The sequence below is a fragment of the Lepidochelys kempii genome, chromosome 9 (genome assembly GCF_965140265.1).
Source record: "Lepidochelys kempii isolate rLepKem1 chromosome 9, rLepKem1.hap2, whole genome shotgun sequence".
Classification (NCBI taxonomy): domain Eukaryota; kingdom Metazoa; phylum Chordata; order Testudines; family Cheloniidae; genus Lepidochelys; species Lepidochelys kempii.
Genome location: NC_133264.1, coordinates 98378675 through 98450011, shown reverse-complemented (window position 1 = coordinate 98450011; position 71337 = coordinate 98378675). Strand labels below are relative to the sequence as shown.

The 71337-nt window shown below is 44.7% G+C and overlaps 2 protein-coding genes and 1 long non-coding RNA gene across 6 annotated transcripts in view; 1 reads left to right on the top strand and 2 right to left on the bottom strand.

The window, feature by feature from the left end:
- The window catches only part of HPRT1 (hypoxanthine phosphoribosyltransferase 1), a 29345-nt gene extending 2294 nt beyond the window's left edge, over positions 1-27051 (top strand). Inside the window, exons 2-9 of the mRNA XM_073358504.1 lie at positions 4908-5014; positions 6660-6843; positions 13264-13329; positions 15891-15908; positions 19355-19437; positions 22334-22380; positions 25207-25283; positions 25891-27051. Coding sequence (XP_073214605.1) covers positions 4908-5014; positions 6660-6843; positions 13264-13329; positions 15891-15908; positions 19355-19437; positions 22334-22380; positions 25207-25283; positions 25891-25938 — 630 coding nt within the window. The 3' untranslated portion in view covers positions 25939-27051. The remainder of the gene's footprint in view (positions 1-4907; positions 5015-6659; positions 6844-13263; positions 13330-15890; positions 15909-19354; positions 19438-22333; positions 22381-25206; positions 25284-25890) is intronic.
- A 6629-nt stretch (positions 27052-33680) lies between these two features.
- Positions 33681-42387, bottom strand: LOC140916976 (uncharacterized). The gene is made up of 3 exons (XM_073358873.1): positions 42343-42387; positions 36448-41893; positions 33681-34031 (listed from the first exon to the last, which is right to left on the bottom strand). Exons 1-2 carry the CDS (start codon positions 42385-42387, stop codon positions 40619-40621), a joined length of 1320 nt encoding a protein of 439 aa, XP_073214974.1. The 3' UTR covers positions 33681-34031; positions 36448-40618.
- LOC140916758 (uncharacterized) lies at positions 36143-52590 on the bottom strand. 4 transcript variants are annotated; one of them, XR_012160637.1, is made up of 5 exons: positions 52506-52590; positions 49401-50596; positions 47415-47561; positions 46626-46708; positions 36143-36554 (listed from the first exon to the last, which is right to left on the bottom strand). It is a non-coding gene; the product is annotated as an uncharacterized lncRNA (long non-coding RNA). The 4 variants fall into 4 exon arrangements; XR_012160636.1 differs by having other exon boundaries at positions 49401-49551; XR_012160638.1 differs by lacking the exon at positions 49401-50596.
- Positions 52591-71337: the final 18747 nt, after the last annotated feature.

The window sequence follows — 71337 nt, the reverse complement described above, 5'->3', positions numbered from 1 at the left end:
TGAATCCGTGCTGGCAGAACTCTGTTCAAAAAGATGAAATGCCAAAATATTTGAAAAAATCTCCAATGACATGAAGGACAGAGGCTATAACAGGGACCCGCAGCAGTGCCGTGTAAAAATTAAGGCTATCAAAATTAAGCCTACCAAAAAACCAGAGAGGCAAACGGCCGCTCCGGTTCAGAGCCCCCACCATGCCGCTTCTATGATGAGCTGCATGCCATTCTAGGGGGTGCAGCTACCACTACCCCAACGCTGTGCTTTGACTCCGTCCAAGGAGTGGGACGCAACACGGAAGCGGGTTTTGGGGGCGAGGAAGATGATAGCTCACAGCAAGGAAGTGGAGAAACCGGTTTCCCCAACAGCCAGGATCTGTTTATCACTCTGGACCTGGACCCCGTAACCCCCGAACCCACTCAAGGCGGGCTCCCGGACCCTGAAGGCGGAGAAGGGACCTCTGGTGAGTGTACCTTTGTAAATATTATACATGGTTTAAAAGCAAGCATGTTTAATGATTAATTTGCCCTGGCATTCGCGGCCAGTACAGCTACTGGAAAAGTCTGTTAACGTGACTGGGGATGGAGTGGAAATCCTTCAGGGACATCTCCATAAAGCTCTCCTCAATGTACTCCCAAAGCCTTTGCAAAAGGTTTCTGGGGAGGGCAGCCTTATTCCGTCCTCCATGGTAGGACACTTTACCACACAAGGTCAGTAGCAAATAGTTGGGAATCATTGCAGAACAAAGCTTTGCTACATATGGTCCCGGTATTTGCTGGCATTCAAACAACATCTGTTCTTTATCTCTCTTGTTACCCTCAAGAGAATGATATCATTCATGGTCACCTGGTTGAAATAGGGTGGTTTTAGTAAGTGGACATTCAGAGGTGCCCGTTCCTGCTGGGTTATTTGCCTGTGGCTGAAAAGAAATCTTCCCTGCTGTTAGTCACATGGTGGGAGGAGGGGTGAATCCATCATCTCAGAGAATTGGGGTGTGTGGGGGTGCGGGCCTAGTTGGGTTTCTGCTGCACATGAACCCGGAAACCGCAGCCCCTCCTTTTAAATTGCCAACCCATTTTTAATGGCCAACCCAATGGCTACTTCGTATGGGAAATGAGGATGCTGCTGTTTGAAGCCATTTCCACGTTATGAAGGTTAAAGAAGCCAAAAGACTGCGGTTTACCATGGCTGCCTGCAAGCTGAATTCTGCTGCCCGGCCCTGCGTGAGTGATCTCTCACACCAAATCAACATACCCTCAATAAGAGGCAAAATGTGACCTTGTAATGAAAGCACATGTGCTATGTAATGTTAACAGCAAGGTTTACCGTGAAAGAGTGTACCCACTGTTCTAGAAAATGTGTCTTTTTAACTACCACTCTCCCTTTTTTCCCCTCCACCAGCTGCATATGTTTCTCCTTCCCAGAGGCTAGCGAAGATTAGAAGGCAAAAAAAACTGCACTCGTGATGAAATGTTCTCTGACCTCTTGCTGTCCTCCCACACTGACAGAGCACAGCAAAATACATAGAGGCAGACAATCTCAGAGTGCAGGAAAACACAATATGACCGCGACGAGAGGTGGCAGGCTGAAGATGGTAGGTGGCGTCAGCTTGCTGAAAGAAGGCAGGAGTCAATGCTGAGGCTGCTGGAGGATCAAACTCATATGCTCCAGAGTATGGTGGAGCTGCAGGAAAGGCAGCTGAAGCACAGACCGCCACTACAGCCCCTGTGTAACCAACCGCCCTTTTCTCCAAGTTCCAAAGCCTCCTCAGCCAGACGCCCAAGAACGCGGTGCGGGGGCCTCCGGCCACCCAGCCACTCCACCCCAGAGGATTGCCAAGCAACAGAAGGCTGGCATTCAATGAGTTTTAAAGTACTGTGTGGCCTTGTCCTTCCCACCTCCACCACCCCACCCAGTGCTTCCCTCCTCCACCACCCCTCCCGGGCTACCTTGGCAATTATCCCCCTATTTGTGTGATGAATAAATAAAGAATGCATGAACGTGAAGCAACAACGACTTTATTGCCTCTGCAAGTGGTGATTGAAGGGGGTAGGGGAGGGTGGTTAGCTTACAGGAAAGTAGAGTGAAACCTGGGAGCGGGGTTTTCATCAAGGAGAAACAAACAGAACTTTCACATCATAGCCTGCCCATTCCTGAAACTGGTTTTCAAAGCTTCTCTGGTGCGCACCATGCCCTCCTCTGTCTGGCTGCACTTCCTGGTGTCTGGCTGCACGTAATGAGCGGCCTGGCGATTTGCCGCAACCTCCCACCCCACCATAAGCGTCTCCCCCTTACTCTCACAGATATTGTGCAGTGCACAGCAAGCAGTAATAACAGTGGGAATATTGGCTTCGCTGAGGTCTAACCGAGTCAGTAAACTGCGCCAGCGCTTTTAAATGCCCAAATGCATGTTCTACCACCATTCTGCACTTGCTCAGCCTGTAGTTGAACAGCTCCTGACAACTGTCCAGGCTGCCTGTGTACGGCTTCATGAGCCATGGCATTAAGGGGTAGGCTGGGTCCCCAAGGATAACTATAGGCATTTCAACATCCCCAACGGTTATTTTCTGGTCTGGAAAGTAAGTCCCTTGCTGCAGCTGTTGAAACAGACCAGAGTTCCTGAAGTTGCGAGCGCCATGTACCTTTCCCGGCCATCCCACATTGATGTTGGTGAAACGTCCCTTGTGATCCATCAGTGCTTGCAGCACCATTGAAAGTACCCCTTGTGGTTTATGTACTCGCTGTCTTGGTGCTCTGGTGCCAAGATAGGGATATGGGTTCTGTCTATGGCCCCACCACAGTTAGGGAATCCCATTGCAGCAAAGCCATCCACTATGACCTGCACATTTCCTAGAGTCACTACCCTCGATATCAGCAGATCTTTGATTGCGTGGGCTACTTGCATCACAGCAGCCCCCACAGTCGATTTGCCCACTCCAAAATGATTCCCGACTGACCAGTAGCTGTCTGGCTTTGCAAGCTTCCACAGGGCTATCGCCACTCACTTCTCAACTGTGAGGGCTGCTCTCCTCTTGGTATTCTTGCGCTTCAGGGCAGGGGAAAGCAAGTCACAAAGTTCCATGAAAATGCCCTTACGCATGCGAAAGTTTCGCAGCCACTGGGAATTGTCCCAGATCCGCAACACTATGGAGTCCCACCACTCTGTGCATGTTTCCCGGGCCCAGAATTGGTGTTCCACGCCATGAACCTGCCCAACTGACACCGTGATGTGCACATTGCAGGGGCCCGTACTTTGTGAGAAGTCTATGTCCATGTCCTCATCACTCTCGTCACTGCGCTGCAGTCGCCTCCGCCTCGCCTGGTTTTGCTTTTCTTGCAGGTTATGGTTCTGCATATCCTGCTGGATAACGTGCACAATGTTAATAGTGCTCATAATTGCCGCGGTGATCTGAGCGGGCACCATATTCCCAGTGCTATGGCGTCTGCGCTGAAAAAAGGCGCGAAACGATTGTCTGCCGTTGCTCTGACGGAGGGAGGGGCAAATGACAACATGGCTTACAGGGTTGGTTTACAGGGAATTAAAATCAACAAAGGGGGTGGCTTTGCATTAAGGAGAAACAGAATGGCCCCCTCAAGGAAGAACTCAAAACCCTGGGTTTAGCAGGCTGTTGATTTCATAGAGGAAAGGAGGAGAAAATGAATACAAAACAAATCTGGTCTATTTCTTGTTTTGATCCACTTCATCTATCTTTGTACATCTTGCTGGCAGCAGACGGTGCAGTATGACTGCTGGCCATCATCATCTCCTGGGTGCTAGGCAGAAGACAGTGCAGTAGGATTGCTGGCAGGACTGAATCACCATGAGATGAAACTTAAAAGGGAAATGACCTGGCTGAGTCACTCCCATGTTTGCTCAGGCGCCCCGACCAACCTCACCGAGGCTGGCTAAAGGAGCACCCTACAGTACGGCGATGGTGGCTACCAGTCATACTGCACTGTCTGCTGCCAAAAGGCAATGAGCTGCTGCTGTGTAGCAATGCAGTACCACGTCTGCCAGCACCCAGGAGACATACGGTGATGGTGAGCTGAGCGGGCTCCATGCTTGCCATGGTATAGCCTCTGCACGAGTAACCCAGGGAAAAAGGCGCGAGACGATTGTCTGCCATTGCTTTCACGGAGGGAGGGAGGGAAGGGGGTGCCTGACGATATGTACCCAGAACCATCCGCGACAATGTTTTTGCCCCATCAGGCATTGGGATTTCTACCCAGAATGCAAATGGGCAGCGGAGACTGCGGGAACTGTGGGATAACTACCCACAGTGCAACGCTCTGGAAGTTGACAGCTGCTTCGGTACTGTGGATGCACTCCGCCGACTAAATGCTGACTAAATGCACTTAAAGCATTTGTGTGGGGACACACACAATCGACTGTATAAAAACGCTTTCTACAAAACCAACTTCTATAAATTAGACCTAATTTCATAGTGTAGATATGGTAGTGTACGGATTTGGAAGCTGCCCGTGTTATAAAGTGTACTTGATCTGTTGCTTATATTGTTGAAATACTGAACTTGTTAGAAATGAAGAATTTTTTTCCAAAAAGATATGATTTTGGGTTTGCAGGGAATTGAGACCCAACTCAGGGTATAGTTTAATTTCCTGTTCTCTGATCCAGAGGAACATTGCTAGAATTTTAAATAAATGTCTCCCCATGTTTGATGTTTGATTTATTAAGTAACTGCTCATGCAATATTTGAGGAGACTCTCATGCACCGTAGATGATAACTACTAACCTATACATTGCATTGTGTTCAATATGATTGGTATCTTTGTAGTGAGGGAAGGATAAAATGATCCAGATCAGTGTAGTGCCTGAATGGTTCCAGATCATGTTTCTCTCTGCAAGGATTTTTGCATTGTACCCAATCTCATCTTCTGTATTTCTTTTTTAGATTGGTGATCATGAAAAAGGTTATGACCTGGACTTGTTCTGCATACCTAAACATTATGTAGATGATTTGGAAAAAGTCTATATTCCTCATGGACTTATTATGGACAGGTTAGTTTGACTTCAAACAATACACTGCAGCAACTGATTACGTGAAAATCATAGTTTTTAAAATGTTTCTATTCGTAACAGTCAGCATGCTGTTAAGAGAATTGTAGCTCTCTTGATTTCTAGTGGTGGAGATGGTGTAAGTGCAGGACCACATGGAAGACCTTTAATTGGGACCCACATGCCCCTTTCTAGAGAGACGTGCAAGCACTAAGAAATATTTAAATTACTTTCTTATGGCAAACCCTAGGAATTGGCACATTTGCTGTTGTACTCTGTTTCAAAACGACAGCATAGCTATTAAGAGATCCTATACAATATACAGTGGTACATGACCTCCTTCAGAATAGTTCTAGGGCCCTTTGCCATCTAAAGAATTAAGTAAAAGGCACATTATGTTTATCACGTTAGTTTAGACTGAAAATTGGAAGTGTTGTAGCCTCCTGAATTTCATCAGAAAATTAATCTAACCGCATGAACATAAGTTATTGAAGACATTTGTTGTCTCAGATCTTCTTGCAAATTAGTATTGTTGGCAAACTTAACATTCTTCATTCTCTTCCTTGCTATGAAATGCAAAATACTAGTTCTTCATTTCTGTACTTCCTGAAAATCTATGGTGAGCTCATGAAGTTTGTATCTTGCATCCGATCAGAGAAGGATGTAGTATAATCATGAAGCATTTTGTTTCAATGAGTACAGATTCAATGGAGTGACTACCAGAAAAGGCATCTTTAAATAAGTAGTTTGTAGTTCTGAAAAGATCTTTCTGATTTAAAAGACTGAAGTGAAGGCAGGGATGCACCTGTAGTATGCATTGTGGTTTTGAATTCTCAGTGATGTGACTGGGTTTTTTTAATATCTGTCCCCAGCATTAACATTAACATTACTGATGGGCTTCCAATATGAAATAAAAGCCGGATAAAATACATGTAGTTTGAGTAATATTTTATTAAATGAAGTGCTGAATTTATAGTCTTTTCCTAGGAAGTGTGTTGCTGGATGGTGTGCTGCAAATATACAGAGCACTTTCCAAAACAAATTAGAAGACAAATTATGAATGAAGATTACATTACTTTTAGCAGTAATTTTTCAAAGAAGGCATCATTTGTGTGATCTGGTTTCTTTGTATTGTCTTTCATTTTGGAGTTAATGTAAAGTCTTTCTCTCTAGTGTTTTAACCTGGCTATAAAGGACTAGTTTAAAATCTGAGTAATGTCTTGATCTTTCCTGATTTGTCAAGGACTTGCTGGATCTGCTGGGTGTATTAGGAAATAAGTTTATACTGCTCTGTGTCTGAGAAACCAAACCTATCTTACTTAAAAAACAAAACAAACAAAAAACCCCCAATGTGTGCTTCACATCTCTGGCAGCTATCCAGTAATTGATTAAGATTTGCGTTGGCTATAGTAACCTATGAAACTGAGGAAGTTTGGCAGTGTTATTGTTACATTAACCTTGAAAAGTGAGAAAAGCCTTGCTGACCAGTAAACAGTAAAATTGGCTGTGAAGTGGTATGCAAGTATTACATGGAGCAAGGAAGATGTTTTCCAGTTTTCCCCACTGTTGGCGCCAATACGAAATGCTTCTGCTGCTGTAGTTAAAAAACAAAACAGAAGAGTAGTAAGTAACTTTTTTCTTTCTACAGGACAGAAAGATTGGCACGAGACATTATGAAGAGCATGGGGGAACATCATATTGTAGCCCTCTGTGTACTGAAGGGTGGCTATAAGTTTTTTGCTGATTTACTGGATTATATCAAAGCACTGAATAGAAATAGTGACAAATCTATCCCTATGACTGTGGACTTCATCAGGCTGAAGAGCTATTGTGTAAGTATATCTGCTGACACAACATGACTTTGTATAAAATTGATTAACTTGAAGTTATTAAACAAATATCAGAGGGGTAGCTGTGTTAGTCGCGGCTTTTATTAAACAAAGGTAGTTTTAAATTTATTATTATTATTATTGCCTAAATGTGCTAGGTATCGTGTGTGTGTTTAAAGCTACAGATTCAGTCTCTTTAAACATACTGCAACATGGTGACAGCGGGGAAATAGGAAGGAAGGTGAGAAGAGTTAAAAAATAAGGTCATGTGGCTACTTGTTCACACATCTTGCTAAAAATGTTCCATTATGTACAACCCCCTTGTCTCCAACACGCCAACTCATGAAAATCTCCTTCCAGAGCTAAGTGACTCCTTATGTAACTCCCAGCTATCCAACTTCCTTCCCCCCCAGCCCCGCTGCTATCCAAAATCCAGAGCCGTGGTTATAACATAATCTTCCCTCAAGTTATGGCATCATTTACGGAAAGTTGTATATGGCTAGGACCCTACTAACTGGATAGGGAATATTTGAAAACTTCAAAAATATTTAGTGCCTTGTATAATGAAAGGTTTCAGAGGAGCAGCCGTGTTAGTCTGTATCTGCAAAAAGAACAGGAGGACTTGTGGCACCTTAGAGACGAACCAATTTATTTGAGCATAAGCTTTTGTGAGCTACATGAATGCATCTGATGAAGTGAGCTATAGCTCACGAAAGCTTATGCTCAGATAAATTGGTTCGTCTCTAAGGTGCCATAAGTACTCCTTTTCTTTTTTCAAAAATATTTACATCTGATATCCATTGATTTGCACTGAATATACTGAGAGCCACACCATCACCTGCCCATCTTTTATTTACCTGAATCAACCAATAGGACTAAAACTAGTAGCATTTTTAGCTTTGGAAAAATGTTAGGGTTATAAGTCTTAATTTGCCATCAGTTGCTGGGAAAGGGCATTCTACCCTGTAGCTGATTTTTTTTTTTTTTTTAAGACTGTTTTTGTACTGACATTTAAGCGTTTAAGTTTTTTAGAAAACGGAGACTGCAGCGCTGCACAAGGTTATGTTTAAACCTTAGAAAGCATAAGACTAAACTACATAGGTCTAATGAAGGCATCTATATCCATAAATGCTAGGTGTTTTCTGACTTAGCAAAAGGCTGGTTTTGTTTCTTCAAAATAAATAAAAAAAGTGCTTTTTGGATTGACTCCACAAGACTGCAATTGGTGTAGAAATAAAATCATAAAATGATGAGACTCTGAAAATCATTTTAAAAATAAATTATTTCAAGAGGTTTTTCTGTTAGCTCTGTGTCCAACGAACTTTGCATTCCAATTAGTAGTCCAAACTATTTATCATGGATGAGAGCCCATTCCAGTAAATGAGAAGAAAAAAACCCATGGAGATTATTAAATTGAAAACATAACTTTCTCATTCATTTGATTAGACCATGAAGCCAGAGATTAAACTGCAACATTAGGAGTTTTGGCTGTGGAAGGACTTTATGAACTTGCACACTGATGTGGCATTATCCGTTAACATCTCATTTTTTAAAAAGCCAGATCTAAGTGCTTGATTCTGGATTTGCCCCATGAGGTTATACAGTTGGGTAAGAGAGCACAAGGTGTTTTCTCCCGCCCCCCACCCCCTCCCGGCCCCCGACTGCTCCCCTCCACCACCTTGTGCGCACATGCAGGGGGCTGCCAGAACATTAGCCAGGATATATGCCCTCTCTGAACATGAGGTGTGGTGGACTGCTACAGCCAGTGAAGCAAAGGAGAGGCATGGCTGGGGAAAGTGGGGGATATGCCTCCTTGTCACCCTGCCCCTTAATGAATGAAGTAGTGTACAAGCTGCTTTTATATGCTTTTCTCCCAGTGCCCATGGAAAGATTTTGGCTCTCCCACCACTACCACCAACAGGAGTGTACACACACACTCAGCCTATAATAATTTAATTTCCTTGAACTAATGCAGTGACAGAAGGACATATAAAAGAAGAAAAAAATAATGATTTTCAGCTCTTCTGAGCAAAAACCAGCAACAAACCCTCTGTATTTTACACTTAGTCCAAGGGACAGTTTCAGTAAATTTCTGTGGTTTGTTTAAAAAACAAGATTGCAGTTGAAAAAGCGAGAGTCAGTGACACCACTTGGAAAGCTTCTGCAAAAACAATCTGTTGAAAGATGGTTGGTTTTACATAGTGTGTTTTCTTTATTTCGCTTTCCTAGTTTATTGGGCATATTTACATCAATTTCTTTAATATCTCTGTTCCTTCTGCTTATTCCGCTCCAGAATTTTAGGGAATTTTGCTATATCAGTCCTTTGACATTAAGAGGGGAAAAGCATCAAGAGGAATTTTAAATAAATGAAGATCCTATTTTTATGCAGATTTTCTTAGTAATAAAGAATAAGGAAAGAGAAGTACAGAGTATATCCTGGATGGGAAGCTTTCTAAACAGAATGCTTTCATGGGGTGTTGACTCTTTGTGGGATGGGGTGGGGGTTATCAGGCAACCATACAAAAAATGATGTCCCGCTCTGTATAAGTGCAGAAGTCTGGTCACTGATGTACAGGGCTAATATAAAATTTACAAACATTTTACTTCTGCAGCACTGTAAGATGGTGATTAATATCCAGGGATAGGCTCTTTAGATTAAAACACTATGGACTGGAGAAGATTGTCCTAACACAGACATCCATGGAACTGGCTGACTAGACTTTTTGTTATTAATACTGCTACTACTCAGGACTTAGAGTGCTTTTTTCCAGTGATTTCAAACACACAAAATGAATAAATACTATCCATATTTTGATGATGGGGAAACTGAGGCCTATGAGATCTGTAACTTGCCCATGGTCACATAACAAACTAGTGCAGAGTTGCTAGTTGAACCCTGGTCTCTTGACACCAAGTTCTTGGATACAATTGTTAGACCACACAGCCTTCCTCATTATACATATTTTACAATCTGGAAAAAAGGAATCAGAAGTGCCATGATTAGCTAGGCAAGACAGCTGAACCTTGTATAACTATTCTGGAATTTTGAGATCACTTTCTTATATGTCTCATTGACTGTTTCAGTGTTTAGAAGTATACAGCTACTGAATGTTGGAACAGGAAGCACATAATGTGATCGCAATTAAACTTCACTTGCAACTTCTGCTTTCACAGTTTTTACAAATGAATGCTTCCAGAATGAGCTGGCATGCCATCATGGGATGGAAAGGCAGCATTTAAGAAATAAGAACTCTTCCTTCCTAACAGACTGTGAAAAAAAAGTTGTATAGGGGCGAAGAAGAGCCAAAAACACAAGATGTTTTGGCGGGAGGGAGGAAAAGCGGGAGGGGTGTTACCGTTACTACCAGTCAATGTTTTAGGAAAACTGTCAGGGTTTCATCTTGGAGGTTAAAATGGCTTTAAAACTGAATGCAGTCTGCTTAGTGCATTGTTCTGAAAAACAGTTCATGGTAAGTATTTTACAGCACATATACTTTAAATTGTTTAAAATTAAGTTATTTAAAGCTATTTCTGAGCCATTAGCTAGTGGCCTCCATCATATAAAATACTGCTATCATTTGGCAGTGGCCAGAATGGAGTCTGGGGACAGTCTTAAAGAGTAAATCTCTACTGAATGTTAAATCAATATTGAAACAAGGTAGAAACTGATTTCATTGTCCATCACTGGGCCCTTGCTGCTACTAATGTCACAAATAGTGTCCTTATGTGAAATGAAAACTCATTGTTTAATTATTAAACAACAAAGTTCTCAACACTGGAGAAGACTGGAAATTGGTTTATAGTCTGAAACTAGGTACCAATGCTGCCAGTGTTTCAAATGCTTTAGCTTTTTTATCCTTAGGTTGTTTAGAAATTCAGTCCATACATAGTGAAGAATACTGGTTTATATGCTGGTTCACATTTGTACTTAGCATTCTAAAATGTAGGAATATTTGGATTGAAAGACAAAGCTTTTGAGAAATTGTTAAAACACTTGTGTGCTCTGCTGGTTGTCATGTTTCAGCAGGGGTAAGCCAGAAGTTCCTCGTAATATGTGATGAATGATGTTCCTGTTTGATGGGCTATGTGCTGCTATGTACCCCAACATAGTATTTTCTGCATCAAGACCCTGATCTTGTACATGTGCTGAGAATACCAGTCTGAGGGAAAGTTTCCAATCAGCGGTTGATGCTTAGCAGTCTCCTTGTGACCTAACATTTAAAAAGGGAAGAGCGAGGGGCTAAGAGAGAAACCGCAAAGAATAGAGCTATTTGTATCTTGAAATGGAAGAATTTCTGTAGGTGCACCTAAGATTCTTTTCTAAAGGTGAACTCCAAAATCTACGTTAGTTGCCAGAGCACTGGTGTAATTTATGAGTGGGCAAGATAGCTTGCTTTTGGACATTTAAAAATCTTGTAATAATTGTCACACATGTACATGCTTTCATTTTTTTTAAAGGAACAAATACTGATAATATCTTCCCCCCGTCCTTCCTTTTCTAAAGAGTGAAAATTTTTCATCTTTCTTTTTGGAAGGATTATAAAATCCTTAGTGTAGGAATAGATGAAAAGATAATTATAATAGAAGATAAACAATTGTAAGTATAAAATATACTAAAAATGTGTCAAAGAAAACTTGACAAGAAGAAACTATCATCTTAATAGCCTAACGCGGGGTGAACACAGGAAATGCACCTCAGCATTTTGAATATAGAAGTCTTTCAAGTGCTCTCACAAACTTAAATATGTTTTTGTGGTTTAATTTATCCACTTTCTCAAACATTCAGATACTAAGATGAATATCCTCTGTCTTAAGCCACATCATCTTGGGCATCGTTTTTGGACCATTTCAGTAAAATGGCTGTTCTCGTCAGGCAACTCTGTCTCTGGTCAGTTATGGAGTTTCTGAGACAGTGACTGGTATTTCTAGATTTCTTATTCAGTAAATATGTAGCTTTTCAAGGTAGCATAACTACTGTTTTCCCTTAAAATATATGAAGTAAATCTATCAAAATATTTGAAAAGTGAGACTATTTCTGTTCTTTCTTGGCTTGAGACTGTATCCTAAAAATTAGAGATGGATGATTCTATTAGATCATCCCGTCACATTTTACACATCCCCAGCTATTGAACTTTCAACATTTCTTTGTGGAGAATATTCCAGAGCCTAACAGATCTTAGTGTCAGAGAGTTTTTCAAATAATCTTAATTCTTAACTTCATCCCAATACTTCTAATTTATAACCCATTGTGTGTCCCTAAATAATTACTTTTCCTCCTTTGGGTTTACACCTTTCAAATACTCTTTTGATGGATGAACTGTAAGTAAGAACTTTTGAAGCTAGTGAAAAACAGAAAAGGTAAAGTAAAAAGGAAAGTCCATGTCTACTATTTCAGTTCCGTTCTCCATCCTCTCCTTCCTCCCCCCAATGATGGGTTATGATGGCAAGTCTGTTTTGTAGTCTGCGCAATAATGGAAGTAACACATACTTAATTTTGGCTGCTGGAAAACTGAAGGTGATCAAAGTCAGTTGGATGCCCAAAATTAAATTCAAAGGTCATTCTTGAGCACCTGCCAGTTTTCATGTTAGGTTGTACGTTCTTTTTGTAGTTTGAGGTTCAGTTGTTTCTGTAATTAATTAGTATGGTAATACCCAGTGTTACATTTAAATCACTATCAACAATATGTTAATAACTGTTGCAATGAAAGTGTAACATTGCTGCATCTCAGGGCCGGGGTGCCCATCCTTTGACAGCCTCAGGGAATCAGTGCTCATGGCTGGCTAGTCTGTTGGGCATCCAGGCTTACAGCTGAGCAAGTGAACAGTCAGTGGCTCAGTTCTTCTGGGTAAGAGTTGAGCAAATCCATACTCTGTAGCTCCAGCTCCCTGGTTGAGGGATGCGCAAATCCACAGTTTGTAGCTCTGGCCCCCTGACTGATAGCTGAGAAAATAAACCACCAGTTGCTCAGGCCTTCGCTCATTGCGCCCTAGGCTTGCCAACAGTCGCACTCTGTACAACAAAATCTGGAGTTGCTGAGTGCTGCAAAAAGCAGTGAGAAATACCCCTGTCAGATATAGGTGGGTACTGTTTAGTAGTATTCTTATTAATGATGATGATGATATTAATATTGGGAGTAGGAGTGGGGCAGGTGTGCTAAAAAAAACAGTCCCTTATTTTTGAAATATGTTGGTAACCCTATCCAGCCCCCAGTGCAGGGCTGGGGACAGGGTGACCCAAGCCCACCCTGCTCCACCGCATCCCAACCCAGGTCCTCCCAGCAACACAGTAGGACCAGTATCTCTTTTCCTTGGGCTACTACCAACCGGCGTCTGGTAGGGATGTTCCACGGCTGCTGGAGCCTGGTTCCTATTTTAATTACTTCTAATCACGCTAATACTTTGTTTTTTCCCCTTTTTAACTAGAACGATGAGTCAACTGGAGAGATAAAAGTAATTGGTGGGGATGACCTCTCAACCTTGACTGGAAAGGTATGTCTTTTAGTGTGAAACAAAAGAAGTACACAACACATTTTTAAGCTGCTCTGCATCATTTTTCTAACTAAATTTTGCAAGATGGCTTTATTTTTAAGACTTATCTATGTTCATATAGTACTATTCTAATGGTCTAACTTAAGGTTTGTGTTTTAAATGAAAATGCATGCAAAGTTTCAAAATAGAGGAGATATTAATGCCGGAATCATAAGCCCTTGAAAAGTGTGATGCCATTTCCATAGAATCATAGAATATCAGGGTTGTAAGGGACCTCAGGAGGTCATCTAGTCCAACCCCTTGCTCAAAGCAGGACCAATTCCCAATTAAATCATCCCAGCCAGGGCTTTGTCAAGCCTGACCTTAAAAACTTCTAAGGAAGGAGATTCCACCACCTCCCTAGGTAACGCATTCCAGTGTTTCACCACCCTCCCAGTGAAAAAGTTTTTCCTAATATCCAACCTAAACCTCCCACACTGCAACTTGAGACCATTGGTCCTCGTTCTGTCATCTGCTACCACTGAGAACAGTCTAGATCCATCCTCTTTGGAACCCCCTTTCAGGTAGTTGAAAGCAGCTATCAAATCCCCCCTCATTCTTCTCTTCTGCAGACTAAACAATCCCAGTTCCTTCAGCCTCTCCTCATAAGTCATGTGTTCCAGTCCCCTAATCATTTTTGTTGCCCTCCGCTGGATGTTTTCCAATTTTTCCACATCCTTCTTGTAGTGTGGGGCCCAAAATGGGACACAGTGCTCCAGATGAGGCCTCACCAGTGTCGAATAGAGGGGAACGATCACGTCCCTCGATCTGCTGGCAATGCCCCTACTTATACATCCCAAAGTGTCATTGGCCTTCTTGGTCCTTTTCTACAGAACTGCTGCCTAGCGATTTGGTCCCTAGTCTGTAGCGGTGCATGGGGTTCTTCCATCCTAAGTGCAGGACTCTGCACTTGTCCTTGTTGAACCTCATCAGATTTCTTTTGGCCCAATCCTCTAATTTGTCCAGGTCTGTCTGTATCCTATCCCTACCCTCCAGCGTATCTACCTCTCCTCCTAGTTAAGTGTCATCTGCAAACTTGCTGAGGGTGCAGTCCACACCATCCTCCAGATCATTAATGAAGATACTGAACAAAACCAGCCCGAGGACCGACCCTTGGGGCACTCCACTTGACACCAGCTGCCAACTAGACATGGAGCCATTGATCACTACCCGTTGAGCCCAACAATCTAGCCAGCTTAAAGATGGGCACTACATTAGCCTTTTTCCAGTCGTCCAGGACCTCCCCTGATTGCCATGAGTTTTCAAAGATAATGGCCAATGACTCTGCAATCACATCCATCAACTCCTTTAGCACTCTCGGATGCAGCGCTCCCATGGACTTGTGCTCCTCCAGCTTTTCGAAATAGTCCCCAACCACTTCTTTGTCCACAGAGGGCTGGTCACCTCCTCCCTATACTGTGCTGCCCAGTGCAGCAGTCTGGGAGCTGACCTTGTTTGTGAAGACAGAGGCAAAAAAAGCATTGAGTACGTTAGCTTTTTCCACATCCTCTTGTCACTAGGTTGCCTCCCTCATTCAGTAAGGGGCCCACACTTTCCTTGACTTTCTTCTTGTTGCTAACATACCTGAAGAAACCCTTCTTGTTACTCTTAACGTCTCTTGCTAGCTGCACCTCCAGGTGTGATTTCGCCTTCCTGATTTCACTCCTGCATGCCCGAGCCATATTTTTATACTCTTCCATGGTCATTTGTCCAATCTTCCACTTCTTGTAAGCTTCTTTTTTTGTGTTTAAGATCAGCAAGGATTTCACTGTGAAGCCAAGCTGGTCGCCTGCCATATTTACTATTCTTTCTACATATCGGGATGGTTTGTCCCTGTAACCTCAATAAGGATTCTTTAAAATACAGCCAGCTCTCCTGGACTCCTTTCCCCCTCATGTTGTTCTCCCAGGGGATCCTGCCCATCAGTTTCCTGAGGTTGTCGAAGTCTGCTTTTCTGAAGTCCAGGGTCCATATTCTGCTGTTCTCCTTTCTTCCCTGTGTCAGGATCCTGAACTCGACCATCTCATGGTCACTGCCTCCCAGGTTCCCATCCACTTTTGCTTCCCCTACTAATTCTTCCCCGTTTGTGAGTAGCAAGTCATCATTTTAATGATGAATATTTCATTAAAAGCACTCAAAAATGTGTAGGCTCTTATATTTTGATCTATTGTTGCATACTTATAATGCTGTTTTTCAAAGTCGTAAGAATTCTACAGACCAGTTAGTATTCTGCATGTGTCAATAGACGGTTATCAATGAGAATCTTCTTGCCAGCACTTCAGAAATGTTAATTAAATAGAATTGGCATTGTTGCATAATGTCTTTGAATTGGATGTAATAATATTACAAATTCTTTTTCTACAGTTTTCAGCTTTTGAGAATGTGAAATTCTGTAAATGGTGACATTAGCATATGTCACTGCATTGATAATATAAGTAATTTAACAGAAAACTGCTAATGGAATCAACATAATCGCCAACTAAATATTCATGGATTTTTTTTTCTTTTTTTTCCCCCACAAGAACGTCTTGATTGTAGAAGTAAGTATTATGTTTCGCTTTGGGTTCTGTAATGTGTGATTTGTGATAACATTTTAACAGGAGATGGTCCTGAATCTGAACACCTCTATATTTCAGCGAGCTGTGAAACCTGAATCTAGGCCTGAATTTTGCAAATGGCCCCTAATTTTCATAATGAGCTGACCCACATACCCTCAAAGTTAGGAATATGTGAAGTCCGGATCTGAATTCTCAGGTTGGCCCCATCTCATCTTACTTAACTGCAGGGAGAGAATGTCCATGTCAAAGTTTTGCAATTGTTACTTTCAATTTGCTGGGATCCTATTTAATCATACTGGTTTATATACTAAAGGAACTTGAACTAAGTGAAATTAAGGATCTCTGTCACTTTATTAATGCACAGACAAGAATTTAAACTGCAATAGTTATGGAAAAAGATTCTTATTGGGAATATCTTAAAATATATAAAACACTCAACAGTGTCTGATGTTTGCACGTATCATTTATATACTAAAAATAAACAATAAATACATTTGTGTTGCATAAAGAGTCTCACTTACCACTGGTTTCAGAGTAGCAGCCGTGTTAGTCTGTATCCGCAAAAAGAAAAGGAGGACTTGTGGCACCTTAGAGACGAACAAATTTATTTGAGCATAAGCTTTCATGAGCCTACAGCTCACTTCATCGGATGAGCTGTAGCTCACAAAAGCTTATGCTCAAATAAATTTGTTCGTCTCTAAGGTGCCACAAGTCCTCCTTTTCTTTTCACTTACTACTGTAGCTCATCATGCACCTCTGGATATTAATATGCAGAATACAATTTAATCTGACTTCCTAGCTGTTAAGATAAATTAGTTCTTACATTGATACCTCCTTTTATTGATGGATGGAGGCTTGTTCTAGCCAGTCAATATTAACTCCTGGGGGAATTCTGCGCCACTGCGCAATGCAGATTTTTTCAGAAATTAATGTTCTACATGCAGAATTTCCTTTTCCCCACAGAAATAGGTTGCAGTGCTGCTGGCTGCCTCTAGGTGCTGCTGGACCCAATAGAGCCCAGCTCACACATAGAAGACACTGCCAGGGGGAGGGGGAGGGAGCTAAAGGGCTCCTGGCAGCTACAGCATGCCCTGAGGGAAGGACTGGGCAGCGTGCAGGAAACTCCATGCAAGCCTGGGCTGAACATCAGACTGTTTCTCCTTCTGGATCCCTGGGCTCTGGGGGCGGATGTCTCGGCTGGACTCTGGGATGGAAGGGGGTGGGTATCTGGGCCAGGGGAAGCCCCGCAGCTGGACTCTGGGGAGGAGGGGGTGCGAGTATCTGGGCTGGGGGAACCCACAGCTGGGCTCGGGGGGGAGGAGCGGGGGGAGATTTGGTTGTATTGGTTGATGGGCGGCCCTGCAGCTGGGTTCTGGGGGGAATGGGTTCTGGGTGTCTGGCCTGCCGAGCTGGGCTTGGGGGGAGGGCAGAGAAACAGGAACTGGGTTGTTGTAGGGGTTTTTTTTAAACTCTCTCCTCCTGGAGGAATGTTTGTATGTTTCTGTATTGTTACAGACATACTTGCTGACAGGTATTTTGAAATAAATTACCAAAATAATTGAAACTGGTGTGATTATGTAGTGTTGTTTGGCAAATAAAATTTGGAGAATTCTGCAGAGTGCCCCCCAGGAGTAAACATTGATTCATTTGCAGATAATGTTCTTGAACAAGGTTTATAACTAAGGCCCTACTTACAGCATGGGATGATTGTAAAATAATTGCAGCTGAGTTGCGGACAAGACATGCAAAATCTCAGAAAGGTAATAAAGGTCCTTTATTAATTGCAGTAATTTGGAAAAGCCAGAGAAGACCTATTTGTTTAAGAAAAATTTGCTGGAACAATATAAGCATTCAAGTATTATGTTATGCCTGCTAATTTTTTTGATAACCAGATATTTTGCTGCAACTGTATTACAGTCATTAATGCACGAGACTAACAGCCGGACTGCCAGCCACCCAGGGCTGACAACCAGGCTCCCACTGTCAGCCCCAGTCAGATGTCAAAATTGTGGTGGAAGCCCAATATTATGGGATCCGTAATTTCCGCAGTATCGCAAATTAAGTAGGGCCTTATTTTTTAACCCTAGGATAGAGAAGTAGTGGCAATAAACAATTAAACAACTTCCTATTTACACAAACAGTATTTTGAAACCTAAAATCATATTAACTTCTTTTCACTTAAATAAACTATGATGATTATGTCAGTAAGAGCCATTTCCTGAAATTGGTCCTATTATGGCACAAGGGAGTGACAACTTCCTTTTGTCATCCCAAAGCTCCTACCTTGGAAATCCTGGGTTTTTACACACGATCCTGCTTTGATCCAAGAAAGCTAGTCTAGTCTGTCATTTATATATTCTATTTTAGTGCATCGTCAAAGTATGTGTGCACCAATTTTTACTTCCCCACTTTTTTTTCCACACAAATATTTCAGTCACCTATGTGATCATTGTCTCCTTTGAAGTGGATTTTACTTCTGAAGGGCAACTATACTGAATTTTATATGGGTCCCATTTGAAATTAATTTATGTCTTTTGAGTACCAGGCAGCTAAATAAATTAGTTTCTCATCTGTTCAATGGCCTATATCATCTACATGGCAGGTTCTTGTCAAACATGAGCCCCATTGCAAATCACCATTCTGCTTGTCAATCAAACAATAAAAATAACTTTACTATAACTTATCTTCTTATGTATGATAGTACCATCATTTTTCATATGATGCCTCCTGTGACTGGCAAAAAAGACTCTAGAAAACTCAGATCTGTCACCTGTAACCACAGGGTCAAACACTGATAGGTCAGTGATGTAACTGATTTCTGTCTTGACTTTAAAAGCTACTGACATGGCAGTTAGGCCTGGTTGCCTTTGTCCATGCATCAGTCTATTTAGTGTGCATACCCACAGCCCTTGTTCATACTTGTGTTAATATCCATTATTTGAAGCGCTGAACAGTTAAATACAACCTGGCATAATCCTTAGGTGGTTTGGGGTGTTTTAGGGGGAAGCTGTATAAAGATAAGATGCAGCAATCAATTTTGCCTTTCAGTGACACCCACTTCTTTATTTCATGTACACCAGACTTCAGACCAGATAGAAGAATGTTCTGCTGAAGGCTTTGTGTTAATCCAACCCAAATTAGGAAATTAAGAGTGATTCTGATGCTTCAGTGCTAACGCTTTCATTGCAGTGGTTATTAATATGACTATTGCTGTTAGAAATGATCTCTTACACATAAAGGATGGCCACAACAGTGCAATAGGGAATAACACCTATATTTGTTTATGTGCAGGAAAAGCCTGATTTCCACTTAGCGAGTTATTTTCATATTATTGCATCTCAGTATGACATGGGCTCTTCGATTAGAATCTGGAAGTGCTACTTTAACAGCTTTTATATAGTTTTCTGACGTGGCTTTTTTATCATCAGGATATAATTGATACTGGTAAAACAATGAAAACACTGCTGTCTCTGCTGAAGCAGTACAATCCAAAGATGGTAAAAGTAGTCAGGTGAGTTGTTATTACAGCTGCTTGTGTTGTGTATTACTTTTTTAAGAACTATAAAAATAGTGAAATAGGATTATAGAATACTTTTATATTTGAAAGGAATTTTTTTTCCCCCTTGACTCAAAGGTGAAAACACCCTTCATAGTATTGTACGTGGTCACACTTTCTCTAGTATAGGGTCTGTTTATTGTGAAAAGGTGCACTTATTTAGACCGACAGGAGCACTTTTCTATCATTTGTGTTCCGACTGCTTAAGGGATTTTGTAGTGAAGAACGATGTGGGGGCTGCCTCTGTGTGTATGAGTGTGTTGGGCATGCATTTTGTCTTGATTACCCTAGGATTTTTTTAAAAAGCCTCCTAATATTTCTGCTCTGAGCTTTCTCAATAATCTTAAGGGGTATTTTTTAATATTATTGGATGCGAGCCTGATTGCAAAATTGGAACCCTGGTTAGCAATTTTTAAAATTGCCATTAGCCTGCAGTAACTGTGTGCAACTCGGCTATAACAATCAAATGTCCGAGAATAATCTGGCCATATCATCTGCTGGGTTTTACTTTTTAGGATTTTAACATTTTTAGTCAAAATATTTTTAAAACACTTATTTTGTTTAAAAAACTTATGACTAAACAACCAAAACTGATGACCATTTAATGTTACTAACAAAGTAGCTGTCAAGCCTAATGGTTTTTACACTTCATAGAATCATAGAATATCAGGCTTGGAAGGGACTTCAGGAGGTCATCTAATCCAACCCCCTGCTCAAAGCAGGACCAATCCCCAATTTATGCCACAAATCCCTAAATGGCCCCCTCAAGGACTGAACTCACAACCCTGGGTTTAGCAGGCCAATGCTCAAACCACTGAGCTATCCCTCCCCCCAACTTCAGATGGCTTGTTCTCTTTCATTATCAAGCTGAATCTTATTTGCATTTTACAGTAAAGATATATTGACTTATAGGAATTATAGATAAGTAATGGGTGGAGGTGGCGTCTAGTCAGGCAGCATTGCCATACCAATACTAAAACAGTTGTTAGACGTGTCTCAGGTAGCTACTTTTTCTGGTAATCTTGGAGTGACATGTCGAGGGTGAGACAGTTACAGACTTCTTATTGGTTTGTTATCTCTGAGGTCACGACAACACACCGGGGAGTTTGAAGAGTGTGTCAAAGGGCTGTATGTCCCTGATAGGGGCCTTTTTTAAAGGGCTTGTGGGCCCTGCCATTACATTTTACATCATATACATATAGCGTAATAGTAAACGACATTCTGGTCACATTATGTAACTTTGAAAAAAGCTTTTTGTAATACTGTAAATTTGTCAAAAGATCTAAGCCATAAATATGCATAAAGGTGAAGATGCTTTACATTTTTGTACCTGTAAACGCTTGCCTGTTTGTGTGTTTTCCATTGCTTTGTGTTGCAGCTGTTGTGCAGAGGGGTTCCAACAGATCCCAGTATGGATTTGAGGTTCCTTGGTCAAATCCCAAACTGGTAGCCCCCAAAAATTAAGTCATTCAGCCAAAACTTCTGTAAACCTCAAATGTCAACGAAGTCAGAAAGCTGACAAGTTTCCAGAAACCCAGCTGAATGCTGGGTTCAGAGATACAAAGGGATTTAGTGTTATGTTGATAGGCAATGGCAGATCCTCTTCCACCCTTAAAGGATGTGGCTGTCTTGCAGGTAGGGAAAGTCATATGGGTGAATACAGAGAGGTTGTGAAAAGTTGACCAGAGGGCAAGTATCCCTGAGAGAAAGGACAAAAGGCATCATGATACCAGGCAGTGGGGCTTAGCAGGGCTTCTTCTTCTTCCTCTCTTCTCAGAGAGCCTCTTCCCTTAAGTAGGTGACACTTTTGAGTACATAATCAGCTTGAGCTGTCTCCAGTGTTCATCCATCAGACACGGGACTTTCTCTCTCCTTTTCTTCACACAAAGCCTTCCCCAAACAATTGCAGCCAAACACGAGACACCACAATGGCCCTTTATGTGAGTGTAGGAGCATCCATGGACTACCTCGAGTCATTGGAATGATACCTCAATATATGGTGATGGACAAAAAGTATGAGAACACTCACTCTGTTCTCCTTTCTCTCTACTTCCTGGAAAGTGCAGTTTTGTTCTGAAAAGTGACAGTAAAAATGGCACTGTCTTAACTTGGCAAATCTGCTCCATGTTTGTATTCTGTTACATTTGCTGACTTTAGTGATAATACTGTTAGCTCTGCAGAATCAACACAGCTGAGAAAGGGGGAGCTGGATTCCATGCCCCTGTGTGCCTCATCAACAGGAATGTTTATTAAATTCCACTTACAGGGATAATCAGGAGCACCTGTGCAAACCTGTTGAAGACATACTGTTGTAAAGGTGGATGCAATTTGGCTTGCAGAACTTCTATGTACTGGTGATGGTGCATAAGAAGGAAGGAACCCAGTTTGGCTCTCAGCTCACAGGCTGAATTTGCAGGTGTGATAACTAGAAAAGCTCTCTCTTTTCTTGTGAACAGAGCACTGTACCTGAGGTTTCTTAGACAAAATGAACATGGAGTCTCATTATGCCAGTTTACAGAATCACTTTTCAGAACTGAATTATACTATAACTCCTGGCTGACTTTTCTACTCTCTGCGTCAGGCGCATGTTTGACTCTTGTCCATTTAGCTAGACTGTCAACTGTTCGTGATTCAACCAGAAGTCTTCATCCGATCAATCTGATTGATTGCTGGGAGGTACAATACAGGATATATTTAATTGATGAAATTCTGCCTTCAGTTATACCCATTCAATATCAGTGAAGTTCAAGACTGGCTTGGTTTTTAGTAATTAATTCTCTATCTAGTTTTTTTGATCATCTTGTAGCTGCTGATTTCCATATTTCAAATTTCTACTGGTTTTAATTGACAGCTTGTTGGTAAAAAGAACTCCTCGAAGTGTGGGATATCGGCCTGACTGTAAGTGACCCCTTTTTGCCAGTCATCAATAAATATTTTGAAATTAACAAAGAAACACATTATCAAAGTATATAGAATGTTTTTAATCAAACTGTAAGAATATTTGGAATGTTTGTCTCCAGTTCACTTTTTTCTGATGATTCTTGGGCAATGTACTCTGATTTATCTAGTGCATAACAATACGTATGGGCAGAATGTACCTTATTTTGACACCCTTTTTATATTAAAGGGACATTGTCTAGTAGGTATGTCCAAAATACAGGTGGTTCTTCAGCAATTGTCCATATAGGTTCTACTTCTGATGCACACGTGCCCGATGCACACAAGATTGGATTCTTTTGGCCAGCAGTGTCTGTTGGGATCACGCCTGTGCCCAAGGGCATAAAGGGAAGAGTAGGTCCAACCATCCCTCAGTTCTTGCTTGGTGCCTGTAGCCACAAGCCAGACCCCTACATAGAGCCTGCTTCTCTTGCATACTCTGCAACCTAAAACCTGATTTATTTTATAAATAATTAGTATAGACAGGGTAGTGACAGTTTAGTGGAGTTAGTAGTAGTATTTGATACCTGTGGACTATAAGACAAACAAAGCAACAAAAAAGTCTTCTTAGAGTTAGGGATTTACCAAGTACAAGGATCTAGCCCAGCTTCAAAACTCGCCCCTTTTACAATGCAGCTATCCCACTGCAGGATAGACACCCAAGGCGTCTTTGTGCCTCAGGGAGGGGTAAATCTGATGTACTGTGTATTATCGGCCATTTTTTCCTAAAAGAACGCACAAGACAAGAGGCTTGCCTTGGGTTAGAACGATCTCCTTGTATCTGGAGAAAAAGGCCCTGCTAGGTCTGAACAGCCGTCATCTTGCAGCACTTCTGTATGCTCTGGCTCAGCTCCTAGTTCCCAGGCTCACTGATCTAAGAAAGCGTCAGCCAAGACCAGCAAAGTAGCTAAGTCATCTGAGAGAGGCAGGGAAGAACATGGCTCCTCTAGGCTCTAGAGAGCCCAGATATTGGTCACCTTCAGAGGGACCGAGTAGAAAGAGGCAGAGATCACCTCAACCTGCTTCCTCAAAAGGTAGGTTATGGCCCAGAAGGGATCCCTCTGATATCCATCACCGAGACCAATCACCAAGCAAGAGTACTATCTCAAGCAGAGCTCTGTGCTTCGCCCAGCACTGATCTTGGTCCACCTGGTGCTGACAGTGTCAGCATCTACGACTCCCGTGCTGATGACCACAGTACAGCTCTTCTTGGTACTGACCTGAGCACGGAAGCCAGTTTTGGTAGCGAGTGATCTAACTGACTGCTCAGCCTGAATCACCACTGCTGTCTTCAGTGGTGCGAGAGTGCCTTCTGCTAGTGCCATTACAGTACAGAGCACTTTCTCGATCCTGGCAAGAGCGGAGCCCACAGCTCACCCTGGGAATCTTGTTAAAGCAGCCCCACATCTAGAAGAGGAGTACTCGCTTCCTCAGCTTCTGAGCACAGCAGGGAGGCATCCTCTGCCCACCAACCCTGGTCCCGTTCGTATGACCCCTATTTGTCAGACAGGGCATCTAGGACCTATTATTACACACACAAACCTAGGGGATCTAGGGAAGCGCATTCTCCATGGTGCTCACCCCGTAGCCCCTTAATCTTACCAGGGTCATACCTGGCTCTGCTTGGGCCCCTTGGCGCACAGCTAACAAGAAAGCCAACTTCTACTGCTGCTTCTAAGGCTAGGTCTCCCTCCTCCACGAGATCCCCTAGGGTTGTAAAAAGGCACAGGTGGCTCACACTGTCAGCAGCAGGAACGTGAAAATGAAGAACAGCAGCTATTTCCTTGTCCTTACCAGACAAGGCACATTCCTTCTTCACAGCCTGACAGCCATAAGATGTTCCAGGAATTTCTGTGCTGAATGGCAGACACTCTTGAGATCCCTGTAGAAGTAGTGCAGGAAAAGTCTATGGTTTTACAAAGCACTGTTCCCGCGTGGAGGCATCAAGATCCGATGCCTACTTTGGCAACGTTGCCCAGTCGTCTTTATTCAGATGCAATTCAAGCACCCACTTCCTATCTACCATGGCACTGCTTGAGTGTCACCAGAAGTGGACTGCACATGGACTGTTGCTTGAGGAGGAAAAAACGGTTACTTACCGTAGAGTAACTGTGGTTCTTTGAGATGTGTTGACCTCATGTATTCCATGACCCACCCTTCTTCCCCACTACAATGGAATCCTGTAATTACCTGCATTCTGTATGGGCGAAGGAACTGAGGGACGGTTTGACCCACTCTGCCCTTTATGCCCTTGAGTGCGGGGGTACAGGCCTAGCCACAGCAGACTCTGCTATTCAAAAAAATCTGATCTTGTCTGCACCGGGGGCATGTGCACCAGAAGTAGAATCCATGTGGCCAATCCATCGTGAAGAATCATGGTTACGATAGAGTAAGGAACTTTTGCATGTGAAACTTTTAAAATGAAACCTAAATTAGTAGAAATGCATTCATGAATTTCAAAATTTCAATACAAATAGATTTTATTTGGAGCAAACGTTTGTAAGCTATACATTGCAGCATTGTGCTACTGCATGAAAATCAGAAATTGAAATTAACGAGTCTGTTTTCATTTCTAAGATAAGTGAAATGAATGAAGTTAACGGACTAGATAGTGAAAAGTAAATTAGATTTGTAAAATAGTTTAGAAACTGAGGATGCTTGAGGAGAACAAATAAGGACATTTGGGTTTTAAAAAAAAATATGCTAATATGACAGTGCTTTTTAAAAAAACAAAAAAACCACTGGTACATGAAGTCTAACAAGACAATGAATTATGGTCCTTTTCAGTTGTTGGATTTGAAGTGCCGGACAAGTTTGTTGTGGGTTATGCCCTTGATTATAATGAATACTTCCGAGATTTGAATGTAAGTAATGTTTTCCTTAATACTTTTTACTCTTTCAAAACTAGGGAGAAGGAAATAGGATAATTCATTTTTTTCCTACTTAAACTGTACTTTCATACACAAGCCTGATCACTTTGTTAGTGATGTAGTGGCCAGGGAAAAACTTTAGCAGCAGAGCAACCTTTCAACTCTCATTAGGCAGGCCAACATGGATCTTCTGCTTAGCTCTGGAGAAAGGAGGCTTACATGCTCCTTATTGACTAGAAGGGAAAGAATGGAACAGCTGTAGTGGTCTTGTCTCACCAGGTTTTTTCACAATTAACAACAGAAGGACAATTTGGAATAAAGAATGAATTGCCCTTGAGTTCCCACCCATTCCTGGGTCTTGTTCTCTGGGTGGCACAAGTCTCTTAGCAGGGATCAGGTGGGATATGGGGGAATTAACATTTTGATACAAAAAACAGACTTTAAAATTATTCTGTATAAATCAACTAATGAAATTAGCGATAAATAACATGGAAATGTGTGATACCCTTTTTTTTTCTCTCAGTAGAATTGCATTATTGAATGAATGTCTAAAACTTTATAGATGTTAGTTTTCTAATATCAGCTTTCTGTTTCGTTTCAGCATATTTGTGTGATTAGTGAGACTGGGAAACAGAAATACAAAGCGTGAGAGCATAGTTCAAGTGCTGTGACAACAGAGCTTTGCAACATTTTATTTCCTGAGTCCTATGTTTTAACAGATTCAAGTCTGAAACACCAGCTAACTGTGTAGAATGTCCGAGCCTCATTGTCATATGCTCACTATAGCTTATTGCATGTACAGTATAAGAAACTTGTCTTGTTCATTTATAGTTTTGAAATGTCAAATAATTAGTGCAGTTCTGATTTTTATCTGCACTATGAATCTATCAACTATCGCTACCCCTCGGTGGGTTGTGTTGTTTGTGAGCTGCACTCTTGAAGTGGTGAATTGCTTAAACCTAATCGACCCTGAAATACTTCAAAGTACTGTTAATGTAAGCCCATTTTAAGGTAGGGAAGTCTATTAACAATATTTTGAAATGTGTAAATTATATTTTAATGCACAATTGTGATTATTGATACCTGCACTCTTGGGGTGTTAGAAAGCATGAGGAGCAGCCAGTTATAGTACCTGTAATCGCCAAGGTGTTAACCACGGCTCGTGGAGTAGCCTTACTGCCATTAAAGGAAGTCTGAGTGAAAAATGTCAGTTTGGGCCGAAAGGAGATGGACTGACAAAACTGAATGTTTAAAAACTAGTTCTCACGGAGCTGCCCCTTTCTTGTAGGTTAATATTTTCTTCAAAATATTTATCACCCAGTGGGAATTGCCTTTTAAATCTAAACAGCTATAATATATTTTACATTTGTGAAAAAATATGGTAATGTTTATAAGAGTCACAAAGCAAAGTACTTTAAAGGCTGTTTCTTTAAAATAAAACCTATACACCTGCACCCTCATGGTATACATTAAAATGCTCTTGAAATGTGCTTTTTGCTAATGATATTTGGTCCTAAGTCTTTCTAACAGTGAAGGCAGACTCTCTGCCTTTGCAAGTTTCTCAAAGACTTCAGTAAATTCTAGTATACCATATGTAGAAAAAATATTGCACTGGGGGGAAAAATATAGAAATGCTTCCATGCACTATACCAAACTAGATTCACAGAATATAGTGTTTATATATTGGTTGTTTGATCTGCTTTGACAAGGTAAATAGTGAAGATAATTGCTTATTAAACACATACATATGGAAATATACAAATATTTTGTGAGTGATCCTTATGTTTTGTCTTGTTGACTTGTCTCTGCTCTGGAGATACCTTGAAGAATGCTGGTATTATTCTGGACACGGTGCCTCACACAGAGTCCATCTTGGTCACATTTTTTAGTCTCTTGACTTTCACAGTTCCTGTACAACATACTTAGATTCCTGTCTTGTTTTTCAGAACTTCACATAATTCAGGGCGTAATACATACTGTTTTCTTGCCAGGCAAGCTACTCTAACTGTATGAGCATATGTTGGATCATTCTGTTTTTCTTTTTGAAGTTTAACTTGTTTCCATAATTTTTCCTAGTAGTGCACATTCTCTGAGATATATTGTCCATGCCTAGTGTGCTCTGGTACAGCTGTATAGGTAATTGGCCTAACTACAGTATGCATTATTTACAAAATTTAGGTTAGTCTTAATAGTCATAATCAGTAGAAGGCTTTTGTTTGTGAATCTTGTCATTACAGAATAGTATACAGGTTGTGTGTGACTGAACCGCATTTTAAAATGTTTTTAGCATTATGAGTTTTATATTTAATATTCCAAAGAGTTCCTCTAAATCCACGATGCAGTAGCTGACTATTTAGCATTTTGTCTTAGGTTCTAAAATGGTGTTTGCATATGTCTTTTCAAGGTCAGGCCTTGGCCCTTGGACTTTACTTTTGAGTATACGTGGTATCTGGTATACTTGGCAATGCCAAGAAAAGGACAGAAGGAGCAAAATAAATATTTGAAGAGAGAAATGCGTAAAACTCTCCAAAATCAGTTCACCTAATTGGCCTTTGACTTAGGCTATGTCTGCACTATGGACTTTACAGCAACATAGCTGTACCGCTGCAGCGTCTCCTGTGTAGCCGCTCTATGCCAGCAGAAGAGCCTTCTCCCACCAGCATAATTAAACCGCCTCCAACAAGCGGCGGCAGCTGTGTTGGTATGAGAGTGTCTCCTGCCGACATAACACTGTCCACAGCGGCACTTTTGTTAGTGAAATTTATACCAACATTTATACCATTGTGGGAGTTTTTTCACACCTATGACCGACAAAAGTGCTAGCGTAGACAAAGCCTCAGTCCTGGCTGCATTTAGGGCCTGATCCTTCAAGATACTGAGGACCCACTGACTTGAGTAATAGTTCCCTGCTTCACTAGGGGTGCTCTGAGAATAAATCCATCCATGTGTCTAAGGCATTCAGATACTACTACAATGGTGGGCTGGAGGGGCATAGATGTACCTACCTTGATAAAGGACAAAAAGTGAGAGTCAAGGATGTTTAGCACATTGTAGGATTAGGCCCTGAAGTATTCTGTCTCTCTAGGTACTTGTATACACCCCATCACTGTGGCGTCTGAGTGCCTCAAAGTGATGAGTCTGCTATCCTCACAATACCCCTAACAGATGGGGAGCAGAGCCATAGGAAGATGAAGGGTACGCCTACACTACAGCCAGGGGTGGGATTTGCAGCTCACGTAGACGTACCTGCGCTGGCTTTAATCCAGCTAGCTCCCCGGAAATAGCAGTGAGACTATGGCGGCCCAAGCTGCATAAACAAGGACATATCCAGAGAGGGTCAAGCAAGCTGAAGCTGGCACCATGGCATCCTCCCCACTCTTTTAGGCAAGCTAGCTGGGGTAAAGCAAGCCTGGGTACTTCTATACCCTTGGCTGCAGCTTAGATGCATCTTAAGTGCCATGCTCGTGGTCATGCAGGAGGTGTGGCAAAGCTGGGAATTACTCTAGTCCTCTTGACTTCCATTAAACTGTCTTAACCACAGAACTGTTCTTCCATAGGATCAAGCAGCCTGTAGGCTTTAAAAACCAGTGTGATGTGTGGACTGATAAATTATAACGGTTGTGAAACATTTTGTTCTGAACAATGCTTTGTTTAGTTTCTCAGTATGTAAAATTCTGAGAAGGAAGAGACCCTTCTTTTTTGGACTTCATATATAAAATCTTGTATACATCACAGATGAACTTTGTTTACCCTTCAGAAGCAGTGCTCTGATTTAAAAGTTTATTTATATTAAAAATATTGTTCACAGTAAGAAACTTCATTGTACACTATTGTGTCCTAGCTAGGTTAGACTGCAATAATTCAGAACACTTCTGAATTACTGCAGTCTAATTTTAAACATTAAAATGTACTACATTGATACAAATTACATAGTCATTGCCTGAAAAGAAATAGAAGATCATTTACTCTGTAGTCCGGGTATAAAGGACTGGGGGTTGAGTTGCATTTTTTTTAGTTTAAATTCTCTCTTTCTGTAAGTCAAATATACATTTGTCATAGGGTAGTCCTGCCTTGAGCGCCCTCCTATGGGAGGCTGTGGTACAGCAGGCTCAGCTGCATCAGATTCCACTTTGAGTTCCCTGTAATTCCACTTCAGGCTCTCTTGCTTAATACCCCTCCTTGGGGCTGGTTTAGTCCCAAAACATAGTTCAAATAATCTCCAACAAAAGGCCGTTTCTCACAACCAGTGTAAGTAGTCCCTAAAACCCCACTTTTCCCAGTGGGGAAACCCCCTCCCCCGTCTCAGTGCTTGGAGATCATCTTCCCAGGGAAGCATCCTTCACTCCCTTGGCTCTCACGTTCACCTGGGTCCACCTCTCCAGTGTGGAGGTGGCAGCAGATAAGCCCCTCTGCTGCTCTCCCCCCCCTCTGGCCCTGGATTGGGGAGGTCAGCTGGAAATCCCCATTGCTGCTCTCCTGCTTTCCCCCAGGAGCCACATACTGTCTCCTGGCTCTGGCAGCTCTCACCTGCCAACCACTCACTTCCAGGCAGCTCTCACCTGCCTCTTTCCTGACTTGACCCTCAGACAGCCCTGACTCTCCAGGTCTCCCTTTCTTAGAGTCTCCCTGATTTTTATTATAGCCCCAGATGCTGCCCCATCCTCTTGAATTGGCCAAACTGGGACCACCTGTTCTGGCACAGGGACACTTGACCTGCTTCATTTACAGGAGCCATGTCTTTACTGGGGGGGAAATGCTTGGTTTTGAATGCTTACAGAAGGTGATACGCAATCCCTGATGCATTTGTAATTTTACACTGGATAATTCAAACCATGGAACATATTTATTTTAGCTGCCTAAATTCTACAAATTACAATTCTGTTGTGTGGAACTTTGGTTTTTTCACCATCTTTGTTATTATGTGAAGCTTAAAGTAGGCTAGATAAATAAAGCATTAATGAGGCTGAACTAAAAATATTCTAGAGAACACATTGATGAAGCTTGATTAAAAGCCTTGATACAGTTTGAGTGCTTGCAGTTCATTCAGTTTCATCTTTGTATAATATTGCAATAGAAAATTTACTGTCTGAGGATCCAGCCAAACAAAAACATTTAAATTGCCTTGTAATTGTACATTTCACTGATTAACTAGACATTAGTTGCATTGCATCTTAAATTATGCACTAAAGTCCCTTTATGTTTCTATATTAGTAGATCAACAGTGCTATCTGATGCTACTAAGTAGGTGCCCAGGGTTCACCAAAGGACTGTTCTTGTGTGGGGCAAATTGCTCATTCCCAATTGCACCTTGCAGGATCAGGTTTCAAAAGTGTGGGTACCCTCTTTTATTAGTGAAAGGAGAAGGTAGCACTTTTGTTTTGCGATAGCTTCCTGACTCTGTAAAGGTACCAGGATCCACCATGGTCACAACTGTTGCAGGCCTGAAAATGAAGACAGGAGGAGCCATGTGAAGAGTGGGGCAAAGAAAAGGACAGAGATAAAGGTGAGTGATTTTTTTACTAGGGGAGCTGCTGTGGGAGGGAATGTACTGGCAGTGGTCAGGTAACAAAAGTATCTGCTGCCACTGTCAGGCTGGGTGAAGAAAAAGCTACTTTGGATGGCTAGGGTGGACAGGTTTCTTTAAACTTGACTCTGCTCTGAGTTAATCAGTCACTGATGCTGAAAAACCTCTCTAGTATTACACTAAAATGAAAGTAGGACTGGCAGCGGGCCCTCGGCCGCCAGTGTCTGTTCGTTCAGCTGTAGCTGGATCCTTCCCTTCCTTGCAGTTGCTATTATTTAAGTAACAAAAAGTGATTCTTGGCTTCTCCCCTTCCAGCTACAATCAGAAAAAAACCTGCTGTGATTGTCAAGTGTCTTCAGTTTGCTGTCAATCAGTTGCATATTGGTGAACTATAAACTGTGGCATTAGGAAGGGCCTCTTCCCAGGAGAGAACCACTTCCTGTGAGAGGGCCCGGTGTTGATTTTTTTTTTTTTCCTTTCACAACTGCAGCAGAAAAAGAACCAAATACACAGCAAGTGTCCTGCTAGGTCCCTTTTTAACTCCACATCTATGTCCAACTTTTACCACACGTATCCATGGTAAATTGGCCTCTGCAATTAGCTAATTAGTCCCCAACCTGTCCACTGCCCAGTTTACACCTTCTGTTGTTGGGATTGCCACAGGATATCAGTGGGGTCAGAATTTGGCCCCATTTCTTTTTCTTGCTCTGTCAGTGGTAACCAGTCACTGGTTTCCATCAGAATGTTGATTATTTCTGTGGTAGCTTTTTCTATTTTATATGACAGATGTTTAAACACCTTTACTCCAGAGTCTATTACATTGCGTGGGTGCAGTAAATGCTGTTAACTTTTTCAACCTTGCTCTTTCGGGTCCGGGACGGGGTCGGCAACCTGCAGCTCTGGAGCTACATGCACCACTTTGGCTGCTCCCTTATGGGCAGCCGTTTTTTGAGGGGGGTGCGAAGTGCAGGCTCTGGCCGGGAGACGCTTACCACAGGCGGCTCCCAGCTGGCAGCACAATAGGACTCAAGCAGGCTGCCCGCCTGCCCTGGCCCCATGCTACTCCCGGAAGCAGCTGGCTGGCTGCTGGCATGCCCCTTGAGGGGAGGGGGACAGCGAGTTTCCATACGCTGTCTGTGCCCGCAAGCACCACCCCTGCAGCTCCCATTGGTTGGCTCCCAGCCAATGAGAACTGTGAGGACGGTGCTGGGGTCGGGACAGTACGCAGAGCTGCCTTCCACCCCCACCAGGGGCCGCAGAGACATGCCAGTCGCTTCCGGGAGCAGCGTGGGGCCAGGGCAGGCAGGCAGCCTGCCTGAGCCCTACTGCACTGCCAGATGGGAGCCACCTGTGGTAAGTGCCTCCCGGCCAGAGCCTGCACCTTGCACCCCCTCCAGCACCCCAACCTCCTGCCCGAGGTCAGAATCCCCTCCTGCACCAAACTCCCTCCCAGACCCCACACCCCAATCCGCTGCCTCAGCCCAGAGCCGCCTCCTGTTTATAATCAAATTCAAACAGCTCATTACCAAGGCAACTGTTGTCTACCAATAAAACTCTTGGAATTTCTTGTGAAAAGGAAAGGATGTGCTCAGCCATTACTAGTATGTTCCAACATCCAACAGTGTAAAAAGTCTAACACCAGAAATAAAATAGATCAGATAATTACCTTCAATAAAAAAAAAAAAGGATTGGTGAGTAGTAATAACTTTAATATGCTCAATTATTATTAGTTGATAAATTCTAACTCTACAAGTAGCTTTGCGTGTGATGTGGCTCTCGAAATATTTTGATCAAAGGCAAAAACCAAAAAATGGCTCTTCTTTGGAAGGTGGCCGACCCCTGGTCTCGGAGGTTTTCGTCTTGACCCTGCATTTGGTAGAGGAGATCGCCCTCTGCTGAACAGTGCCTGTTGTAAACGTGCTCAAGCATTTGGTCAGGCTTTTCACAGGGCTCCGTGTCCGCCTAACTCTGCTCGAGAGAGTGTGAAACTCCCACTGACTGAAATGGGAACAGATTTAGGCCAACATGGAGCCCCTCTGAAAAGCCTATCTTCAGTGTACAACTGCAAATAGCATTAGGGCAAAACGGAGGCTATTTACCTTCCAAGGAATGATTCTCCCCCAGATAACATTGGCTGCCAAGTACTTTTCAATTTGGTGTCTAACCACTCCACTTTAGAAGCTGCTGCTGCCACCCAGTGACAAGTAGGCTTCATTGTGCACTACAGACCCTCCGGCAGACTCAGGTGCTAAGGGTCACCTTTAAAAAATGTTGCAATATATTTATTTGTCAGACATTTGTCCGTTAAACATCTCTTCTTGGCATTTCTTCCTTCTCTCCCCCCTCCCTGTCCCAAACACACCAAAAATTACTTACAGGGATTTGACAAGGAAACATTATTTAGTATTAGAATGCCATGTGCAGTATATGACTTTGTAACTTTTTTGGCTAGTAACAGCACTAGTTAGCTTTTCTGTCTGCTACAGAGCACCAGCCTTTGTGCATCTTCCACGCTCCCCTCTCTGCATATCTGATACACCTCCTGACAGTTATGCACACTCAAAGGTAATTGTTTTCATTTTATGGGTAAGGCTATAGGCATGCTCTTATTTGGTTTAGCATAAACTGAGACCCGAGATACTGGATAGTTTTTATATAGAGACTTATATTGAACTTGAATATTGAATTGTATTTTGAGGAGTTTTTAATACCCTCCTTTGTTATTTGAGCATGAAAACCATTCCCTCATACGTGCGGGACTCTGTAAGGTAAGTGCAGTCTGCCGCTTTCATGATACTTGACAGTTTTCAATCCAGAAAAGTAAGGTTTCAAGTTGTGCTTTTTTTTTTTTCTTTTTCTTACAGTGAGTTAATTTCCAAGACCCCTGCAGTTACCACTGCATCCAGCAGACCCTTCACCACTTACTCTGTGAATAGTTCACTGGAGTCTTGCTGTAGAGGGCTCGGCTTTATTGTTATTAGCTCTGACTTGCATTCTGTTTTGCCTGATGCTTGTGGGCCTTCCACATCTTTAAGCCGTGATGCTGTATCTCACTTTGCAGCTCTCATGGTTTCATGTCATGGACACTGTCATGCCAGCCTGAGAAAACTGGATAGGATGCCCTCTTGGTCTCAGCAGAGGCGGTACTGTTAGTAAAAGGAGGCACTTCTTGCATCCTCACTCTCTTTCCAAGCACTTTTGCAGCACTTCCAGCCCCACTGATGCAAGGAATAAGGCCCAATTAATAATCATTATTTGTGTACCCGTATTGCCTAGCCATGGACCAGGTTCCCAGCATCCTAGGCACTGCACAGACACAGAACAAAAAGCGCTTCTGTCCCAAAGAGCTTACAAACTTGCGTATAAGACAAGAGATAACAGATGGATACAGACAGGTAGATGGGGGAATGCAATGAGACAAGATAGGTCAGCATGATAGACAACAGTATCAGCGCATCAGGAGCCTAACCACAGTCAAGTGTGTGGGGTGGGGGGGGAAGGTTATAGGTATCCCAGCAAAGGAGAGTATTATCGAAGGAACTGGAGGACAATGAGACAGTTTGGCACATGGGGGGGAATCTAACATGGATCTCAGAACATAACCTTGTTAAAATAAGCAGCAGCGGACGTTGGGTGTCGCTTGGTATTCAGTCTAGATCAAAGACTAGCAAAACCGTGAGTGGCAGATCATCTTGTCTAGATCCTACATCCTAAACCCAGCAATTAAATGGAAGTGACGTAGTGGGATGTACATTAACCTATCATAAAGAACCTCAGGTTTGCAACTTTATAAACTGATCACTAAGACAAATTGAAGAATCTTATTCCACAGCCATACAACTGCACGAGTTTATGACGTTTCCATGGCATCAGACTTACTATTTTTTATAAACCTGTATTGGGACTGTTCCACCTGATTAATGCACATACGCTCATTAAAATCAAAGACAAGTATTGAAAAAACTATGTATAAAAGCAAAGATTCCTGAGGCAAGGCCTTTTCTTATATAAGCTCAGCCTGCCGCAGCACTGTGACCATGAGCTCTTCATAAACATGATGCTGGATCAACTCTCACTTTGTTCAGGGTGTGGGAAGGGGCTCTGGGCTGGGGGTTGAGGTGTGGGAGGGGGTCAGGGCTCTGGGCTGGGGATGAGGGGTTGGGTGCAGGAGAGGCTCTGGGTTGGGGGGGGCTCAGGTCTGGGGCAGGGGGTTGCAGTGCGGGAGGGGGACAGGGCTCTGGGCTGGGTTATGGAGTTGGGGTGCAGGAGGGGCTCTGGGTTTGGGGGGACTCAGGGCTGGGGCAGGGGGTTGCAGTGTGGGAGGGGGACAGGGCTCTGGGCTGGGTTACGGGGTTGGGGTGCAGGAGGGGCTCTGGGTTTGGGGGGGGGCTCAGGGCTGGGGCAGCGGATTGGGGCACAGGCATGGACTTACCTCCAGCGGCTCAGCCAGGGTGCACCGCGGACCGCACTGTGCCCCAGAAGCGGCCAGCAGCAGGTCCGGCTCCTAGGTGGAGGCGCGCAAGTGGCGCGGTGTGACTTTTGCCCATAGGCACTGCCCCCCAACCCCCCGTTCCCATTGGCCAGTTCCCAGACAACGGGAGTGTGGACCCGTGGACCCTCCTACCTAGAAGCCAGCCCTGGTGCTGGCCACTCCCGGGGCACCGCGCGGTGTCGGAACAGGTAGGCACTAGCCTGCCTTAGCCGGGCAGCACTATCGACGGGACTTTCAACGGCCCGGTTGGCGGTGCTGCTCACAGCAAGGCGACCCAGCACCTTACTGGGTCACGACCCATGGATTGAAGAACTCTCTTTTACAGAAATATGGGTAAGGGTTTCCATTCCATCCCTTTCAACAGAACAAAGGCCCAGAAACACATCCTTACGTTTTCCTTGCTGTGACCGCACAAATATTCTTATGCTTAGAAATACCTTCAGTTCTTTGAAGCAGGTATTATATATAGTCCTATGTGTCTGTACGGTGCCTACTTCACGGTGAAGTTACAAGTATATAAATAATACCCGTGAGTGAGCTATCCTGATGTAACAGTTCTCCTGATTTGCTGTGCTCACGGCAGCTAACACCTCCACTCTGACAATAGCTATCTAACATCTAATTTCTGACAAATCATGCTTCCACTCGATTATGCACTATTCTTTTAGATAGAGACTTGCCATGTTAATTGGGTAAACATCTTCCGTTAAATTGGTTTTGATGAGGGCCGTAGCGTACTAACTATGGTACAATATTTCCTGGTGGCTTGATTTATCTACCAAAATTGCCTGCTTGTTCAGAGTTCTTACAGCTTCTTCTCCTTTTTGTTCAGCACCAGTGTAATATCACTTTAACCCTGTAACATCCCCTAGGGGTAGACTACATTGAGTGTTTGCAGCAAGTGGACGTAGCGACCTAAAAGGACCCTTATATTTTGTAACATTTAGACTCCATGTGAGTTAACTTTAAAATGTAAAGCTTTAGTTTACCAGTTAAAGTTTGGCCATGGTCAGAAAAGTGATGATAAAAATGGCACCACATTCTTCCCTGTGTTTGTCACAGTTGCTGATATATTTGTTGCTTGAGTTAATGCTGTGAAACAACTACAGCTGTAGAAGACTCAAATAGATTTTGCCTCCTACCTGTTGAACGAAATTGTCAAGTTCTGATTGCAGAGTCTTATCACTGGTGATTATTTAAGAAATCCGGACCCAATCGGTAGGACTACCAATTCAAAACATTCTTTGACCTGAAAACCAAACAAATCTGATGTGCAAGTAATGAAGAAATATGGAAATTCAGAATTACTTAATCACTTTTCTGACTAATTCCACTTTAAATTGGTCAGTTCTGTTTGCTATGTTCAAGTGAAATGACTAGCAGGGAAATACGTTTTTCACAGTGACTGATTTTCAAAAAGTTTCTTATTTTGCAAATGCAAATTAAAGGCTAGACATATCTGCCTGATTTGCTGTTGCAATTAGGTAGCTAGATGTCCAAATACTACAATTTGTACCTATAACTAATTTGGGGCACAAAACTGTGCCTGCAAAATTGTCAGGTGAGGCCTCTATAAAATCAAGTCCCAAATGTGTGCATTTATTTTGATTCACTATTGTACTGTAAGCAATACTTACAGCTTTGTGGCATTACCAGAGTTTACACTCAATAGTATTAAGACTAGCAATGTAAAGTGAAAGAGTTAATCTAAATTATAATACTTGAAGAGCGTGTGTGTGTGTGTGTGTGTAAAGAAGAGAATTACATCCCCCCTTACCGTTCTGAAGGTTTCTGCTTATCCATTATTTAACTTGATTTATTAACACTATGCCACATATTTGAAAAGTGTTTTAGGGTGGTAATTTACAAGCTTTAAACTAAAGCTTTTAAATAATGAATGTGGTATTATGTTATTTCTGTCAGTCAGACATTGTATGTAAAGAATAAGCTATTTCACTTCAACCACAAATCTGAGTAGGAAAATATATCTAAAGATTATTACAGCCTAGACTAAAGACCACTTACTTCATGCAAGTAATCCTGTTGACTTCTCCCATGTGCACTGTGAGGAAGAGTCAACCCCCTTATCTTTATGGCATGATTCACCTACTGTGAAATCATTGCCAACCACTCTGCTACACTTACACATCTCTTACCATAATGGTGCCTGCCATGGCTCCCAGCACATTTTCTGCCTTTGAAACTGGATTCTAAAGTTATCAGCATAGCTTTAACCCAATGTTTGACATGTTGAATTTTAACTGCTAACCTGTCTAATGATTGCATCTGATGAAGTGAGCTGTAGCTCACGAAAGCTTATGCTCTAATAAATTTGTTAGTCTCTGAGGTGCCACAAGTCGTCCTTTTCTTTTTGTCTAGTGATTGTGGTCTTCCAGTTAGAACTACTTGCATTTTTCAGCTTTATTTCACAGAAAATTAAATATTTAGACTCTCTCACAAGCACTTCTTAACTACCCCCCCGTAACTGTGTCCTGAAGAACAATCAAGCTGTTGCTTTCATATGAAAGCCTTGCAAGTACTGATTATATTACAGCAGCTCCCTCAGTTTCTGATTCATAATCTAACATCATTATAGAGGGACATTTATACCACCGCTTTGCCCCATCTTGGACTGAAAGGGAATTTTCAAAAGTCACAGAAGGGTAAGGTAGCTAGATCCCACCCACTTCTATTGGGAGATGGGTGCTTAACTGCCCTTTATGCCTTTGAACATTCTCCCAATTTATCTCTTACTTTCCAGACTGATTCTCCAGGAGTGGAACTGCATCAGTACCGTCAAAATCGCTGGACACATGAAAGTTAACCATACCACGCTGTCTGCGCTGGTTCGGCCGGCTATTCGACTTGTCAGTAGCACCCCCGCTGCCACGCCTGCCCCGCCCAGATCTGATCTCACAAGACCACAGACGTTTACTTCACCCAAACCTCGGGGCCTTTCACCTGACCCAGTACCAAGTTTACAGTCGTGCCAGGCCAATAGTAAGAAGGGGCCCCATCACCCAGACTGTGGCGCCAATCCTCTCTGCTCTGCCCTCTCCTGGGCTTACTTCTTCCCACCCTCCCCTCCTGGGCAAGCAGCAGGCGGGGTTCTGGGGGGAAGAGCCTGAGCCCGGACAGAGCTTGGGCAGAGCAGGGGGTGGGCACTGGGGCCCATAAAAGATTAATTTGGCCCTGACCTGACCATGTGGAAGCTCCATGGTTGAACTCAGAGGAGCAAGCCTGTTAGGAACAAGTCCATCAGGGCTACTTACCTGGCTAAATGGAAACGTTTCTCCGTTTAGTCTTCCCTTCAATCTATGCTGGAAAACCTGCTCCATCTGAAGGAACAAGGTCTGGCCCTCGCATCTAACAAGTTTCATCTAGTGATGATCTCAGCGTTCCATCTGCTGGTGAGCGGCAGATCCGTCTTCTCGCACAACACGTCCATACACGTTTTTAAAGGGTTAGAAAGGCTTTACCCTCAGACCCATGAGCCAATTCCACAGTGGAACTTAAACTGGGTCCTATCCAGGCTCACAGGCCCTCCCTTCAAGCCACTAGACCCGTGCCCTCTGCTGTTTCTCTACTGGAAGGTTGCCATATTTCAGCTTCACGCTCCCAAAAGGAGTGGATGGCTGGGATGAGCGGTGCCTTTGAAAGAAAAGGCTGCAACCTTCTTGTCAAGTGCAGGTGATTAAAGAGCAGCTCCAGCAAATGCTAGTCTGAGCATAGGATTTGGAGATCCAAGAAGCCCCTCAGATTGTGAGCCAACGTAAAAGAGCAGCTACCCTCCCACAAAGGAGGACCCTGAGCAAATCACCATTTCCTTTGGAGGAGTAACATCACCAGTTAGCTCTCAGCTACACTGCAGGCTCTGTGTTCCTGTGCACTACGTATAAATATGGATAATTTGTAGGAATGGGTTCTTTGGCTGGCTTCAGGGCTGTACTCTGCAGAGGGAACCAAATGTAAACTGTGGATAACAGATCTAAATCCAGCAGGAAAGATTAGGCTGCATAAGCTCTTCAGGGCAGGGGCTCTTTCTTTTGTCCGTCTGTACAACAGCAAATACAACAAAGCCCCAACCCTGATGGTGATGTCTGGGTGCTACTGTGATACACATCAAGAAAGTATGACCCAGTTAAGACGAGCCATCCTCTGTATATTCAACAGCCTTATCAATTTCACTTATGGAACTCACTGCATTGCTTACCTTGACTTTCATGATTAGTATGTGGCTAGGTTTCTTCAGAAATGACTAAAGGAAAAACCAAAGAGAATTTACAAAACTGTCATAAGTGTGTGTTTGTTGGAAGCTGCGGGAGGTTTAGAAAATCCCTGTTCTCTTTCTCATGTTAATATGCAAAGCTAGAACTTAGCCAACCCATCTTAAAGCCTGAGAAAGAAATGGTTGAATTGTGAGACGTTAGAATGGCAAAGCTGCTCTGCTGGAATGATGTACCCACGCTGCAGCAAAGAAGCAGGGAACATTTGTCTTTGACAAATGAATTAATTGAGGACAAGTGGGCGACTGCACTGAGTGGGAGTCCTGTAGCAGCTGGACCTCTCACTGGTAACTGTCTGCTGACCCCAGCCTGGAGGTTAAAGAGCTAGTTGTGATTTTCCCCACCCTAGCAAGGGGAGATCCCTTCTCAGAGCCGCAAACCACCAAGGGGACCAGCTCCTCTTGTGACCAATCACTTTCCGACAGACAGGATGGGAAAAAGAGAGGAAAGAACCATCAATCACAGGTGCTACTCACATTACTTAATGCACTCATGGGAAGTGCTCAGATGCTGCCCTGCTGGCTACAGGTAAAAGCATCATGCCAGATGGGAAGCCTAGGAACCATGGAGGGTTGAGAGGTGCTGGGCAAGGTATTGGTAGGTTGAAGGTGAAAGACTGCAACAAGTTGCTCCTGAAAGGTGAATGGCTAGGGTGCTTCAAAAAATAGCTACATAAAACGGGCTTGAGAAGGCAGGTTGCAGGATCTGGCTCCAGATCTCATATACTCTCTGTGATAAACGGTATTTTTCTGCCAGCCCAGCAAATATTCCCTGGGGTCTGAAAGCCAAGCTGAGTTATTCTCTACCTATCCCTCATCCCCAGCCACACAGCTTGTACTGGCAAAATGTCCATGGACTTGAAGAGGACTTTACCAGAGACGGGCTCTTAGGACTGAACACTTGACCAAATTTTCAAATACGGGTGCCTAAGAGGGGTCCCGATTTTCAGAGGCACTGAGCAGCCCTGACTGCTATTGAGGGCTTGCACTTGGGAGGAGGCTGCTGCCTTTTCTTTCGGACGCGCTGCTCACCCAAACCCTCCGCTCCCCGGGCCTTCCTGCCTCCTCGACAGAAACTTCCCAGCTTCACCCGCCCGCACCTCGGAAGCGCCCGCACCTCGGAAGCGCCGGCCCCTGCTTTGCTCTCCACCTTCGGACTCTGAGAACAGCCCGGGGCAGGGATCGCAGCGCCCGTCGGAGCTCCAGCACTGGCCGCTCCCCGGGGGGACTGGAGAGGCGAGGCGAGGCGAGAGCCCCCTTGGGTGCTGCAAATCAGAGCGGTGCAGCCCGGAGCAAGCCGCGGGCGGGTCGCAGCCTGCGCCGGGCTCAGGGTTCAAGATTTGAGCGCCTAGGGCAGGATCCTGCCCGACGTCTCTGCCATCGGGGCTGTCCCGTCCCGTCCCTCGCGGGCTCCCCCACGCCCGGGGCCTCCCGCCGCCCGGGCCCGCCTTGGCGGGCGGCGCCTCTCCCCCAGGAGCGTCGGGTCGGGCTCGAACCCCGGCTGGAGGGGGGCCCCTTTGCCTCGGACCCGCCGCCGGCTCCGCGCAAATCTCCGCCCGCTTTGCCCGCCGGAGCGGCTCCAGCCTGAGCGAGCCGCGCCCCCCGACCGCCCCCGGCACCCCGCAGCGGCGCCGAGCACGTGGCGAGTGTGAACGGGCGGGCAGCGGAACCGGGACCTGCCGCCGGAGCCGGCGCGATCGCCCGCTGCCACGGGCGCGGAGCGCAGCTGGCGGAGACTCCCGGGGAGCCGGGGCCGGCCCGTCCCAGCCGCCCGGACCCCGGCTGCCGCGCGGGGCGCCCCCGGCAGAGCCTTTGCCCGAAGCTCCGGCGCCCACCGGGCGCGGGGCCCGCGCTTCGGCCGAGCGCCCCCGGGGCAGGACCCCTGCAGGTGCCGCCGGAAGGACGCAGCGCCGGGGAGCTCCCGGCCGGGCTCGGGGGCCCCCAGGGCGGCTGATGGGCAGAGCGGGCTGGGAGCCGGCAGCTCCGGGGAGGCCGCGCCGAGCTCCCCGGGACACGCGTTCGCTCGCCCGCCCGGCCCCCTGCCGGCTTCGGGCGGCGCTGCAGGGCCCCGCGGCGAGACCGGGGGCCCCAGGCCGGGGGCGCAGCCGCCACCCCGGCCGCTCGGGGCATTTGGCGTTAACAGCCCGGCCCAGGAACCGATCCCGGTACGGACCACCCCCCCAGCTGCAGGGCGGCTCCGGGGGAGCTCGCAGCCCCGTCTTCCCAGGTAGTCTCCCCAGCGGGCCGGGACACTGCGCCCACAGGCAGCGTCCGCCCCCGCAGGCGCTTTTGAGCCCCAGCAGCTTCCAGGGAAGAGCCAGCTGGCACCTTGGCACAGCTCTAGGGTTCAGCCCCCCACCCCACCTTATAGCAGATGATGCCTACCCAAGCCCCCCGTGAGCCACCCCAGAGCATGGACATTACCCTCCCTTGGGGCTACTGCCCAGTCTAACCCACCGCAGCACCTCCAAGGAAGAGCCAGGCCAGTCCCGGGCCCTGGCTACTGCAGCTTTTATTCTTAGCAAGTAGGGGCCAGGCTGAGAGGTGGGTCTGCGATAACCCCCCAGCCCCACAGCTCAGGGAACGGCTCCACCAGGTGAGCACCCATGGCTCTGCCCACCCTCAGCGAGACACGAGCCAGCCCCAGCAGCTGGCCCTTGCCATCGGGACCCTCGTCCTGTGCTCATGCAGCTGGCCCATGGCCTACCCAGCCAACGCTCCTTGGGTTCTTATTCTACGGGACCCGTGTCACCTGGAGCACATTCGGAATCTGGGGGCTGCTGTTAATAAACCGCATTAAGATACCCGCTGTTCAGACAGTGAAGTGAATGAGCTCTGCAAACAGCTCTCTCCCTACCCATCCTTCAAATGCCTCTTGCTTCCCTCTCCGGCATCACTAGCCCATTAAATAATACACAGCTCAAGAACAATTTTTCCCACCTTCATATTATTTTGTTCTTAAGTCAGATCTACAGACCAGGAAACCTCTTAATACCCCTCTTAAAAACCTGATCATACAGCATCTCTGCACATTTAACAGTGCGATAAGGTTGTTTTGTTGCCCTAGGCACCACAGGCTGGCAGCAACAGCACTGGTTCCTGCCGTAGGCATGACCATCCAGCCTCACTAAAGCAGCAATGCAATACTGGAGAGCAGCTAGGCAATCCTAAACTCCAGTATTTACGTGCTGCTACAGCACTGCTGACATGCTTCCACTGTGAAGAGGTCTCTGTGACTTCCAGAACCCCGTTTTTACAATCCCTGATGGTTGTCATAATACCTACAATTTATTTGTCTTAAACAGAGGAAAGAATGTTGAAGAAAACAGGAAGCAGGATTACTTCAGGCAACATGCAACTGGTATAAGTCAACTGAAGACACAACATTAAAGATGACTTAGCGTCATCTTAATAGACTATTACGGATATTGGAAGGTAATGAAATATTGAACAATCACATGGCCTGTGATCGGGGCAACAGGTTAGAATAACGCAAATCCCTGGACCCATTTTAGGCAAATTCACCAAAGGCATAAAACCAATACTCTACCTTTGCAGGCTGGAAAGAAAGCGTACATGTAAAAGCAGTACAAAAATGTATCTAAACATACCTGTTCAACTGATCTAAGAGATACATGAGAATGTGGTAGCTTCCACGGCTGACACCCAGAAGCTCCCTTTCTTGTCTATCCTTGAGGTAATGAGGCAGCCCAGAATGGTCTGTATCTCCTTGTCCCTACAAACCATGATGTGCTGCTACATCTCCTCAAAGCCCAACAATGTTGAAATTCCAAATGGTATTTTGACTATTTTTAAACGTGATACAAAGGTACTGAAGAGCACAATACAATCCAATGAAGACATTTGTAACATTCGCTTATTACAAAACGTTAAACGTTCTTCAATTCTGTTCTACCAGAAAGTCTGCAACTAAAAAAGAGCAAGTAGTTATACAAGTGTATCATGACTGCAATCATTTTTTAAAAAACAAAAATAAAAAAACCTACTTCGTTTGCCCAAAATGCACAGTAGACTTGTTGCAGGTAACTACATTTTCAGACCAGCCAGGTCTCCTGCTCCCGCTCCATTCTACCTTTCCAGCCTTTTTAAATAGGCTATTGGGAAATCTCAAGAGTCTACAGCAGGGGTGGCCAACCTGAGCCTGAGAAGGAGCCAGAATTTACCAATGTACATTGCCAAAGAGCCTCAGTATTATGTCAGCAGCCCCCCCATCAGCTCCCACACCCCTGCGCCTCCCCTTCCCTCCCCACACCGCCCGATCAGCTGTTTCGCCCGATCAGCTGTTTCGGGGCATGCAGGAGGTGAGGGGGAGGAGCGAGGGCATGGCAGGCTGAGGGGAGGGGGCGGGAAGGGGTGGAGTGGGGGCAGGGCCTGGGGTTGAGCCGTGAGCACCCCCCGGCACATTGGGAAGTTGGCGCCTGTCCCTCCATTCCCGGAGTCGGTGCCTAGGCAAGGAACCGGATATTAGTTTCTGAAGAGCCGCGTGTGGCTCCGGAGCCACAGGCTGGCCACCCCGGGTCTACAGCTTTTTTTGTGCGCACGCTGCATATACTGGGATCAGGAGCTCTTGCAAGCAGTGATAGCTGTGTAAGGAATAGTTATAGTGTTAGAGCAGCGGTTCTCAAACGTTTGTACTGGTGACCCCTTTCACATAGCAAGCCTCTGAGTGCAACCCCCCCCCATAAATTAAAAACACTTACTATATTTAACACCATTAGAAATGCTGGATACAAAGCAGCGTTTGGCGTGGAGGCGGACAGCTCATGACCCCTCCATGTAATAACCTTGCAACCCCCTGAGGGGTCCCGACCCCGCGCTAGAGAAGCCCTGTGCTAAAGTATTTGTTTGCCATTTCCCTGAAGTATTTCAATTTAGATGATCCAGATTCCTCAGATTTACTTTCAGGGCATAATTTGAAGCAAATATTTCTCTTTTTCTATTTGTTTTTAGGGTTCATGCTGCTCAGATTTCCCCTTTCAAATTTGAATGGAATCAGCGATGAGAAATGATCACAGCTGCCTTGAAATTTTTCAGAGCATTCCCTGCCTATGCACATAGGGAACACCACACTTTTGGAAGAGGCAAGGAGGGAGAAGAGAAGGAGTGCGAGTAGGTCTTTTTGTGGGGTCCCTGACTTCAGTGTGGCACCTTAAGATGTAATTACAAGTTAGCCTAAGCACCAGTACAGATGGCCTGACTTTTCTTTGCATTTCTTTTTGACATTTTCACAGTTATGTGATAAATAAGTTAGGAGCAGTACTAACAGGTATATGTTCATACAACTCATCTTCTTAGGGCTTGTCATCATGAAGAAAACAGGAACTGTGTTAGACATATGGCATTGAGATGTCTCCCACCAATGGTATGCTATCACCTGTGCTAAGCACTCTGAATACATTTTTGGGGTCCATGTTATCCCTCCCCTTTTTAAACAGAACTTTAAAATGGGAATTCTAATGGTTTGTGCTGAATTTATGAAAATTTACACTAATGCTTTTTTGCTAGCAGATCTATTTTGCTTTCTCACTTGAATACTGGCTTTGTCGGCCAAACAACTCAAAGGGTGAATGCTATTAACCCTTTTTCGTACTGTTTCTCTAACAATATCTTGCTTGACCGTACCTGCTTAGTCTGTTTGAGAGAAGAAATAAAATAATACCCAAAAGGGTAAGTGGTTTAGTTTAATAAGCAAAAATAAACAAGCCCTCGGTTCTAGAACTCCATTTTGATTCTAGATTGAGATTCAAGTTATAGAATGATGATCTCAAGGGATTGGGTGTGCAGAACTCTCAAAATCCTTAAAATAAATCAGATTCTAAACCAAGAGGGCAAATAGATCCTGCCTTTTAAAAAGAAGGGTGACGTTTCCAAGCCACTGCCAATCTATTACCACCAAGCTCTTACTTGGAGAAAAGAGGAAGTCAGTTTTCACAATGTAAATAGGGTTATTTGGGAGAGGAACACGAGGCCAGTAGAGATGTACAACATAATATAGATATGAGAAAACATTCTTACCAATGCAAGCCATCAGAACAATTCTCTCAAAGGGTATAATGCTGTTAATCATCTCATGCAGTATAATTAGGTTTTTTGTTTTGTGGTTTAAATAGCCAGTTTTGTACTTTGCATAAGTCAGTACTGAAGTAAAGACTGTAACTTAAGAGCATCTTCCCTGAGGAAGTTTTGGCAAAGGACTCTCTCTTGCTGTTAATTGCAGTTCACTTCAGTAGGAATTCCATATATCCAGCACCTCCAGGCTAGACCCTAAGGCAGGGGTGGGCAAACTTTTTGGCCCAAGAGCCACATTTGGATATAGGAATTGTATGGCAGGCCATGAATGCTCATAAAATTGGGGTTGGGGTGTGGGAGGGGGCTCTGGGTTGGTGAGGAAGGTGCGTGGAAGGGGGAGTGCTCCGGTTGGGGTGCAGGCTCTGGGGTGGGGCTAAGGATGAGGGGATTGGGGTGCAGGAGGTTGCTCCAGGCTGGGACCAAGGGGTTCGGAGGGCAGGGGGAAAGAGATCAGGGCTGGGGCAAGGGGTTGGGATGCACGCTCAGAGGTGCAGGCTCTGGGCGGCGCTTACCTCAAGCAGCTCCCGGAAGCAGCAGCATGTCCCCACTCCTGCTCCCACGCGGAGGCGCGGCCAAGCAACTCCGCTGTGCACTGCCTCTGCAGCTCCCATTGGCTGCGGTTCCTAGCCAATGGGAGCTGCGGGGGCAGCGCTTGGGGCAGAGACAGCATGTGAAGTGGAGCCCCCTGGCTGCCCCTGTGCACAGGAGCCAGAGGGGGGACATGCTGTTGCTTCCAGGAGCCGCACAGAGCGGCCCCCAACCCTGCTCCCCGGCTGGAGTGCTGGAATAGGGAAAGCCCCAGACTCCACTCCCCAGCGGGAGCTCAAGGGCCGGATTAAAATGGCTGGCAGGCCAGATGTGGCCCACGGGCCGTAGTTTACCCATCCCTGCCCTAAGGGTACTTGAAAAGTTATTGGATATACTAGGTTCACTTTTCCAACTCACCTTGACTGAACGCAATGATGCATCAGTTTGTTCTGAAAATATGATTCTCTTGGGACACAATTTAACTTCTTTTTCAATATGAACTAGAAAACAACAAAGTAGAGTTTATAAAGTGTTCCAACAGATTGTACCTTAGACAGGTGATACACATTATAGTGCACTGACTAATCAAACAGCAATCAAATTTTTTGCCAGTTAGGCCTAAAGACAAAGACTATTAAAGGCTTCAATGTGTGCTCATCCTATTAACTGGCAGGGGAGGGTTGTGTGGAGGAGGGAGCAGGGGGACTCATGCTTTCATTCCAAAATACACTAATACAAAGTATTTAAACAGTGTTGCAGCACATCTATCCCTTCTCTCATCATTGTACTATAATTTATATAATACCAGGATCACTGAAGACTGGTTGCCTGGATTTTGCTTATTACAAATTATACACAATCCATGCATAATGGAATTAGGTACAGTAATATTAGGAAGGTTGTATGCAATGAATTCTCTATGTAGAATTCATATTGAAAGAAATGGCAGTTATGAGGGTGAGTTGGGCTCTATAACCTAATGCATAATAAAAATACCACACAAAAATATGATGAAAAAGGAAGTGTCACCACTTCATACATTTGCTTCATACACAACAGCAATAGAAGCAGATTTGTTGGACAGACCAGAAGAAAAGAAAAACCCTTATTTATGTTGATTTTAAAGATCTACTACCATTAAACAAGAACATTAAATACAGTTCATCTCCTCTTCAATGAAGGGGATCAGAAATTGATGCTAGGTACCTCATGCCTTCATCTGGCAGCAATCTCATCTTCTTGACTGAGGGAGGGAGAGGAGAAATAGAGTGAACACCACAGTGCTCTCTCGCAACACCCTTCAAGCAACGCAGAAGAACATTTATCGTCTCTTTAGTTTCATACAGTCCTCAGCTGTGCAAGTAAGACAGGGAAAAAGCTCATTCACGTATCTAACGTTTTTTTGAGCACTTCACAAAATATTGAGACTCACAACCTTCCATTACATTTATTTTACAGACTGAAACTGAGGCTTAGCAGTTAAGTCACTTGCTACTGTATTTTCTACCAGCAAGCAGGAGACCCCAGTGGGTATAATTTAAACTCCAGAAAATACTGAGGCAGAAATTTCTGCAGGTCAGATACAGATTTATGGCAGTGATGTATATAGGCGCAAGACTAGATGACCTCCTGAGGTCCCTTCCAACCCTGATATTCTATGATTGATTGATTAATATTTCTGGATAACTGGGCATTTTGGATATGCAGAAGTGCACTGTAATGCTATCCCTAGGAGAATACCTATACCGTGGCTTCTTGCCAAAGTACAATGGGATGTTATATGAAAATTCTCTTTCAAAACAAGAAGGCACCTCTTAAAAATCAAAACCGATGAAAGAAAACAGGGGGTATCTTATAAAAAAAGAAAAGGACTGAAAGATATAAGCATTAGGGTGAGACAGACGGACACCCACCCCACTTTGTTAACTTGCTTAGTCTACATTTCAGGGCATAATAAGAACCTGAGGCTGGCAGGAAATTCCTTCTTTCCTTAACCCAAATCCCAACCCACATGCCCCCAGGATGGGGGGCAAATTCCTTCCCTCACCCTCAAGTTATGGCAATTAGTTCACTGTTTCCTATATACTCAAAATAAAAAAGATTAGCTATCAAATGGCTATTTAGGAGACATCCAACACAGCAGAAACACTAAAATATTGCCATGGGCCGAGGGGGGCGGGCGCGGGGAGGAAGGGAATCAGACAAAGCATTTACTTTCTAAAAAATCTTTAGAACTAGTCATCCTCATTGCAATCTGAAAATAGATAACCAACAAATAAGACACCACCCATTTTGACTATGGTGATGAAACAAACCTGAAGTGGTGAGTCCCACCCACTTAAATAGTTCATAGCTGACTGTGCTCGTAAGTCAGTCATTTTCATCTGTTTTAATTTGAACAATGGAATTTAAACAGTGTAAGGTATTAATATTCACAAATGTGTTTAATAGGCAGAAACATAGCCTATGTTTTATTGACAACCGCCACATGTTTTTCACTATTAAATTTCCTAAACAGTTCAACTTGCAGACTGCCAAGATTGAGCTGAAGATGTGTAAAGAGAAATTACTATCTATTAAATTAACAGCTCACTGTATTAATAGATGTATCATAGTGAAGTTGTTTTCCTTTGCACAGACATCTCAAGTGAAACTAATCTGCGTGCAAAGTGTCGTGCAACAATCATTACTAAGCACTCCTTACTGGGTAGCAAAGTACCCATATAAAAGTGAACAAAATAATTTTAAATTTTTATATATATAAAACTGGGTGAAGATAAAATATTAATCTTTTCCAGTGCACCTGTACTGAAAGTACTTAATCTATCCTTTCACCACCACAAATTAACTTCTACTATTTCTCTTAAAATAAAGAGCATTATTTGAACATAAATACATTTGAGCTGCAACCTAAGCTTTGGCATATTCTACCTTTAAAAGTTACATGATTAAGTACTTAACTTCTCTTTTAAGGTAGTATTGAGAATGGAACAGAAAATTGGATACTAAACTGTTACAATAAAGTGCATAATCATTTGATTAATAAAAATATTAAAGCTTCTAGTTTTACAAAATTAAGAGCTTGATCCTGCAAACTCTGACATGACTAGTCTCATTTATTTAAATGAGTCTATTCATGTGAGAAAGGACTACTTGTGCTTGCAAGGCCTGTAAGATCAGATCCTAACTTACTGTACTTCAGAACATCAGTAAAATTCCCAGGATCCAGTTTTTCCTCAAAACTGCAGAATTGAAGAACAGTACGGTGCTTTTTGGTTCCATTTCTTTCACCATCATCTCATCCAGTTTTAAATAATACGGTAAGGATCTGGAACCTGAACTCCTAAAATATTTATTTGTTAAGAACAGAAAGAAAAACTATGGATTTTTTTTTTTTTTTTTGGTCAGATGAATATTCATTCAAAGCTAATGAGCATGCAGTAAATATATTCTTCATATTTGGATCAGTTTCCTTAAAGCCCACCTAAAGCTTTCCTCCTATTTACTGTATTTGCAGTTCACTGTTTTACTAGGTTTCTATAAAAATGGGCTCTTTTGGGTTACTAAATATTCATAAAGATGGTGAGCAATGAAATTCTTTTGATTTCTTCAGATTATGCTGAAGGTAGATAGATGTTGGCACACCTATGTATGTATATGTAACAGTACATTTTAAAATATATATTTATTTTGCACATTTGTTGTTCTAGCTTTGGAAAATTATTTTCCTAAAAATATGCACAAATTATACACATTGCTCTCCTCACTGGAAACAGACAGAAAGACAGTAACTCATCTAACCAAAACATGATTTAGAGGTTCACAAGCTTGCCAGGATATTCATATTTCCTGTATGACACAGGTCAGTAAAAACTGTTAAATACTTAAGGATTTTTTTGTTCACCCCCCTTCTTTCAATTATTTGGCACTTTGGACAGTCTTAATATTCTTCTTAATAAAACAAGAAGCATATACTTGAAAAAATGGATAATAATCTACTACTTTATATACATTCATGTATTTATATTTTGATGAGAATCTAGTATCTTTCATCAACTTTTCCACACTAATAAATTGTTTAAAATAATGTTAATTCTGGATTTTTAGTAAGTTTAATGTGTAACAAACAATGCAATACTTTAAAAAAAATTATTCTGATACCAAATTAGATGTGAAATATAAATTAAACATTTAAATTACACTAGACATCTCAACAAATAAAAATATTACATACAATAATATTTTCAAACTAAATGTTAAAGTACAATAGAAATTAAATAGCTACTCATTGGAAGTTATTAGAAAATTAAATTTTTCAAAACAGAATTTGGGGAGGGAGTAGGAGTCTTAGATCTAGAAATTAAAGTGTCCCTTTTCACATTTCCAGCCTGTCAAAACAAAAGTTAACAGAATCACAGGGTTTATACCACAAAATACAATAGCTTTAAAATACTATAAAACTCAGTTTTAAGCACGTTAAAAGCTTTCACACGCAGAACGGTACAATTTAAATTAGATTTTAATCCTGAATCCAGTCATTTAATTACAAAATACTTTGGTATTGTTGACAAGCCAATAAAAAAATTGCTGACGTTCCCTCTCAATAAAACAAGAAGCATATACTTGAAAAAATGGACCGGGGGTGGGAAGGGGGAAACGGCATTAAAATGTATATGACCAGTAACATGTATACAAACACGTTACAGGTCTAGTCTCCTAAAACGTTTAGTTTAGCAATGTTTCCGCATAAACTCGTTCCGAAAACAAAAGTCGAATTGAAACTGCCCTGGGTTGAACGTGTCCACACGCGGCCAAATTACACTCCCAATCTCTTTTGCAATTTTCCAACTGCTTGGATCGAATTAATTCATCCCGTTTTTTAACCCGTCCCCTCCCGGCGGCCTGCAACTTTGTAACGATCTGTAACCTAGACCCTCCCCCACCCCTCGCTTGGGGGGAGGCCGCACGTGCCCCCCCGGGAAGGCAGGTTACAAAGTGTCTCCTGTCACTTCTCAACTGCGTCATTAGCTGATACAATAGCGAGGGCATCGATCGCAGGCCGAGAGTCAACAACTGGGGCCGGGGCGTTGGGCAAGCTGTGCTGGGTGTGAGCGGGGCAGTGTGCAAGGGGGGGGAGCCCGGGGCTGGAGGCGAGCGGGCCAGTGTGCAAGGGGGGGGAGCCCGGGGCTGGAGGCGAGCGGGCCAGTGTGCAAGGGGGGGGAGCCCGGGGCTGGAGGCGAGCGGGCCAGTGTGCAAGGGGGGGGAGCCCGGGGCTGGAGGCGCTGGGTGTGAGCGGGGCAGTGTGCAAGGGGGGGCTGGGTGTGAGCGGGGCAGTGTGCAAGGGGGGGAGCCCGGGGCTGGGTGTGAGCGGGGCAGTGTGCAAGGGGGGGAGCCCGGGGCTGGGTGTGAGCGGGGCAGTGTGCAAGGGGGGGAGCCCGGGGCTGGAGGCGCTGGGTGTGAGCGGGGCAGTGTGCAAGGGGGGGGAACCCGGGGCTGGAAGCGAGCGGGGCAGTGTGCAAGGGGGGAGCCCGGGGCTGGAAGCGAGCGGGGCAGTGTGCAAGGGGGGAGCCCGGGGCTGGAGGCGAGCGGGGCAGTGTGCAAGGGGGGAGCCCGGGGCTGGAGGCGAGCGGGCCAGTGTGCAAGGGGGGAGCCCGGGGCTGGAGGCGAGCGGGCCAGTGTGCAAGGGGGGGGAGCCCGGGGCTGGGTGTGAGCGGGCCAGTGTGCAAGGGGGGGGAGCCCGGGGCTGGAGGCGAGCGGGCCAGTGTGCAAGGGGGGGGAGCCCGGGGCTGGAGGCGAGCGGGCCAGTGTGCAAGGGGGGGGAGCCCGGGGCTGGGTGTGAGCGGGCCAGTGTGCAAGGGGGAGTTGCACTTTAACCCTTTGCCACCATTGGGGCTTCTGCACGGCACGCACCTAATTTTCGTTAAAAAGGATTCCCCCCCCCCCCGCCGCATCACCGGCTGCGAAGCTGCCCCCTCGAAGAACTTGTTTACTCCCCACACCCGGTGAGCGCCCTCCTGCCCCCCACCTCCCGCGGCGCTGGACCCGTGCGACCCAAACATGCCCCCCCGGCCCCGTTCCTCCGGCTGAGGAGGAGGGGGCGCTGCATTTGGGGGCTTTTTGCAAATTAAAAGTTTTTTGGTTTCTTTCCTTCCCCTAGAAAGTTTTTAACCCGCTCGCCGCCGGCCTGCGGGGGGTCGCTGTCTGCCCCCCCCGCCCGCTCCCGGGGCTCCCCTCCCCGAAACCCTCTCCCCAACCCGGCCGGGCCGGCGGCTCCCCGCACCCCCCCTCCCTCCTCACCTCCGAGTCCACTCGAAAATGGCGCCGAAACCGAAAAAACTTCGCAAATTTCATTGTAGGCGTTTGCAAGGGCTGCTGGGAGAGGGGCTGGGGGGGGGGGGCAGGCGCCGCCCCCGCCTCGGCGCGGCTCGGCCCGGCACCGCCCGCGCAGCGCCGAGCTGCGCTGCGCTGCGCCCGGGCCGGGGGATGCGCGCGGGACTGGACGGGCCGGGCAAGGGAGGAAGGGAAGGGGGATGTGGGCGCTGGGGGGAGGGAGCCAGGCTGGGTGCTGGGCTGGGGGGTGATGGTGCTGGGGGAGGCTGGGCTGGGCACTGGGGGTGATGGTCTTGGGGTCAAGCGACACTGAGTATTAGGGGAGAAGAAGGCTGTCCAGTTAGGGCAGGGGGCCTGGCCCTGGGGGAGCAGGCTGTGCCCTGGTGGGAGGGGAAAGGGTGGCCCTCCTGTGCCCTGGGTCTAAGGCTAGAAGGGCCCATTGCCTCCAGTCTGACCTGCTGCATGACACCAGTCATAGGACTTCCCTGTGTTAATTAATTCCTGCTTCCAGTCCAATAGCTGTGGCTGAACTAGAGCAGACCTTTTGGAAAACCGTCCAGTCTGGATTTAAAAATGTCCAGTGATGGAGAATTCACCACAGCCCTCGGTAAGTTGTTCCAGTGGTTAGGTACCCCCCTCATTGTTAAAAGTTTGCACCTTATTTCCTGTCTGAATTTGGTTAACTTCAACTCCCCGCCATTGGATGGTGTTAGAACTTTGCTAGTCTGAAGAGCCCTCTATCATCACATTTCTCTTCCTCACATAGGGACTTACAGACTGATCATGTAGCCCCTTAACTTTCTCTTTGATAAAGTAAACAGGTCGAGCTCCTTGAATCTATCACAGAAAGGCCTGTTTTCCAATCCTTTAATCGTTTTAGTCTCTGAACGGACACCAATTTATCAACATCATTCTTGAACTGTGATCAGCAGAGCTGGACATGGGATTCCAGTAGTGGTCACACCAGTGCCAAATACAGAGGTAATATAACCTTTCTACTCGTACTCAATGTTCTCTGTTTGTGCATCCAAGGATCACGTCAGCCCTTTTGGTCACAGCGTTGCGCTGGAAGCACACGTTCAACTGATTATCCGTCATGATGACCCCTCAAGTCTTTTTCACAGTCACTGCTTCCCAGAGCCGGGTCCCCCATCCTGTAAGTATGGCCTGAATGCTTCGCACACCCTTACAGTTAGCTGTATTGAAACACATATTGTTTGCCTGCGCTCAGCTTGCCAAGCGATCCAGAGCGATCTGTATCTCTGCCCTTTGTGTCATCTGCAGACTTCATCTGTAATGATTTTGGTTTTTTCCGGGTCATTGATGAAGATGTTAAATAGTGTAGGGCCAAGAACCGATCCCTGTGGGACCTATTAAAAACGCATCCACTCGATGATTACACATGTAAAATTACATTTTAAGATCTATCAGTTAGCCAGGTTATTAACATGTGTTGTTAATTTTGTATTGTTCTAATTTGTTAATCAAGAAGTTATGTGGTGCCTGACAGTAGTCTAAGTTATTACCTAAACTCTATTACCTTTATCAGTCTTGTAATCTCGTCAAAAAATTATATCAAGTTAGTCTGATAGGACCTGTTTTCCATAAAACCATGTTGATTGGCATTACATTACCCTCTTTTAAGTCTCTATTTTGCCTGGGATAGATCTCAGGCTGACAGGCCTATAATTACCCAGGTCATCCCATTTAAATATTGCCTTGATCCAGTCCTATGGAGCTCCTCAGTGTTCCAAAACTTTTTGGAAATCAAAATGTATGGGCCAGGGAGCTCCTCAGCCAGCTCCTTTAAATCTCTTGGATACAACTTATTTGGACTTACTAATTTAAAAATGTTCAACTTTAGTAGCTGCTGTTAACATCATTCTGAGTTACTGTTGCAGTGGAAAGTATTTAATCTTTTTGCGGGTAGGGGTATGATGCCCCAGGGGAAGCAGGAATATGTGATGGGGGGAGGTAAGGCTGTGAATTGGGAGGGATGGAGCCCCGGGGAGGCAGGGCTGTGCGCTGGGGGGCAATGCCCTGGGGAGGAGGCGGGGGGGTTGTGCCCTTTGGGAGGGGTAATGTGGGGGAGCAGGGCTGCGCGCTGGGCTGTTTGCTGGCATGGACAATGTGTGGTGGGGAGCGGAGCTGTGCCCTGGGTGGGGGGAGGGTTGCCCTGAAGTAGCTGCAGCCAGTATGAGCCAGGCCAAGCCTCCAGATGGGTGGATCGGTCAGAGCCAGAGACTGCCAACCTGGCCCTGTGCCACTCAGTGCTGGGGCTGGGGTGCTGGGTGTGGGGCAGAGGTGTACTGGACACCCCGGAGAGCTGGCAGGAGATGTTGTTCAGTGCTTCCCCCCAGAGAGCTGGGGGGGGCTTGCACTGGGGGGAGCTGGAGGAATTGTGGACTTGGGGCATGCTTTACCCTGGAAAGCTGGGGGTGTACAGTGGGGGGGGTCAGCTTGGGGGTTGTGGGGGGGGGAGCTGGGGTGTGTGCATTGAGGGTATAGCTGGGGGGGGCTGTGCATTGGGGGGTGCTGCCTCCTGGAGAGTTTGGGGGATGCATTGGCAGGAGCTGTACCCTGAATTGAGGGAAAGGTGTTGTGCTGAGATGCACCTTGGCTTTCATCCCTACCGTGCCTGGCGCAAGGCATTCTCACCAGGGAACGGTGCCTGGGCTGGGCTGCTTCTCGAGCTGGATGCTTTATTCCTTTAATCTCCTTTGAAAAGCCCACCATGGGTGTGCAAACCTTATTCCCAAACTGGGGCCCAGCAAGGGCGGACTGGGCATTTAGTAACAGGGAAGCACTGGTGAGAAATGCGAGCCTTCCGGACCATGCCTACAGGACAGGGCTAGAGCCCATGAGGCAGCAATGGCAGTGTCCCCCATGCCTTAGCCATGATAAGAGAGTACCTAGGCCCCTCAGTCAGCCAACAAGGGGGCGGAGGCCCAGTGAGGTTGGTAACATTTACCTTATCCAGTAGGAAGCGAACTGACATCACGGGCTCATTTCACCTAATGTGCTGTCCAACAGCCACTGGACCGTCTTGAAGCCAGTGGGGGCAAAAAAAAAAACAACAACAAAACTGGCTTCAAGACTGAGCTTGATAAGTTTTTGGAGGGGATAGTATGATGAGACTGTCTACAATGGCATGTTGCCGATGTGCGACTGCTTTCAGCAAATATCCCAATCAGTCAGTGATGGGAGGCTAGATAGGGTGGGCTCTGAGTTACTACAGAGAATTCTTTCCCAGGTGCCTGGCTGATGGGTCTTGCCCACATGCTCAGGGTCTAATTGATGGCCATATTTGGGGTCAGGAAGGAATTTTGCCCCGGGTCAGATGGGCAAAGACCCTGGGGGTTTTTCACCTTCTTCTGCAGCATGGGGCGCAGTTCGCTTGCAAGTTTAAACTAGAGTAAATAGAGAGGGTGAGAAAACCTGGATTTGTGCTGGAAATGGCCCACCTGATGATCACTTTAGATAAGCTATTACCAGCAGGACAGTGGGGTGGGAAGAGGTATTGTTTCATATTCTCTGTGTATATATAAAGTCTGCTGCAGTTTCCACGGCATGCATCCGATGAAGTGGGCTGTAGCTCACGAAAGCTCATGCTCAAATAAATTGGTTAGTCTCTAAGGTGCCACAAGTCCTCCTTTTCTTTTTGCGAATACAGACTAACACGGCTGTTACTCTGAAACCAGTGAAATCTCTGTAACTTGAAGTCTTTAAATCATGGTTTGAGGACTTCAGTAACTCAGCCAGAGGTTAGGGGTCAGGAGTGGGTGTCTGAAGTTCTGTGGCCTGCAATGTGCAGGAGATCAGACTAGATGATTATGCTGGTCTCTTCTGACCTTAAAGTCTATGAGCTTGTTACTGTGAACTTTGGCTATATTCACATCAGCTCCCTAGAGATGAAAACACCATATCCCACCATTACTAACCACCAGAGCTATCCAGTTCCCCTGGTACATTTTAAAAAGATGGCACATCAAGCATTTTCGTTTCAGAACGACACCTTGGGTGGTGGTATTCTGAGTGGGTGAGGGGATAGTAGAAATAAATTTTCTGTGTATTCCATAAACAAAACCCAACCTTAATTCCTTTTACGTGTAGTCTCAGTGTGGCATATACCTACTGTAAACTTTGAAGAGCAAGAAAATGCCAAGTTATATGACACCTCTTAACCAGAGCCACAGGTGCACCGAACATGCTCTGCAGGCAGTACCAGATTGCATAGCTTCACGAGGAATTCCCTTCCACCTCCAGCAGATGATCAAGCCCTCTTCACACAACACACTGATCTCACTTGCATGATGGCAGAACCTTAATGACAACCTCAGCAACATTAGCAAATACTTAGCACTGACATATGTGCACCATAGGTTTTGTGCTGTGCCATGTGATCCTGACGGGAGCAAGCGGTAGTAATTAAAGTTTTTTATCTGATACTGTGAAGGAGGTAAATGTGTTTGGATGTCGTGTTTCTCTGTTTCTTGGCAGCAAATGGAAGTTCTTTATAAAGAAGTGGAGTCCGTCACTGGAGTCCATGAAAACTGCTGTGTGGGAGTTGGGGTATCTCATAACTTGGCATTTCTTGAATTTTTTTCAGGGTTTGTGTTGTGGCGGAAGGATTTTATGCTTCATTCTAAATGACAATTTTATTTATTGGGTTTCCTGGGATTTTAGTATGGCAAGTGTACAAGGAGTCGTCAACTCCAAGACCAGAAGGAAACACTGTAATCATCTAGTCTGACCTCCTGTATAGCAGAAGCCAGAGAACTTCCTCAAAATAATTCCTAGAGCAGCTCTTTTAGAAAAACATCCAATCTTGATTTAAAAATTGCCAGTGATGGAAAATCTACTACGACCCTTGGTAAATTGTTTCCCTTATTATTAAAAAATGTATGCCTTATTTCTAGTCGGAATTTGTCTAGCTTCAGCTCCCAGCAATTGGATTGTGTTGTACCTTTCTCTGCTAGACTGAAGAGACCATTCTTAATTTTTTGTTCTCCATGTAAGTCCTCATAAATTGTAATCAAGTCACCCCTTAGCCTTCTCTTTTTCAAGCTCAATGGATTGATCTCCTTGAGTCGAGGATATGGAGATCCCCAAACTTCAAGGGATATGGTGAAAACCAGGATGTTTGTGGTGGCTAATTGGGAAATGGAATTGGTGAGTCTATCTCTGCTCTTTCTCCTTGCAATGGTGTCTACATTCCTAGGTTAAGGGGAAGAGTCTGTCAAGCACCATATCTGCTTCCCTGGGTCAGCCACAGCTTCCCCTGGGTCAGCCACAGCTTCTCACAGCCCAGAAGCCTCAGTGAATAAACAAATAGCTGCACACCAAAAAATTACATGAAACTAATGTAAAGATTGCAGAGTGTTTGAAAACTCAGAAGTTATTATATTAAAATAAAGTTAAGGTTGGCTGTGTAGCCTTAACTCTGCCCACTTATGTGTCTGCTTTACAGCACAGCCAGTTTTGATATGATCGTATGCTGTTTTCCCCCCACAGGACCTTTGCCTTACTAAGTGCACAGGGATGGATGGTGCTTAGTGAATGAGTGCATTCAATATTGATTTGTTTTATTCTTGTCATTCAGTGTGTGGTCCTGTGCTTCATTTACAGACCAAACCCTGCCCTGAATAAGGGTTTTTTTTTCATCAGCATTGTACCTGAATGCCTCCTAGCCCTCCTTCCCCCTACCTGTGAGCTCAGGAAATATTATTGTCCCCACTTTGCAAATGGGCTGCAGAGGCACAGAGAGACTTTCCCGAGGTCATGTAGCAAGTCTGTGGCAGAGCCAGGAATTGCAGCCAGCTCCATACCCCAACACATGCACACTCTGGGCTGGGGGCCTGATCCAAAGCTGACTGAAGTCAAAGGGAGTCTTGAGAGTGGGAGTGAAAGAGTAACAATGAAGGCAGGGTGTCAAGAACTGGGAGATAAGTACCATCTGGGAGGCACAGAATGTCAGTTTCTGGGAGACCTAGTAGGCAGAGGGAGATTGAAGGGGGCAGAGAGAAACCTGGAGACTTTGGAGGACCAAGTAAAAGGTGAGGTATTTGGGTGCGTGATTTTTGAGGCGGGATGACTGGGCTTTGGGGACTGAAGGAGCAGAGATCTAGGGGAGACTGTGGAATTTGAGGGGAAGGGAGCCTAAGGAATAGAGAGGCTAGGAGGGAATTTATGTTTCTGGGAGCCCCATGGTAAAGAAGATGTCTCCAAATGGTTAATGTCTTTCAAAGGGGGTTGTTACATACAGACTGGGAAAGCCTGAAGGAGCTTCTAATCTAGTGGTTAGAGCAGTTTTCCTGGGTTCTCAAGCACTGGGCTTTGCCACTGGCTTCTCAAGTGACCTTGGGCACATCACTTAATCTCTCCAAAGCCTTTTCCCCATATGCCATGGGAAGAAGGTAGACAGAGCTGCTTTGAGGCATTTATTAATTATATGTACACAATACTTTTCACTTTTATAGTGCCTTTCATCTGAGGATCCCAAAGCACTCTACAGACATTGGGGCCAATTCTGTGAGGCCCCATTAAGTGGGAGGAAGAATGGGGCTTGTAGTTAGAACAAAGGATGGGAAGTCAGAAATCCTGGATTCTACTTGCAACTCTGCCACAGACTTCCTGTGTGAGCTACTGAAGTCTTTCTGTTGACTTCAGTGAGACTTCACTGGATCCCCTAAGCTCTCTGCTGCAGTTTTTACTGATGTAAAATGGGAATTATACCAACCTGCCGCCCAACTGAGCGGTGAAACTAAACATATTACATTTTGCAAAGTGCTTTCAAATCCTCTGCTAGACAACATCATATAAGGGCAAAGCATTTTTTTTTTTTTTGCAACTACAAAAACTGATAACAGCAGTGAAAATGGAAAAAGTCTCCCTGCTAAAGGGTATTACAGTTCTGTGCTTTTTCTACTCAAGATCTAGTAACAGGCGGACCACTGCTGCTTTTTGTTTAGAACTCTTTTTTTCCTCTTGAAAGAAATGCAATCGCTACCAAGAATTCTGGTGGGACTACTTCTTTAAACCAATAATGTTTTTCTTATTGGGTGTGTACTATTATTTTCTTAATTATTTCTGGATTTCTGCCTGTTACACCCGGAGTTTTCTGATACAAACTTTTTTATTAAGTTAATAGCAAGAATTATCCCTTTAAAAAAGAGTCTGTACATCCCATAAGCTAAAACATGATACATTTTGTCAACAATTACACCTCTTCATTGAGGCATCTTATACTCTTTTTTTTGTTTTTAAATTACTATCGTTTACTACTACTTGTCTTCACTAACAAACAACCCTTTGGTGTCAGTGTAAAATAATTGGTGATTTTCAGCTTCAAAATCCCTGATCTTATCACTGGCATTTATTGGGGGAGAGGGTCTCAACAGAAATGTGCAGGGACTGAATGAGCAGGGAGATTAAACTACATTGGCAGGGGAAGCTGTCCTGGAATTATCTGTACTGTACCCATTCAGTGGAAGAATAGAGGATTTCAGTTTATAGGGTTGTCAATCCAGCACCCTTTGCAAGTACTAACATTTGTTAAAACACACACACAGACCCATTGGGACATCAAATATAAATGTCAGCATTTCATATGTAATGGTATCGTGGGAGGCTCCTGCACGTGTGGTCAGCTGGGTGCGCCATCTATATTGAGGGCTAAAAAGCAGCAGTGAGAGCCCTGAAAGGCACTGGTTTAACATCAGCAAAAGAGTTTGCCAAGCTTGACTCGTGTCACCGTGTTATGATTTTGCTTTGTAAGGGGAGAATACTCCTTGGGATAAAGGACTCGGCACATGGTATTCACAGAGAGACTGCAGGATGAATACTGTTAGCAGAAGAAAGAGGGAAATGTCTGAAACGATATTTTTCTAGTGGATGCTCTATGAGTGTTGACCTAAAGCAAAGAGAATAGCTACAGATTGCTCAAGCTGAAAAAAATCCAAAATACCAAGGAAAAATATTAACCTCTCCCCTGGCCCATCGCCCCAAGCACACCTGTTTGGGCTTTGATTTGTTGCTCTGGGATGGACTGGTTTGACTGTTCTGTGGATGGTGAGAAAGCTCAATTGCTTCTCCTATCCTTGTGGGAAGACTGTTGGCACCTCGCAGTTTCTCATTCGGTTAAAGTTGAAAATGTAGCACAAGACTTGCTGGTTTTTCCTACCCTGGAGAATACAAATCGACCCAGACTATTGCTTAGTTCCCCGCATTCAGCACCCCTCCCTTTACAAACACTGTCTGCAACTCAGACGACACTTCCATGAGTGACAGGGTTGTTCCAGTCTTTTGTCCTTCCGTTCAATGTAGCTTGCTCCATCTCTCTTAACAGCTGGTACCTGGAACACGCTGAAACCAGAGCCTTCTGCCAACTGGGCATTTAAAGAGGAAAAAATTCGGGCAATACATGACTGTATGGGAACCATTCTGGTGTCGGTTACACAGGTGTAAAGAACTGAACAGGTGTAGAGGTGCAGGCGGCGGCGATCTGGCCCATCAGGTGCTAGAGGAACAGGGTCTGTAAGCTCTTTAGTTCTTTTTGTTCTGTTTGTACAGCACCTAGTACAATGAGGTTGTGGTTCATGATTGTGGTCCTGGGCGTTCTATAATAAATTATAGGTCTAAAATATAGTTTCAAACACACTTTTTGCATGCCCGCTGGGCATGGGAGTTTAACTGAAGCCTAGGTCTTGAATAAAATAATCTTTATTTATGTATAACATAATATTGTGATATCCATCTGCCATCTTTATAAATGTAACTGTGGTTATCCAATAAATGTCGTGGCATTAGTTTATAGTCTAGAAGTGACCAGCCTGTATGAAATTTTGTATGCCAGACTAATTTCTGAAGTAACGGTATAAGTTTTCTTGTGTGTTTGTTAGGTGGCTACATTTGCAGCACTACCAATTTCTGGAATTCCTGATCTCAAGCAGCGCTAAGTTGAAGTGCTGCTGTCTCCTGGAAAAGTGTATGAAACTTCCCTTTTTTAAGGCATTATTTTATTTCGCCAGCGAGTCAATGTGTCAGCCCAGAGTGGGTGTATGTTTTCTATCAGCGGGTGGGAAAAGGACAAGGCAAAACTCTTTGTGACTTTATTTCACCTGTGAAGGTTGCTGAGGATGGAACAGGTGATAATGGAGGGACCAGTGACCATGAAGACAAATATCACTTCTGCCGGGTAGCTGGGTGGATTTTTGAAATAGGCAGTCTGCTAGTACAGCACAGCTATCCTGCCCTCTAATGACAATATCTCTCTGTGAGGAGGGGAATTCTTGTGTCCGCTCTCTGGCCTCTCAGTTCCTGACTTTTACCCAGGATGCTGTGGCTAGTTCAGTCCCTTTTATTCAGTTTTTGAGCTCTTAATTAAAAGGTGGGCCCAATGAACACATTCCCAAACTAGATCCCAGCATTGTGCTGGGGACACATTTGCATGAAAAATTGGATCTTTGCTTCTTGAGAGTTCATCCTTATTCCTGCTCCTTATTCCTTGTCTGAAGTGATGACCCTTTGCTGGCTGTGACATCAGAATTGATGGCTGGAGAAATGATTGATTTCACAGGCTAAGGATTATGACCTGCAATGGTGGGGAGGAAAAGTGGCTGAGCAGATGCCTGAAGGAGGCAGGGGGGATGGATGGCTTTGCCAATAAAGGTAGAAGGAGCAAACTTGTGAATATATAGCTCTCTTTGCATAAGCAAAATTTCCAGTCTTCAACAGGAGCTTTGCCTGAGTAAGTGCAGAGAAGCTGAAAGTTTTGCAGCTGAAATGTTTTTCAGGTTTGCCATATCAATTGGTTGTTTGGTTTTGTTCGGGTTTTTTTTTCAATGCAGCAATACTTGGTTCCCAGGATGTAGAGGGGAGGCGGGTTGTTTTGTTTGCATTACCCCCACATAGACCAGTAAAATTGTGCCCATCCTGGACACCCAGCTTTTTGTTGCCTCTTATATGGTAGCTAGCTCTTGGCCTTGCAAGAGCCTGATCCAAGTATTGTTTTCATGTTCTTTGCAGGCCTCCTTCAAAGTTATAGTCCTCTGACTGGTGACTTTTTGCACCTGCCTCAACATCTTACAGTATTTCACTTTTGTACATTGTGTAGAGGTCTCAGCCTTTGGGTTTCATGCATTGTTATTACTTGTAAAGGTCTTGTTTGTTAATCTGAGTGCAGAAGCTGGGTGTGGTCGCAGTGCAGACCTTTTTTGGCCACATCCGCTTCCCTCTCAAGGCTCAATGAACTCTGGACAGGGATTTCATTACCCGGCTGCACAATCTGCCAACACAACCTTGTCATTGCAATTGGTCACACATATTTTATATGTGTTCTATATTTCACTGAAGTCGCATTTCCCAGGCAACCCTAGAAGTGGTTGCGTTTCAGTGTCCCTACACTAAGATGTGCTTTGAGTTCTACATGTAAAATAGAAAGGGGCTTGAGCCAAGAATAGAGACCTAACTAGAGCTGGTCAAATTTTTTCTGTAAAAGGTCTGTTTTAATAGAAGATAGCTATTTTACTGAAAAAAAAAATCCAGGTGAAATGTCCATTTTTTAATTAATCGGGGGTAAATAATTAATTTTTTTGGCCACACACAAAAAAACCATGGTCGATTTGGGGGGGGTTTCAGTAAAACCCACAAATTTGGTTTTACTGAAATTTTCTGCCTGACTGGCTGAAACTTGTGGTTGCGTAAAACTGAATTTTTGGAGGAGTTTTGATTTAAAAAAACACACACAAGTAATTCATAGAAATTGTTTTCATCTTCTTCAAACATTTTTAGAGGGTGGAGGGAAAGAGAGGGAAACCCCCATTTCCTAAGTAGCGTTAGACCCAACCCCTTTAGAAGTTTGCATACAAGCCTGGGCCTCTCTGGAGTCCCTGATCTGAACAACTTCTGAAATCTGTGTGAGTTTGGATCTGCCAGTGTACATGTTAACATCATGTTCATCCCATTAGTATCTGTCTGCCTGGCTCCAGCTATCAAGTTTTCACTTTAGGTTCATCTCTCGTATAATACTGACATAGGGAAACATTTAGTAAAATTGAGAGTTCACCATGAAAATTTCCCTCGTTTAGTACCCAGAGGCTTAGTAGATTCCAGATCATCAACCAAGGCAGAGTCAGGGATCATGCTTTCACCTGCTGTGCTCAGTTCTAGTGTGGTGGGTACTTCCCCATGGAAGCCTCTCTTTGTATTGAGGACCAGTCTGAGAGAAGGAAACTATTGTACCATTCGTATGGACTGCATCACTGTCTCCTTTTACCCATCCGTGGAGTAATAGGACCAAGTTTTCTAAGAGGTAACAGGAGCTAAGATGTAGTGAGCATTCAGGGGGCAGACGTTGAATGTGATGGCACCTGTGCATGTCTCATTTGCTTCCCAGTGAGGCCAGATAAAAGGTGAGGAATCTGCCATTGGCTCATGCTCCCACTGAAATTGGTGGCAAAACATGCCCATTGGCTTTAAGGCCCAGTTCCCAACATACTAGAGCATTCAATCGGCACAGAGGCAGTGACAGGCCCTCTTTCGTGCGTGAAGGGGGGCAGAGCAGGGAAGTCAGCAAAGGAGTGGGACAGAAGAAGAGAGCAAAGGCAGGGAAGGAAGGGGGAAAGAACGTGCAGAGGAGGAAACGGGGAAAGGGAACTGGAACTGCGGAGGGAGTGGGGTTAGGGTTGGAAAGGAAAGGAAATGGGTGGGGAGATGAGGCAGATGAAGAACTGCAAAGAAGAGGGGGGAGCTGCAAGAAAGGGGAGAGAGGGAGAAGGCAGGGACCAAACTCAACACAAAGAACAAATGTAAGAATTTAATAGAGAACAAACCCTGGAAAAATGCAGAGCAGAGAGCAAGATGGCCATGGGCTAGGATGCCTATGGCAGTGCTGACGGGGCCAAGGGGGGGGCACGGTTATGGGCAGGTGGAGGTCTGTCACAAGTGGAGGGACTTTAACCTCCCAATAGCTGGGAATCACATCCTGTGAGCTTAAACTGAGTCTGTGGAGGAGAGCGTTGCAGCATCTAGTGGGAGGGAGGAGAAAGGAGGAAGTGCTACTGAGTGAGCTGAGATATGAAAGTACCTCTGAGGTTTAGAGCCAGTTTGAGACAGGGGACAGTGGCAGGATACAAAAAACAGAGCGGAGGGGGAGGGGAAGGAGGCTCACGCTTCAAGGTCACAGAGAAAAGGGCTAGAGCATTTTATACTTTGTTTTCTTTGCAGCACAAAGCAGAAGTCAGCCTGCAGTTCTCCTCAGGGTAAACAGCAGCACAATCTCACTGAGCATGGAAATCTGTTCTGGCTTTTGTCCTAATGCAAACAGTCCTCACCTAATACTTGAGTTCATTTGTTTTTGTCTCAGGTAAATGCAGAATGTCCAGTTATTCAGTGCTTCCAAAGGAGAAGATAGTTCATGGAATAACAAGGCATAAGTCAATAGTTTGGTGAGGTGAGCACAGGAGTGCAGTGTGGCTGGAGGTCAGTTTTACTTTGTTGGAATAAATCAGCTGCTGCTACTGAAAGCAAACAGGGAACTGATTAAGAGCCAAATTTTGCTGTTCTAATTTGGTCAATGCTCCCCCCCCCCCCCCCAGCCGATTGGTCGCGTAGTGGTACCCAACACTTTTGAGTTGGATTTCCCTTCCCGCTCTCCCAATTTCTGACAAATATACAGGATCTGGCCAAATTCCAGAAACTATTTTTAAAAATAATCTCTCTCAATAGATAGCATGTGATGTCTGGGGGGGGGGGGGGGAAGCAATTCAAACTGAACAACTTCCATCGTTTTGCTGGATGTTTGTTCTTTCAACTGAACAAATCCACAACAAGCAAGTCAAACACTCCACTCTGTAAGGAGTCTGAGCATCAGGGAAACAGAATTACTCATGAATATGATTTTTGCCCAGCAATTAATGTGGAGGGGAACAAGCTGCGTGTGTGTGAACTGAAATGTTCTATTTCTGTGTGAACTGGATTCCTTTTACAAACCTAAACCCCCAAAGCTGACAACAAGCAAGGAAAATTACACTCAAGAGCACAGTGTGCACAGGAGGGAACCAGAAATATGGTGGCCTCTAGGGGCCACTCTCCTGGATCAGGACCCCACTGCTCTAGATGTTGAACAGACACAGAACAGAAAGACAGTCCCTGCCCCAAAGAGTTTACAGTCAAAGTGGAAGATGAGAGACCACAAGTGAATACGACAAACAGGGGAGCACAAGGAAACAGACACTGCTGGTCAGCATGATAAGCAGCCATCCCAGCCCACCAGCTTCCTGAGCCCTGTAGGCATTGTGACAGCTGGAGTGAGGAGGAGGTCAGGGGACAGTCTGTGTTATGCTCTGTCTGAATTGACCAAGTAGTGCCCTAAACAATGGGCTCAATCTTACGCCATTGAGGCCACGGGTTGTCAGCGCTGGCAGCAGTGGGGGCAGGATGGGACCTCTCCTGAGTTTACTGGGTGGGACTGCAGTAGAGAGGAGAATGACTGCATGTTTCAGTGTGAAGCTGCTCACTTCCTTAACAGTTAAAAGGAAAATTACTGCATGGGAAGAGTTCTTAGCACAGCAGTTTTAAGAACCAACCAGTTTCCTATTTGAGGCCAAACTGTAAGTCAAAGAGAGAAGGCATCCACCTCCTGCGATAGTTACCAGTCCCTTCCTGTAGCCTCATCTTAGGTGAGATCACCCCTCTGCAGTGAGCCTCTTGTGCATGATGGGCCATATCCTCACCTGGTGTAAATTAGCGTGGCTCCACCGTCTTCAGCAGAGCTATGTAGATTTGCAGCAGGCGCACAAAGGAGCTGCAGTGTGCCCGTTCCGCAGAGTTGGGGGGTAGCAGCTGGCCTCTCTTCTTGCCAAATCATTCATAAAAGGCCCAGCAAGAATTCTGCAAGGGAGTTTTTTATCCTGGTACTATCCCTTTAAACAACACAGAAACATGGTTAAAACTACAGTAGAGAAGTGTAAAAAGAAATATACACAGAAACCTCACGTTCTCTCCCCTTGAGGCTCCAGCCCAGACAAATCTAATCACTTCAAAAACTCAAGCATATGTCTTTGGCAAAGCTGAAACAAGGACAGGCCAGCAGAATGACTGTGGATTAAAGTCTAGAAACTGGAGGCCACTTTCAGCCTTACTTTTGAGAGACAGCTGGACAGAATGAAGAGATTCTCTAATACACTAGTCCTACTATTCTAATTGTGAAGCTGCTATGACTTATTACACTCAAAATGTACATTATTTATGCAGTATGTGATAACTTGATCTACCCTTATAATTTTTGCAGTGTCAGTTCAGTCTCGTATATTTCTCCAAAGCCTGTAGTTTTAAAACCTTCTTGTGTGTGTGTGTGTTTTGCTACCACAACTTACAAGTTGTAGTTAATATGGGAGCCTGTCAGAAATACAGTACGATAAGCATGTGTATTTAAAATATTCTCTACTGGCAAAGCAAAATACCATTATAGTATGATGTTTAATAAGGTATTGTTGATAAGACAGAAATATCTGCAATACAAATCAACATGTATATTAGACCTTTGCAAACTTCCATATTATGCTGATGTAGGAAAGTAGCTACATATTTTCACTTAATATTTTTTGTAGCACATTCCTGGCCCAGCCCAAAGGTTCTTACTATAGACCATGCAATATTAGACTATGTTATACAACAGGGCACATGTTGTGCATTTCATGACAATTGCCCCATGGGAGGCTCTGAGGCAGCATGGTGAGAGGTGCCTTAGATAGATAAACAATGGCTGAGTTTGCTGCACTCTTTGCAGGTAAGAAGTAGGCTCCAGACCTTGTACCTGGAAGAGCCATTAGTTGACGTGGGATTCATAATGTGGTGGGATGACTGAGCAGCAATTAAGCAGCAAGGATCAGCAGGAGCAAATCTCTATTAGCATAAATCAACATGAGTTGCCCTAACGAAAGGATTCCAAAACCGAGGTGGGCTCAGACCCTGGCTGTGGAGCTCTGATATGCTCTCTCTAGAGCATCTGCACAAGAGGAGGGCAAGGTGAAGCTGGAGTGCTGGGGACTAGGTCCTGTCCTTGCTCACTTTCACCCTGATGAGTTCAGCTCAGTTTCTGCCAAAGATGCCCCTGGTTTTCTGGGTTCGCTGAGCTACACCCCTTTGAGAAGGGCAGTATACTGTCTGCTCTCCTTCCAGCTGTGCTGCTTGGTTTGTGGAATGCCAGCCAGAGCAACGGCTGCCTCTTCCCACGCCTTTTGAGCCTGCCATGTGGAGCAGGGAAGCTCCTTCAGGCACTGTTCACCTAAACGCCTAGGCACACACAAAAGCTGAGCTTGAGACTAGCAAAAACAACTCAGAAATACAGCCACCCACTCTCCGTTAATTTCAGGTGGCAAAATCCTCTAGTCAGTTCAACCTCAGCCCTGCCCCCACAAGCTTGCAATTTGCCCCTGGGCACCATCTGTCCTCTGGGGAGTTCATCTTCACACCTCACATTAGCACATGATTGGACCTTTGCAGTGGCAGCCTTTAAGGCCTGGAATTTTACTCCTCCCTGACATGGTTTCAGTCATTGGCTCAGTCTTCCTAACCCTAAGCTACCACTTCTAATTGCTTGCTTACTGTTCCTTGGTTAACCGTTGCATGTTTTTATTTTGATGGTATCTTTCATTGCACTCTGTAAGCTCTCACTATTGGATCGTGCTTCAAGCACCTTGTAGCAGAGGTGCGCTGTAGAAATAAAGGCTTTCAAAGCCACCCATCAGGGCAGGGAATCAGGTGCCCAAATCCAGTAGGGGGAACCTTTGTAAATCTCTGGCAAACGGTATTTCTATGACTTAATCCCTGCAAATCCTTTTGTTTGTTCAGCCAGTTCAGGAAAACAGTGCCCTAGTAGAAATACAACTGGTATAAAGGTGAGGTTTTCAAAGCAGCCTAAGGGAGGTAGGGGTAGACCTTTAAAAAGTGCCTAAGTGCCACTGGCTTTTGATGAGACTTAGCAGCCTAAGTCATTGCCACCTTTGAAAATTGTACTCCAAGTGCCCACTGATATTTTTTGAAATGGGATTTGGGTCCTTAACTCCCTTAACTCCCTTTCAGTGTGCCAATGAAAACCCTAAAGCATAATTTTTCATTTGCAACTTAAGTTTTCCTGGAGAGAACCACTTCTATAACAAACCAGTTTGCTGAGCTGCCCTGCTCAAGCAAGTCCATAATCTGGGAGGACTGGAGGCCAGAAGCCAATGGACTGTGTGGCGACTTTGGCTGGAATGAGTGGCAGATGTGTTCTCTGTGCTGCCTTGTAAGTTCAGACTTTCTGACTGTACATCCATCACTTGTTTTTCTACCTCAGCTTTGTGACATACTCCCTCCCACCAGAGTCTCTTCAGTCAGGTGGCAGCTTGTCGTCGTCTGCTCTTCTGAGGATGAAAATGGTGACCGGTGCAGCTGTTAGGCTAAATGGCACCCACTTAGCCATTTTCAGTTCTTTGGTATTACACCATTGAGGCCCCTTTACTGCAAGGAGTGGTATGGCATCGGTGCACGTGACCAACAGAGATTTAAATAAGCCTTGTAGCTAAGATGTTGTCACTACTTTGTGCAAACACATCTGAGCCAAGCTGTTTTCTTCTTATGTTAAAATAACCCTAGGAAATCACAAACCTGAAAGAACAAGCCATCTCTGAGCCAGTCAACTCATTATCCTCATTTTAACAGGCAATCAAACATTGGTTTCAGGGATTAACGTTAATTGGGATGAAAGTTGCTATGCAAAATAACCTTAAATTGCCTCTGTAATAAACATATGCCTTTTTTCCAAAATGATTTAATGACATGTGCCTATTCTACAACAATGCCTTTCCCACTGAAGTAGAACAGCCCTGTTGTAGCAGGATTTCCACTAGAAAGCCTTTGTTGAGAGCAGGGAAGGGTTCTGACCGTCAAAAATAAATTGATGCAGGTGAAAGTTGTGGCATGTATGGGCTCAGGGCAAGCAAATTTATTTTGCAAAAATTCAAGTTACATGGAAGGCCCTTTTTAAATGCTTGGCTAACTTAAAGAGGCTTTGAGAGGAAGGATGGGCCAGGGCACTAGTCTAAGCGTTGGGAGACCTGCTTGCAATTCTGTGCTCTGCCACAGCCTTGAATTTGTGACCCTGAGCAAGTCACTTAGCGCCTGTGCCACATTTCCCCATCTGCAACATGGGGCTAAGAGCACTGCAAAATGCTCCGATATTATGGTGATGGGGGACATACACGTACCTTAGATTTGACTTGGAACTAAAATTGAATTAGTCCTTGCTACCTTCCCCTTGTTCAGTCATTTCTGGTAGCCCGAAGACAGTAGAGAGGAAGAAGTATAGAAATGCTTCCCCTATTGTACACAATCTATTTTCTGAAAACTCCATTGCAGTATCAATGGAGCCAGTAAGCACCATAATTCCCATGTATTTTTCACAGCTATTTTCTCCTCTTTTTGATGATTTATGTGCTGATGCGTCTACTGCGTGCAAGATGCTTTCCAAGCCCTTATGAAGGACAGGACAGGCCCTGCTCCAAGGCTGAAGACTTCTTTTTGAAGAAACTTGAGGGTCTGAGCCAGATTCTCCACTGTCTTATGGGTGCATTGTGATGAACCACCCTTGTATTCTGCGCCTAAAGCTACTGCTTAACAAGTGCTGGGAGGAGCTTCCCAGGGAAAGGAGGCACTCCTAGTGGCATAGAGCCAGTCTAAGGACTTCTCCAGCTGCAGCTGGCATAGTAGGGGAAAGAGGTTGGGTTGCAATGCCCTTCTACGCTCCTCTGTGTGAGCCTCAGCTGAAGTTTTGGCCATTGGAAGGTAGAGCAGCCACGCAGGGACCCGTGGCAGTGGGAACAGCCACACTCACAGCCAGGCAGCATTGCGGGGGGGCAGGAAGATCAGCTTTCTGGTGACACACATCATACAATAGAATATCAGGGTTGGAAGGGACCTTAGGAGATCATTTAGTCCAACCCCCTGCTCAAAGCGGGACCAATCCCCAATTTTTGACCCAGATCCCTAAATGGCCCCCTCAAGGATTGAACTCGGGGTTGAACTCACAACCCTGGGTTTAGCAGGCCAATGCTCAAACCACTGAGCTATCCCTCCCCCCCTCAATTCCTCTTTGCACACAGGTGCCCAAACCTGAGCTCTCTGGAGTTTAGCCAGACCCCAGGAGCTGGTCATTGTGACGTCTATAGGAGTAAAGTGTTTTGTAGCAGAGTGGGCTCTCTCGCTCAAGGGCAGCCCAGCCGCTCACAGGGGAGTGTATCACTTGTTCCATTCCTGTATTGAGATTTCAGTTAACATACAAAGGTTCAGTCTGCTGATGCTGGCAGCCATCTCTCACTACTCTGTGTGCACCTGTGGTGTGAATTTAAGGCTGGGAGAGGGTGCACCCCATTAGGAAGCCCCCCCCCCATATTTGCTCCTGCCATAATACAACATACAAGCTTTAGAGGAAGAAGTGATACCTTCATCCCTACTCACATAGCATGATAACAATATAGTACTTAGATCTCGTATGTTTGCAGCGGTGTTGCAGCCAGGCTGGTCCCAGGATGAGAGAGACAAGGTGGGTGAGGTAATATCTTTTAATGGACCCATTTCTGGTAATGGAAGAGACAAGTTTTCAAGCTCCACAGAGATTTTCTTCAGGTTCCCCCCACCTTGTAGGGATTTTCCATAGCAGTGTGTGTCAGCGGATCAGAGAGTACTTTAATAAGGAGAGCAGTATCATCATCATCATCATTTTACAGATGGGGAAACTGAGGCACAGAGGTGAAGTGACTTA

What these genes read in the sequence shown, in the direction of transcription:
- LOC140916976 (XM_073358873.1), bottom strand. Translation starts at nt 42,387, where the DNA reads ATGCGGTTTATTAACAGCAGCCCCCAGATTCCGAATGTGCTCCAG. An exon ending in AGATTCCGAATGTGCTCCAG is followed by an intron (nt 41,894 to 42,342) that starts GTGACACGGGTC and finishes CTTCCCTGGAAG; the next exon opens with CTGCTGGGGCTCAAAAGCGC.